Below are 72,089 nucleotides of genomic sequence, written 5' to 3'. Positions count from 1 at the left end.
CTGCTTCAATATTTGTGTCTTTTGTTTATGTTTTTTTCTATCTAAGGTTTTTTTCTCGTGCTTGTGTTTTCCAGCTGAAATTAAATAACAATATACAAGTGGGTTTTACTTTACTTGCATCTGAATAAAACGAGATTTTCTGTAGCAAAATTAGTTTTTACTTACAAGAGTTATGGTGATAATATTTATGTTGCTGTTTGTTTTCTTCTTTTTCTTCATTCACCTTGCTACTTGAACTTGGACTTTCTGTCTTCTCATTTAAAAGTAATGTATTTGCTGTGTTCTTGTTTAAAAGTAATGTATTATCTAAAAAATGAGTACATGTTTTTTTATATTAGTGAAACATGTATATGTTAATAAGCATGTTAAGTAGTATAATGTTTAACATGTGTATATGTATTTTTAATTGTGCACATGTATTTATTTATTTTTGCATTTGTAGAAGTGTGCAAAGCCCTTGGGCATCTAGGCATTGGTTACAGTGGTGACAGTTGACAAGTGTACAAATGAGATTAGTTGAACAGGTAGGTTTGGAATTATTTCCTGAAAAAGGGGTTTGAGGGTTCAACATGAAGGCAGAGAAGGAGATTGTTTCAGGTGGTGGCAGCACATACTGGGAAGATGCTTCCCCCAGCTCTTTTGCGACTGAATCTTGGTATGATGAGGCAGTGACTGTGAATGGATCGCAAGGGTCTGGCAGAAGTATGTCTGTTGACCCTCTGTGCTAGGTATGATGGTGCATTATTTAATGGACAGCAATGGGTGATAGAGATCATTTTGAATGTGATTCTTTCTCTGATGGGGAGTCAATGAACAGATCTTCTGGCATCAGAGATGTGGTCATGCTTACACAGGTCCAGAGTGACATGGAGTGCATTGTTTTGTATTACTTGGAGCTTGTTTAAGTTTGTTTTGGTGGTGCCACAGAGCAGAGTATTGCAGTTGTCCAATTTAGAACCAATGCTAGCATGTGCAACTTAGAGGTGATTTTCAGCTAAAAGGAATGGTTTGCTAGCGTAAATGAGGCTGATATGGAAGCAATGTGATTAATTTGATGTGACATGTTGAGTGTAACATCTAGAGGGATGTCCAAGGTTTTTACAGGTGAGGCAGTGGGGATTGTGTGGCCATCGATGTTGACGGCATGGAAGACATTGTAAAGTTGGCGGGACAGAGCTCGGATAAGAAGGAGTTCTGTTTCCTCAAGTTCCAGTTTCGAGATATGTAGGAAGTTGAAAAGTGGGATGTGGGCTGGTGTGCCAGAATGAGGGTTATGTAGCAGGGCATCTGTCATGGGGAAAAGATTGGTGTTGATTTTGGCTTGCAGTTGTGTGATTATCCCAGTGAGGGCGTCTCAGACTTTGCTACACCAGAGGTTGAAAGTAGCTGCCTTGGTGGAGCGAACAGCCTGTTTGTATTTCAGAGAGGTGTCTGAGAAGAGAGCATTGTTCATTACTGTGGGCTCATTCCAGCAACAGGCTGCATCACCTGTCCACTTTTTTGCGCAGATCGCATGCACATCTTTGGTGGACCAATTATTTATGTGTCTGGTGTTTTCAGCTTTGCAAGCTTTAAGTGGGGCCAGGAAATCAACTGTGTTACTTAGCAGCGAGTTGTAGTGCTGCACAAGGGAGTCAGTGTCATGGAGAAGTGGTAGTTGATGGCTTAGTAAGGGGCAGATATGAGCACTATTGAGATTACAAGTGCTGCAGGTTAAGGTTGGAGGTAATGGGGTGCATGTTTTGGTGCATTTGTTGTAATGGGGACAGTGAAGGTGATAATATGGTGGTTAGACTATGGGCAGGGTAGGTTGGAGAGGATGGAGATGTTGCAATTGTGGTCCAGGAGACAATTTAAAGTGTGTCCTTGTGAGCGAGTGGGGTTGAGGATGCCCTGGGTACAACTCAAAGCAGAGGTATATTTAGCAAGAGCTAAAGGTGTCTATGTCTGAGGGGTCATTGAAACTGATATTGAAGTCTCACAGATTAGTGAACTGGGTGGTAGGTTTGATGTTAGTTGAGATAAGTTGGATAAGACATCTTCAAGTGTCGCGCCATGTCCTAGAGGTCAGTAAATAAGACGGAGGAGGATGATGATGGAGTTGGGCGAGCAATTGAATTTGTCTCAGATGGACTCTCAGTGAGGGAGCAGGAATGTTGTAATTTTTTTTACATAAAATGGTATGTTTTGTAAAGTATTATGTACAACCCTTAATAAGTTACATGTAAACTATTATTAAGAATTGATATTTGTATTTCAGTTGACATTTAAATTAAATAAAAGCTTTTCTTAAATGTTACAGTTGTCTTTTTTTTTGAAAGCTCGTATTTTATATACACAATGAGTAATGTATGTTTATATGCAATGACATGTACATGCATTAACCATACATTCATTTAGTAATGACATGTAAATGATATATGCATTTGCATTAGGTGCAAATTATGATGCTATTGAAGGTATGTGTATAATAATGCTGTGACGCAGTTGTACATTCTTCCCATTATGCGTACATAGATTTTAAAATGATTAGATTAAAATCTAAAATTTACATTTGATATATCATATCTATATGTCATTAAATGTATGCTTACATACAATAAAAAGTATGAAAAAACTTTAGTTGCAGGGATGTTAGGCAGTTCGGGCTCCTTTGGGGTGAGACCAAGTCTAATTAGCATATGATCTTTCCCCTTTTGTAATGAGTTGGTAGACAAAGAACGATGTTCTGGAGGGTTGCCCACAGCAATGCAAGAGGTTCAGATTAATTTGAAATCTGACAGCTATCGCCTCTTTTCTTTTGCTGTAGTCACCCTGAGCGGGACAGGTATGCCCAGACGTGGGTCCCGTGCCTGCTAGGCCTAAAGACCCAAGCTACTTCTCACTGATGAGGCCCAACAAGGTCGAAACATGTTTGGGGATGGTTGTGGTCTTGTGCAGCAGCGACATGACCATGCAGCTCAGGCTGTACTGCCCCTTTTGGGGTGGGACCAAGTCTGATTTGCATATGCGTCTTGCTAACATTTCTACCATTATCCTAGTGCCTGTCATCTTGTCCAAATTGTCAACTTGTCTAGTCTCTCTGTCTCGTCTGCTTGCTCCCTGACCAGTGTCCTTCCCTGGTGTTCTCCCCTACCCCCTTCCCACTCCCTTCATCTCCTCTCCTCACCTTACCTACTCTCTGGTGCTCTCTGTCTCTCCTATCTTTTCTAACTGCTTCTCTATCAACTATCCTGCTGTCCTCACTAAATCTGGTAGGAAGGAGTTTAAAAATGATATCCTGGCCTCCAACACAGGCCTCCCTATCACCGACACCTATATCAGTGCCTACTCCAGGCAAACTTTCACCGACATCCTCATTGTCGTTCCCTTACCACACCTATGGACTCTACATATGGTATCTGTGCTCTCTCCCTTCTCTTCCTCTCCCATTAATGGAGGCATGTGGTGGGAGGCCCTCCTGGCTTCCTTCCACTCCTCTTACATCATTATTAATGTTTATGTGAATGGTACCGTCCTGGTCCAAGGCCCTGAGCCCAACCTTCTCCTCTTTGATAGACGCTTCCCGCGCCTCATCAATTTCATTTTTTCACCTTCTGTCCCCTCTCTCCCCTCCACGGCTTCCTCGCCTCCCCCTGCTGCCTCCTCCTTGGCTACCTTGCCCTCTCCTCCTTCCTTTGCTGCCCCCCTTGGCCATCTTCTACACCTCTGCTGAACATACCTCTAATTTGTACACCTGCCCGTCTTTCAAGGATGGCAACCTTTTCCATAGTGCCACTCTAAACTCTTGCTCAGCAGTCAAACATTCCTCTGACATTTGCCACCTCCTGGAGGAACTTGACCTCAATGTCCTTGGTCTCACAGAGACATGGTTCATGGCCAGCTCTGTCACAAGCTTTGACCCTCTTCTGCCAGATGGCTACAAGATCCTCTCCGCGCACAGGTCCAAGCGTTCAAGAAGGGGTGTAGCCCTGATCTTCCCCGAGTGAATTCCTGCCTCTGTCATTCCTACGTCATTCCTACGCAGGCCTTCTCCTCTTTCGAATGCCTCATCTGCAGGCTCTCTCCTAGCCATTCCCTTACTGAAGCTACTATCTATTGGCCACCTGGTCAGATCTCCTCAGCCCTCTCTGAATGGGCGGACCTCTCCTCTTCCTTCCTGGTCTCGACCACTCAACTCCTCCTTCTTGGAGACTTCAGCATCTACCTGGATGCACTCTGTCCATCCTCTGGACTCTTTCACGACCTCTGTGACTCTCTCTCACTCTCTATTCTGCCCTTTGGCCCAGCTCACTCTGCAGGGCACACTCTGGATGCTCTGATCTCTTCAAACCTTCCCCTTTCGACCTCTCTCACCACTCCTCTCTCCTGGAGTGATCACTCTCTCCTTTCCTCCCAGCTCACACTCTCTACACCTCAGGCGAAGCCAACTCCAGCACTGCCACCCACCTTCTCGGTCATCCAACCTATGAAGCGCGTGTCATTTGAGGCTTTCACCAACACTTTCTCACCCATCCATCCCCCTTTGGTTGACTCACACCCTGACACAGCCCTTTCCATGCTCCACTCTGCTATATCTGATACTCTCGATGTTCTTGCTCCTGTCATGAGGATCCGCTTGAAGCCCAAAGCCAAGTTCAACTCCTGGTATGACTCAGACCTCGTCACCCTCAAACGCAAGTGCAGGGTGGCTGGGAGGAAATGGGATGCTTCTGGTACATCCTCTGACAATACGGTCTGCCGCCTGCTCCAAAGGCAATACTGGCTCTCAGTCCTCACCAAAAAGAGAGCTCACATACAAGCCTGCGTCTCTGTGGCATCTAAAAAATCAGCCAAACTTTTTTAAAATCTGCAAGGAACTGGCCAATCCTGCTGCAGTCTCTACCTCTCCTGTCTCTTCCCAGGCCCTCTGCACGGCTCCGGCTTCTCATTTCATCTCTAAAACTCAGGACATCCTGTCTTCTCTCTCTTCCTCTCACCTGTCTTCCTCTGCCCTTCTTCAGCCACCTCTCACCCTCCTTTTCTGCCTTTCCCCTCTTCTCCCCAGACAAGGTTTCTAGACCAGTCCGATCTATGAAAGTCTCGTCAAAACAGGTTCACCACTGTTCCTCCAAAATCATCAAGGACCACATTGACTCCCTGGCTCCTGCTCTGGCTGACTTCTGCAAACACTCCTTCACCACTGGAGACTTCCCATCCCCCTGAAGCACTCCCTTGTGCACCCTCTTCTTAAGAAACCCTCTGCCGACCCGTCCTGCATGACTAGCTAGCGTCCAATCTATATCAGTCCTTTCCTGGGCAAACTCTGAGAAAAGCTGGCCATCTCCCAGCTCAATCTTCACACTGAATCTGTTGGTTGTCTCCATGATGATCAGTCTGGCATCAGAGCTGCCAGAAGCACAGAAACTGCTCCCCTGAACATCCGTGAAGACCTGCTCTCCAACCTTGATTCCAACACCCCCTGTTTCCTCATCTTACTTGATCTCTCTTCTGTCTTTGACAGGGTCAACCATGCCATCCTGCTCAACCATCTCCGTGATAACCAGGGTGTCACCGGTCAGGCCCTGGTGTGGCTGAACTCTTTCCTCTCTAATTGACCCTCCCAGGTCCAACTTGGGACTTTCCTCTCCTCTATCTCTATATCTACCTGTGGTGTTCCCAGGGGTCTAACCTCTCTCCCCTACTGTTCAACCAATACCTGGTACTTCTTGCCCACTGTATTGCTGCTCTCTGCCCCAGTGCTATGCAGATGACACTCAGCTCCTTTTCAGATTACCTTCGGCCACCTCTTCTCCCTCTCTCATTTCTGACTGTCTTTCTACCTTCTAGGAGTGGTGTGCCGCCAATGATCTCTGCCTTAATGCCAGTAGGACTCCTCATCGGCACACCCACTCCCTCCTTTCCTGTCACTCTCTGTCTGTCCTCTCTTGACCCTCTTCTTGCTCCCACCTGTGAGACTAAAAACCTTGGGGTCATCTTCGACTCCACACTCTCCTTCTCTCCTCACATATCTGACATCTCTAAGAAGTGACATTAAGAGCTGCACCTCCTCACAGGTATTCTTCCTTTCTTCTCTTTCCCCCAGAAGCTCACTGTCTCCAGAGCTCTGGTTCTCTCTAGGCTGGGCTGGACTATTGCAACAGCTTCTTTTTAAATTTGCCTGCTTCTACTTTCCGCCCTCATCCAGAACAGGATTGCAAGACTTGTCCTTGGCCTCAAACTCAGCCCTCAATGCCAGGGGTTGCATCTCTCCAGGACTGAAATCTCTGCATTGGCTCCCAGTGGCTGCAAGGATAAAGTTCAAAACACTCTGCATTGTCCACAAGGCCTTCTGTGGCCTGGGGCCTCAATACCTTCAACTCCCTCTTCCTAAATATCTTCCTTCTTGAGCTCTTCGCTCATCTGCCTCTAACTCCCTCAGGGTCAGTCGCTTCTCAAAGCAACAAGTTGGTGGTAGATCCCTTTCTTTGGCTGGGGCCTCCCTCTGCAACAGCCTTCCTGCCTCTCTGAGACATGAGGAGAACCATCTCCGGTTCTGGAAGCACCTCAACACCTTTCTCTTTGCTTCTGCTTTCTCTCCTCCTCTCCCCTGCTAAATTTCCTGGCTGAAACTGAAAGTGCACAGGTTACCTGTCCTCCCTCTGATCTCAGGCCCAGGTCCCCTCTCCACCAGTTACACACCTGCACTGTCTCTCTGGCAACCTGCGCTGTATCCCTACAGTCCCCCTACCAGAACTTGACACCTGATGTCTGCACTTACCCTTGAGGTTGCCACCAGCTGGACTTACTTATTGTTTATTCTATTTACCCCATCTACTGCACTGTCCCCTTCTCCTTCCCACTCGCACTTTCCCCCTTCCACTTTCCCATGCACTTGCGCGATCTGAATGACACCTGGCCTAGTAGGATTGCTGTCTCTGTCTTCCCTCTGTTCCCCCTCCCTTACCTCGTCGCGCCTTGAATCACTTGTGTATTGGCGCGTTATGAATGCCATATCATATCATATCATATCATATCATATCATATCATATCATATGGTCTCTTTCCTTTTGTTTTGGATTAGCAAGAGAATAACAATGCTCTGGAGCATTGCCCATAAATTTGAAACTGTACAGCCAGCACCTCTTTTTTATTGCTGTAGTCATTCCAAGTGGGATGGGTATGCCCAGACAAGGGCCCCATGCCATATGGGCCGAGAAACCCAAGCTACTCCTCATTGATGAGGCCCAATGAGGCTAAAACCTTGTTGTGAATGCTTGTGGTCTCGTGAAGAAGGAATGTGACCAAGCAGTTCAGGCTGGACTGTTTCTTTTGGAGTGGGACCATGTCAGATTTGCATATGGTTTTTCCCCTTTATAATGGCTTGGCAGGTGAAGAACAATGGTATGGAGGGTTGCCCTGAGCAATGCCATAGGTTCAGATTAATTTGAAACTTTCCAGCCATCATCTCTTTTGCTTTTCTGTAGTCACCAGAAGTGGAACAGGTTTTCCCAGGCGTGGGTCCTGTGCATTCTGGGCCTAGAGACCCAAGCTACTGCTCACTGTTGAGACCCAACCAGGCTTAAACATGTTTGAGGATGCTTGTGGTCTTGTACAGAAGGGAGGTAAGCAAGCAGTTCAGGCTGGACTGCCCCTTTTGGGATGGGACCAGGCCAGATTTGCATATGGTCTTTCCACTTTTGTAATTTCTTGGCAGGTGAAGAACGATGGTATGGAGGGTTGCCCTGAGCAATGCCATAGGTTCAGATTAATTTGAAACCTTCCAGCCATCATCTCTTTTGTTTTGCTGTAGTCACCCCAAGTGGGACAGGTATGCCCAGACGTGGGTCCTGTGCATGCTGGGCCCAGAGACGCAAGCTATTCCTCACTGATGAGGCCCTACCAGGCTGAGACATGTTTGGGGATGCTTGTGGTCTTGTGCGGAAGGGATGTGACCAAGCAGTTCAGGCGGGACTGGCCCTTTTGGGATGGGACCAAGCCAGATAAGCATATGGCCTTTCCACGCTTGTAATGGCTTGGCAGCTGAAGAACGATGGTCTGGAAGATTGCCCAGAGCAATGCCAGAGGATCAGATTAATTCTAAACCTGTATTTATTTATTAATTTATTTTATTTATTTGCATTTTTAAAGCGCTCTCACAGCCCGGGAGCATCAAGGCACTGTTACAGGAATATGACTTAGTTGCGTATTTATAAGAAGCTTAATACCCAGAAGTTTCTAAGCGCAGACCCGGGGATCGAACCTGTGTTGCTTTGTGTTCTCCCGGGACGCCTTCCGGACATCGCATCTTTGGTTTTTCTGTAGCCACATCTTTTTGTTTTGCCCCTAACACCCCCTCCTCTGGTCCCCCATGATGTCCATTGCCCCCACCCCCTCCTCTGCCCCCCTGTGATGTCTGATGCCCCCCCCCTCCTCTGGTCCCCTGTGATGTCCATTGCTCCACCCCCCTCTCGTCCCCTGTGATGTCTGTTGCCCTCCACCCCCTCCTCTGGTCCCCTGTGATGTCTATGTGCCCCCCAACCCCTCATCTGGTCCCCTGTGTTTTCTGTGTGCCCCCTCCCCCTCCTCTGGTCCCCGTGATGTCCGTTGCCCCACCCCCTCCTCTGGTCTCCCATGATGTCTGTGTGCCCCCTTCCCCACCTCTGTTCCCCCGTGATGTCTGTAGCCCCCCAACTCATCCTCTGGTCACCCGTGATGTCTGTTGCCCCGACCCGGTCCCATGGTACCCTGTGATGTCCATTGCCCCCACCCCCTCCTCTGGTCCCCCATGATGTCTGTTTCCCCCACCCCCTCCTCTGGTCCCCTGTGATGTCTGTGTGCCCCCAACCCCTCCTCTGGTCCCCGTGATGTCTGGGTGCCCCCCTCCCCCTCCCCTGGTCCCCGTGATGTCCGTAGCCCCCCACCCCCTCCTCAGGTCACCTGTGATGTCCGTTGCCCCTCACCGGCTCCTCTGATCCCCCGTGATTTCCATTGCCCCCCACCCCATCCTCTGGTCTCCCGTGATGTCTGTGTACCCCCTTCCCCACCTCTGGTCCCCCATGATGTCCCTAGCCCCCAACCCATTCTCTGTTCCCCTGTGATGTCTGTGTGCCCCCCACTCCCTCCTCTGGTCCCCTGTGTTATCTGTGTCCCCCCCACCCCCTCCTCTAGTCCCTCATGTTGTCCCTGTCCCCCCACCCCCTCCTCTGGTCCCCCATGATGTCTGATTCCCCCACCCCATCCTCTGGTCCCCTGTGATGTCTGTGTGCCCCAACCCCTCCTCTGGTCCCTGTGATGTCTGGGTGCCCCCCTCCCCCTCCTCTGGGCCCCGTGATGTCCGTAGCCCCCCACCCCCTCCTCAGGTCCCCTGTGATGTCCATTGCCCCTCACCGCCTCCTCTGGTCCCCCGTGATTTCCATTGCCCCCCACCCCATCCTCTGTTCCCCTGTGATATCTGTGTGCCCCCCACCCCCTCCTCTGGTCCCCTGTGTTATCTGTGTGCCCCCCACCCCCTCCTCTGGTCCCTCATGTTGTCCCTGTGCCCCCCACCCCCTCCTCTGGTCCCCTGTGAGGTCTGTGAACCCACCATCCTGCCTCTGGACCTCTGTGATGTCTGTGTGCCCCCATGCCTCTCCTCTGGTCCCTCATGATGTCTGTGCGCCCCCCACCTCCTCCTCTGGTCCCCCATGATGTCCCTTGGCCCCCCCTGGTTGCCTGTGATGTCTGTAGTGCCCTTCCCTTCTTGCATGCATGTGTTACCTGCTTTTGTTTGATCTCTTCTATCCCGCTTCCCCTTCCCCCTTAGCCCTCTCTTCCACCCCCACCCTCCCCTACATCTAACAACTGCAGGAGTTGTCTTGATTCATTATGATTTTCACCATCACTAACCTGTTATCAATGCTTGGATTTGACTTTATGGATACAATGACTCTTGGTGCTTCACCATCTCAAATCTCATGCTAGATCTCCCCTGCATCTCGCAGTTAAGGGGGCCCTGAATCTATTGTGCCCATTGTCATCATGAATCCTTGTTTGCATATTCTGTTCTTTGTGACATTATGTGTTATTACTGACCTCTGCAACTGTATTCGCTCTCCCCTCTGCTTTTCTGCTCTTTTTCACAGTTTTATTCTCTGTTTTCTCCTCTCTCATCTCCCTCTCGCCCCACCCTCCCTTTACTTTTTTTTTCTATGCACTTACTCTATCAGAATTGTCCTTGACATAGAATGATAGCAACAATGTTTGTCTCCTCCCTCTTCCCTTACTTGTTCCCCCGCCAGCACTATCTGAAATGTCGTCAGGCCTAGTATGGTAGTAGCTTGTTTTGTCCCTCTCCGCCCTTCTCCTCCCCTTCTCCCTCACCTCTTGTAAATCTCCAGCTCTACCAGAAATGTCATCAGGCCTAGTACAGTAGTCACTTTTCTGTTTCCCATCTCCTTCCCACCCTCTCCCTTCCTTATCTGTGCCTTAGCTCTTGCACTATCTGAAATGTCGCCAGACCGAGTACGACAGTTATTTCACATTCTTATTGTTCATGGCCTTGTAAGAAAGTCATCGTATTTTCCCTTGTTCCCTCCCCTGCCTGAAGCCACATTGTGTATAGGCGCTATATAAATAAACTATCATATCATATCATATCATATCATATCATATCATAACACCCAGAGTGGGACAGGTATGCCCAGGCGTGATATCCGTGACTGCTAGGCCTAGAGCCCCAAGCTGCTCCACACTGATTAGGCCCTACAAGGCTGAAACATATTTGGGGATGCTTGTGGTCTTGTGCAGAAGGGATGTGACCAAGCAGTTCGGGATGGACGGCCCCTTTTGAGGTTGGACCAAGTCTGATTTGCATATGGTCTTTCCCCTTTTGTAATGGCTTGGCAGGCAAAGAACGATGATCTGGAAGGATGTCCAGAGCAAAACAAGAGGTTCAGATCAATTCAAAACCTTCCAGCCATCACCTCTTTTGTTTTGCTGAAGTCACACCGAGAGGTACGGGTATGTCCAGAAGTGGGTCCCATGCGTGATGGGCAAAAAGACCTAAGCTACTCTTCAATGATGAGGCCCAAAGAGGCTGAAACATGATTGGGGATACTTGTGGTATTGTTCAGAAGGGTTGTGAACAAGCAATTCAGACTCTACTGCCCCTTTCGGGGTGGGACCATTGCATATGGTATTTCCCGTTTTGTAATGGCTTGGCAGGTGAATAACAATGGTATGGAGGGTTGTCCTAAGCAATGCCATAGGTTTACATTAATTAAAAATCTTCTAGCCATCACCTCTTTTGTTTTTCTGTAGTCACACCAAGTGGGTCGGGTATTCCCATATGTGGGTCCCGTGCATGCTGGACCCAGAGAACAAAGCTACTCCTAACTGATGAGGTTCCATGAGGGTGAAACTTGTGTGGGGATGCTTGTGGCCTCGTACAGATGGGATGTAGCCAAGCAGTTTGGGTTGGACTACCCCTTTTGGGGTGGGGCATTGCATATGGTCATTCCCCTTTTGTAATGGTGTGGAAGGCGAAGAACAATGGTCTTCAGGGTGGCCCAGAGCAATGCTAGAGGTTCAGATTAATTCAAAATCTTCTGGCCATCACCTGTTTAGTTTTGCTGTAGTCACCCTGAGTGGGATGGGCATGCCCAGACGTGAGTCCCGTAAGAGCCTAGAGACCCAAGGTTCTTCTCACTGATGAGCCCCAACGAGGGATACATGTGTTCCGGGATGCTTGTGGTCTTGTTCAGAAAGGATGTGACCAAACAGTTCAACTTTGACTGCCCTTTTGGGTTGAGACCAAGTCTTGCATATGGTCATTCCACTTTGGTTATTACTTGGCAGGCGAAAAACAATGGTCTGAAGGGTTGCTCAGTGCAATGCCAGAGGTTCAGATTAATTTGTAAACTTCCATCCATCACCTCTTTTGTTTTGCTGTAGTCTTTCCAAGTGGGACGGGTATGCCCAGACATGGGCCCCATGACTGCTGGGCCTAGAGACCCAAGCTATTCATCACTAATGAGGCCCAACAAGGCTAAAACATGTTTGGGGATGGTTGTGTTCTCGTGCAGCAGGGATGTGACCAAGCAGTTCAGGCTGTTTGTTTGTTTGTTGCATTCATTTATAGAGCACTCCACACCCTGAGGTATCTGGGCGCATTACAAGATAGCTTAGGTTCAGATAAGTACATACAATAAAGTCATGACAGTAAGAAGTAAAGGTACATATAAGGTCTACAAAGGGAAATAAGTGAAGGCTGTAAAAACAGACAGGTCAGATGAGGTGACAACACAGCAGTAGTAATGAGTTTAAGATAGTCAGAGGACAAGTGCATAATCTGGATGTAAGTAAGAGCAGACTCAGATGCTCTGAATATTCTGGGGAGGATTGTCATTTGCAGAGAGCCACTTTTTAGAATTGGTCCTAAAGCTTTGGAAGGATTGAGCAGTACGCAGATGGATGGGGAGGGCATTCCAGGCTAAGGCAGCTTGAACAGGGAAGCTATTGCCTCCAGCTCTTTTCAGGTAAAACCGTGGAACAGTAATAATGAAAGAGTTGATGTACCATGTTGGTCTAGCTGAGTTTTTTTTAATGATTTTCTTGCTAAGGTACTGTGGAGCACCATTATTGAGGCATTTATGCGTAATGGAGATTAAGTTGAAGTTTATCTTATCCTTAATGGAGAGCCAGTTGTGATCCCCTCTAGTTTCTGATTTATGATCTCTCCTGGGGATACTCAGGGCTGTTCTGAGTGCATTATTTTGTAATGTTTGAAGTTTGTAGGATGAGTTTGTTTCTCCTGAATAAAGTGTGTTGCAGTAATCAAGTTTAGACAAGATTAAAACCCTCACTAGAATAATGCAGCTATTTGTTGAGAGGTATGGTTTGCAGGCATGTATAAGCTTACATGTGTATGAGGTGGCCAAGGCTGTCACATTAACTTGTTTGTGAAGGTTCAGAGAAGAATCGAGGTAGAAACCAATTTTTTTTATCATTAGCAGTTTTGATGATATTGACATCTATGTTGAATGCTGAGTACTTGGAATCAAGTTTATTGAGGTTTGTTGGGGCACCTAGGATCAGGATTCAGTCTTCTCATCATTCAGGCAGAGACTATGGACAGCCATCCATGCCTGAATGATGAGATAGATTTTGTTTAGTAGGGCAAAGTCTGTGTCATAGTTTCCTATTAGGGGTATAAGTATCTGGGTGTTATCAGCGTAATTTGTGTAGATGACACCCGGGTGATCCAATTTGTCAAAGAGTGGCTTGGTAAATACATTATACAAGGTCGGCGAGATGCATGAGCCTTGCGGTACTCCGCATGTAATAGGGACTGGGTCTGCAGTGTCAGATTGAGAAAAAGCTCTCATCGATCTGTTACATAGAAGGGATTTAATACAGTCAGCGGCATCTTCCGAGAAGTTTGCCGCTAATGAGAGGTATTTGCAAAGTATGTTATGGTCCACCAGATCAAAAGCATCTGAGAGGTCAAATTGGAGGAGTAATGCACATTGTGTGTTATCTTTTAGTTGATCTGTTTGAATTTTCAGATCAATCAGGGCAGTTTTGGTTCCATGGAGAGGCCTGAAGCCCGATTGTCTCAGCCCTAAGAGATTGTTTGCCTCTAGGTAATGCTGGATTTGAAGGTATACCGCTTTATCAAGTATTTTAAATAAGAATGGGATGGTAGTAATAGGCCTGTAATTTCTTAGGATAGAAAGGTCGAGGGAAGCTTTCTTAAGAAGAGGCACAACCCATGCTTTTTTGAGATTTGTTGGTGCTTGGCATGTCCTGAATGAGGCGTTTATTAATTTAGTGATGAAAGGGGCAAGGTCTCTGGCTGCTTCTTTGATTATTTGGGGTGGGCATAGGTCGCCTTGGCATCTCAAAGGTTTAAGGGGTGCGATGATTTTTTTGACTTCAGCAGTTGTGACTGAGCGAATTCTTGGAATTTATTGAGGTCTGGGTTTTTTAGTGGTCTCTGGGAGGTCTCAGAGTTGGATAGGTGTAACCTTTTGGTAGCTATATTGTTTTGGAGGGTGACAATTTTGTTGGTGAAGGCCCCGTCGGACCCGAAATTGCCCATTCGCGGGTGCCGGTATATCCCCATTCCCATTTCAGCCCCATAGGGCTCAATGGGAATGGGGACGCTTGTATCATCGGCACCGTTCATAATGGTGCCGGTGCTACAGGCATGCTGTGCTCGCAGGTGCATTTCATTCCACCAGGATAGACCTGGTGGAATGAAAGGCACCCGCGGCACAACTCAGAGTTTGCCGGTCCGGTAACAATGGTACCGGCAAGCATACTGGTACCGTTGTTACTGGACAGCCAACCTCATAATGAGGCTCATGGTGTTGCTGTAAAGGTCGACGAATTCTGCAGGGTTTTGCGATTTAGATAAGTTAAGGGTAGGGCTATGATATAAGATATGCAGCAACTTGTCAGTTTTCTAGTAAGGAGAGGTGGGCCCATTATTTTTGGTTTATTGGCTGGCTGATTAATGCAGTTAGTAAAGGAGATCAAGAAGTGATCTGTCCATGGCTGGGGTTCAATAGCTGTGATGGAGATTTCAAAATTGAGGTCAGCCACCCGATCTAGTGTTCTTCCTTTCTCATGGGTAGGTTGGGTGACTCTGCGTGAAGTCTAGTTCTGTTAGTGAATCCGCAAGAAGTTTAGCTCAGTGGTTGTTTGGGTCCATGAATCCTAAATTGAAGTCACCTAACAATAATATTTGTAAGGTAGGTTTAGTTTTGTCAGAAATTTGGTGATAATGTCTTCTTTGAAAGAACCAATGGGGCAGTGAGGCCTGCATATTAGGTTGATAGTTAAGGAGCTAGCTTTAGTGGTGGCTATTTTGACTGTAAGGAGTTTGCGTGATTTGATCATGGGGTCGGTTGTTACTCTGAGTGCTAGGCTTGCCTTAGCAATGACGGCAACCCCTCCACCTTTGGATGTTTTTCTATCAGCTCTTATAATAGTGTAGGAGTCAGGAATGGCCAAGAGGAGTCAGGGTCCTGCAGCAGCGTGCAGCCAGGTCACTGAGATAGCTAAGACATCTAGATCTCCCTTGTTAATAATATCCGCAATATCTGTAGTATGCGCAATGATGGATCCCTCATTTATTAAAGCATCCTTAATGTGGGGGTTTGAGTCCTGGGGTGAGGTCGTAGGGACTTTCTCAGAGTTCTTAGTAGAGTTCTTAGTAGATTTTCTGATCTGGAGAGTGTTAGATATAGGAAGAGTCTGTAGCCCTGGCAATGTGGGTTTAGAGGCCGATTTGTTGGAGTGAGGTGGTATGCAAGCTTTCTCCTGAGTTATATCAGCTGGCATTAAGTGTCTGATGGGTCTAGAGCCCGGTCTGTCTGATGAGGATTGTCTGGAAAGTCTAGAGCCTAGTCTCTCATTTCTGAGGTCACTGCGGCAAGGTTGATTTGCTGTTGGTTTGGTTGCAAATAGTTTGATCCATTGGCTAGGAGTAGGCATGTCTGTAAGGATTGGTTGACTACTTTGGTTAGTATGATGAATGCTAGGGTATAGTTCTAGGTATGGAGAAATGAGGTTAGTTTAACTTGTGTCTCGGGAGAACTAATTTTCAGAGGCGGTTGGTTTGATATCAGTGGATAGGAAAGGATTCATGATCTGAGAGAAGTGTATCGCCTCTAGCTGATGATAGCCAATCTCTATAGTGTGGAGATTTAATGTAAATAGGAACCATTGAATAACAGTAATGAGCTTAGTAGCATACATGCTATGTTGTATGTTGTCGCCAGTGAGCCGCAATTAGTTACCAAGTGATAGGGTAGAGAACTAATCAGGGAAATTCTTTGGTGCAGGGTATTTTGCTGTACTATTCATAAAGATTGTGATGGGTCCTCATTAGCACAGGTTGTGGAAAATGCGTGCTGAGCATTGCTAAAAAAAAGGTGGGGGGGGGTTACGTAGCCATGTAAGTCTGGTATCGCTGGATTAGCAAAATACAGATAGACACAGTTATGCAAGGAGGCTATGGCAATGATACTTGTTGCGAAGGCGAGGTGGGTCAGAACATATAGGGCATCAAAGCCTAAAGCAATATAACAAGGCGTAAAGTGATCAAAGAGAAGCTGACGTAAGCGTTTAAAAGCATTCAAAAGCAACATAGAAGCTTGATACATTAAAGGGTACGCCCAGTGGTCAGAACAGTCCAGCCGGCAGTAGTGATTGTGTAGCATAGCATGGTTGAAGGCTGACGCATCTAGATAGTACAGAACTAACGAAAAGGTTCAGGTGGGCAGAGGGTTTGGAACGAAAACAAAAGGCAGCAATCAGTTTAGTACGTTTTGAGGCTTACTAAATATAGGTGATGGAGGTGTCTACATAGAATACAGATCAAGTAAAGGTAGCATAAGTATAGGTAATAAGGTTTCAGACTTTATAACAGTAGCTAACGAGTCTCAGCGGTAGCAAGGGCAGCCAGCTATAACATCGAGGTAAATGCAGTCAAAGGCTGAAACTTAATCCAAGAAATAAGTGGACATAGAAAGATGTGCTGTTATGATACAGATATTGTTGATCATTAGTGAGATATGCAAGGATCATCGGAGTTCAGGTGCAATTGAAGTTGAAGAAAGTAAATCCCTGAAGCGTTAGGTCTAGCTGTCGGTGGGTGCAAGTGAGAGAGAGGTGTTGGGAAGCTTACCCACGTATGTGAACACGCATCAGGGGAAGAATCAAGCAAGGATGAGGACCTCTCTGTGTTGTTGCGGGTCAGACAGGGTCAACAGGAGAGAAGCCTTGGTTGCAGGCCTTAGTTGTGTAGTCCGGCTTCACCTACTGGCGATTCGTGATTGGTTCTTAGTACATTAACCAAGTAGATTTCACGAAAGGGTAGAACAACAGTACGCACACAGCAGCCATTTTATTGTGTAGCAGCCTTCGTGGAAGGCTAAGGCGTCAAGTAAGAACACAGAATCTATGTCGCGATAGCACAATTAAGCACTAATAGAATGCAGCAGCAGTAGATACAAATAATAATGCAAAGGGCTGCGCTTTTAAGATGAATAACTCTCGGCTGTACTGTCTCTTTTAGGGTGGGACCAAGTCTGATTTGCATATGGTCTATATCCTTTTGTTTTGGCTTGGCAGGCTCAGAACGATTGCCCAGAGCAATGCCAGAGGTTCAGATAAATTTGAAACTGTGCAGCCATCAACTCTTCTTTTGCTGTAGTCATCCCAAGTGGGACAGGCATGCCAAGACGTGAGTCCGGTGCCAGCTGGGCCTAGAGACTCAAGCTACTCCTCACTGGTGGCCGAAACATTTTTATGGATGCTTGTGGTCTTGTTCAGAAGTGATGTGACCAAGCACTTCAGGCTGGCTGCCTCTTTTGGGGTGGGACCATGTCAGATTTGCATGTTTTTCCCCTTTTATAATGGATTGGCAGGTGGATAACAATGGTATGGAGGGTTGCCCTGAGAAATGCCATAGGTTCAGATTAATTTGAAACCTTCCAGCCATCATCTCTTTCGTTTTTCTGAAGTCACCCCAAGTGGGACGGGTATGCACAGAGACTGAAGGTGGGCACCCACCACGTTTCCTCACAATAGGCAAAAATAATGATAACAACCCCCATCAGGGAATGAGACCAGGAAATAAATTGCAAAGATAACAGACTTTAAAAAAAAGTATGCAAACAAAGAACTCTGCTGCCCGAGAGCGCTCTGCTAAAAAGTACATGGGCAGCACATTGTAAGAGGAAAAATCATAATTAATTATGTCATTACATACAATACAAAGTCAGGGTGCGGATTGGATGGTCCATATGGCACAGCCTACTGTATAGAGGATGCCATCTTGCATTTTGCTGCTGCATCCTAGTCGATCTGGTGGCACGTGGGTCAGCTGGGCTCATCTCTGCGGTGAACGTCAGGACAAATATGCCACATGCCTAACTGTCTAAGCTAAACCGCAGGAACTGACAGTAAGAGAATAATGGCAAACATAAAATCCTTGGATGAATGGGGGTACTTAGAGAAAATCGGTCAATATATTGGCATTCCAGCCTCTACATTCAGGGCTTCATTGATACCGGGGTCCTGCTCCCAGGTTTCTCCCCGTGGGGGTTTGATCTACTATTTATATTGCCCGATGCCTCATGACAATAACAGGCACGTTTTGAGTTGAAGAGAATATATTGCTATATGGGATTAAGGCTATGGTGGGTATTCTGGAATGGTCAGTACGAGGGAGTCAGTTGGGTATCAACATGAAAGAGAGTGGAGGGTCGGGACTGGTGGGCCCTGGCCTGGTGCGGTGGGGTTTGAGGGGCCATGGGAATTTTTGTGGAGATGGATGGGCACTTGTGCTGGGGCTTGCTTCAATCTCACGCTTTGTGGAGAGCACATTCTGGGGAATTGATGCTAAGCAATTTCAACAATAAATGATTGGACTTCCGTGAGAACAAGGCTCACTCGGAGATGGCAAAGAAGGGGGTGACGGTGTCTTAAGCTCTCTGTGCGAGGTGCGGGGGATGGGAGAGCCGAGTTTGCAGAGGGATGACTTTTGGGCATAGTAAAAATATTGTGTCTGTGTCAATGCAAAATTGTGTCTATTTTCAGGTCTGTGAGCAGCGTTACTCATAGATCTCTATGTTGTATCATAAGGGGATGTACCATGGGGATGAGTGTGTCTCCCCCCGTAGCTTACACATCATCTATTTATTGCAGGGAGTGCTAGGGGGTGAGATTGGCCCATCTCCTTCCCAACATTGCCCCTTTCGTTACTGCTAAAGTAACAAATACCCTCCCCCAGTATTTCTAAGTTCCTTGGCCCTTTTTACAGCTTCATCCCATGCAGGGGTACCTTTAAGGGGCATCCATGCTCTATGCACACTTCTCAAACTTTCCCACACTGTGCATATTCTTCAGGAGTTTAAATACATTCCCCATCCAGGTCAACACACACCTCCTTATAATTCTCAAGGTCTTGGGGATGGTTGAAGGTAGTATGGTGGCAATTGTCTACCTCATCCCCTGTGTGGTATATTGCTACCATGTGGTATTTGGGCTCATCATTTTTGTTGTTTTGCACTTGGGCTTTCCTACTATTATGAGGCACCTTATTATTAACATTCTTATTGCCGATTGTCACCATCATCATCACACTATTTGACACTGCCTTCGTCCAGCACCTGAGTCCTAACTGGCAAACACAGAAGATCAGCAGGAAACACACAATGATGGGTACCAGCATCTTCATGTGCGTCCCCAGCCAGAAGGGTACCCAGCTGAATGCCATACTGAACCAGTCATTTTCTTGGATTTCACTGTCTTTTCTCATTTTCACACCCAGTTCATGTACTGCTGCAATCACATATGATAGTGTCCCGTTTTCAGCGTCTGAAGAAGGTACAAATGCGGAATATGTACTCCCGATTTTCTTGCAAACACCACCTTCCATGGCTGTGAGAAGGTCCAGCACATAAGGATTTTGCGTCTTCATGAGTCAAAGGGCTCGCAATTCCACCTTGATGACGTTAAATCCGTCTTCAGTGTCATTCGCCAGCTGGATGAGCTCCCATCATACTATGTGGAGCCATTTTGTGTTCGCTCTTGTTTGGACACTGGGCACCAGTAATGCAGAAAATGTCTCTGCTGAGTTAAAGAGTTTGTATTAATCAGGGATCTGGCCAAGGAGGTCAGAGGACTCTTGAGACAGGTAGTTAGAGGCGTGTTTCTTCCTGGACACGTGATCAGGGAATATTCTAAAGATTGGGGGTTGTGCCTTGTCGGTTGGGGTGTTCTGGGTCGTTCTTGAGGTACAACTCCCTCCTTTACATGCTCTTCTGGTATCACCAGCAATGCAGAGTGCATTGTTTCAAGCATGCAATAGCCTCTCCATGATGGCACGAGGTGCAAGCATGCCTGTTTGCTGCACACTCAACAGAAGTCCATTAAGGCAGCAGTGCCTTTTCGAAGATCAGGAATGATGAGGGTTCTGTTGCAGAGTGTGTTGGAACCCATAGGCACCGTTCCTTCTCCATAGAAACAAAGTTTGTAATTTTCTTCTTGTTGGACCTTGATTGGTTTTTCGAGGGCTGTGACCCATGCCAATTTCGTAATGGCTCTATCAATTTGTGTGCACATGTTTTGTTCATTCATCCCAGCCTTTGAGCTGACAAGCCACGCAGTCCATCTGCTTTCCACATGTATGTTGACTCTTGCCGTTTGTTTTCCGCAAAGCTTGTGCCCTCGATTGTCAGGATTGGCTCTTTGAAACATTTTGGTCCTTTTGATCCCTCTTTGCAGATCTCTTCATCCAGCAGGAGGAATGTCAGTTTTACTGTGAGTGCCTGAAAGGAACTTTTTATTCTGCATAGTGCGAGGTGGATGAGACATTGGGCTTCTACTAAAGCGGCTTCTTGTGGCACTAAAATCTTGGGGCATACCAGAGGCATGAGGTATTATGGAACACATGTAGCAACTGCCATTGGTAGTTTGTTTTCCGGTTTTGCTCATATCAGAATACCTGACTGCCCCAGATGACAGAGATCCTAAACAGTGTCTAACCCCAATCCATAGTAAGCATCGCATCTGTGTTGACTTGCTTGTCTTTTCTTTCTTTTATTACACAAAAGAGAGTTCCTTTTCCCTGTTAACTATTTACACAGTGTATCAGTAGTTCATAGTGACCCTTGTGCATTTGCGGGTTGCTGACTGTACATTGGAAAAATACCAACATCTACATTCACATTAGTATTTGTGGTGTCTTGTCAGTTTGCCAAGGGGAAGAAGAGGGAACAAGTTTCATATTGGAGACTGGGTTGTGGAATACATTGTAGATTTCATCAAGCAATGAGGTAGATGCTGTGGTAGATTGTGAGATAACTTGTGAAATTGTAAACATGGTGGGTGGTGGCACCGTGACATTTAATACTTTCAACGTGCTTTCAGTTTCATTATCCAAAAACAATTCAATTTTTGAGGTTAGTTTGGTGACATTCTTATACATAGTCGTTAAATTCAGGGATGTATTACTGCCACCCTTCCATATCACCCCCTCAACCTCTTCTTTTATATGGGTCCCCCAGATGGAAGATGCTGCCCAGTACATCCCCGAAACCAGTATAGTTATTGTAAAAACAATTGCAACAAAATTGAAGCCACGCTCATTGCTTTATGCAGACATAGAGCTTATCCTATTCCTACTGCTATCTGACTGTGTATTGTTAGGTGATGTTGACTCCATCATCATGACACCTAAAAAATGATAAAAATGGGGTGGGTGTTAATAGAGTTATAGATGGGGCAAGAGATAGAGGTGAGTTGGATTGGGAGTTTTTGTGAGAAAGAGAAAGAGAGAGAGAGAGAGAGAGAGAAAGAGAGAGAGAGCAAGACAGAAAGAGAGTGAGCACTGCATTATACATGTATTATCTCTGTTGTTTTGATGCTACTTATCACTCTTATTATTTACATTTTTAACCTGTATTTTCTTTTCTTCATATATCCCTCTAAGGTACTGCAAAATGTGTTTGATTGTTATCCAAGATTTCAGGTCATACGCTGTTGTGTGCTTTCCTGACATCTGAGAGGTGGAACCAGTACCGTAGCCCTTTCACTTTTACAGCTAGAGGGGTACAGTAGATCGCCTCGTAAGGCCGATGGAATCTCGGGGAGTTCAATATTCTAACAAAACTCCGCATATACACCAATTCTCCTGGCATTAGTGGCTGTGCCGGGCTATCTGCCGCTGCAGTTCTCGTGTCAGTTTCACTTTCTCTTGTAAATGGTGGGAACATTTGTTTGGCAATTCATCTTACTGCCCGCGTAAGCTGGGTGATGTATTCTTTAAACTCTTCCCCTAGGAAGTTGCTGTTCTATATTCATCCAACATTCTTCTCACTGGTAACAATAGCATTTGAATGCATCAACCAGTTACTATCTCATGGGGGGACAGGTGGTGGTCCTTGCTAGGTTATGTGCGTAACTGAAAAAGGGCAAAAGGTAAGCAGTACACCCAGTTCTTTTTTAAGGAGTGGCACATTTTAGACAACCTACTCGTAAGCAGGCTGTTGATTAACTCGACCACTCCATTTGCTTGCAGGTGGTAAATTGAGCACATTTTGTGTTTTATTCCTAGCAGTGAGGTCACCTCTTTGAAGAAATCATTTACAAAGTGTGTTCCGTTGTCGGAACATATGACATCCCTCATCCCCCAATGGGTGAACACCTCTCTAATGAGAAATTTGGCTACAGACTTCGTGTCTGGGTGGGCACAGGGCCCTGCCTCCACCCATCGCGAAAAAGGACACACTCCCACGATTAAGTATCTGGCTCCATTGTATCTTTCTCCCTTGTCTGGGTAATCTATGTGCAGCTTGCGGAAAGGTCCTACAGGGCGGGGTAATGTTCCTCTTAGTGTTCTGAGAGCCATCCCTGAATTGAATACTTGACATGTTGTGCATTGTATTACTATTTTGTTAAGGTACTCTTGGAGGTTTGGGATAAACCAATCTTCCTGGAAATTGGTGGCAATGTGTTGTTTAGAATTATGTTCTGCAAAGTGCAATTGGTCGAATGCCACCCACAATAGTTCTACGGGCATTACTACTTGCCCTGTTATGGTTTGTCTCCACAAGCGGTCAGTTGGTGACTGTGTGCACCCTTGTTTGGTCCATAATTCTTGCTCTGTGGGTGGGGCTCTTTTCTGTAACTCAATTACTTGGGCAATGGGTAATGAGTTGTATCCTTCTGCCTTGGATTTTTCTTGTCTGTTTATCAATATATATTCTGTGCTCATATGTATGGGCAGATAGGCAGCTTGTTTGGCAGCTTCATTCACGGCAGCATTTCCTAAAGATAGTTCATCATTGTTATGAGTATGGGCTTGAAATTTCACTAGGGCCACCACAGATTGTTCTGCATGTGCCTCAATCAATTTGTTCATTAATTCTGCATGTTGTACTGGGGCCCCATCAGCTCACCTGAACCCCCTCCTTCTCTATCTGGATAGTCCAGCATGTACCGTAGTGGTCACATATGCCGAATCTGAATATATGTTTACTGCACACCCCTTTGCTGCATGGAGCACTTCAATTAATGTCACTGGCTCAGCGGCTTGGGCGGATTAATGCATGGGCAAACATTTCTTAACCAGCACCTCATATTCCCCATCTTCCAATCTCAAAACTGCTGCTCTGACATGTTTTTAGCCCGTTTCCTGGCAAATGGATGCTGATCCATCTATGAAGAACAATGCTCCTTCCTGCAGTGCATTTTCCCTAGCTTTAGCAATGTCATCTCCTTCTCTCTCATACATGGCACAATCATGCTCTTGCATATCTTTAACGGTTCATGGCTCTGTAAGGAACGTGGCTGGGTTTACTGTTTTGCAGCGCACCACCTGAATATTGGGGCTTGACAGAATGATTTCATAGGCTGATGCCCTTTGTGTGGTGAGAGTGAATTTTGACCCTTCAAGTAAGGCAAATACTGAGTGTTCAACGTACAATGTGACTGAGCACCCCATGCCAATTGTTGAGCTCTTTTCGATAGCAAAGGCGGCAGCTGCAAGAGCCTGTTGGCACGCAAAGTCAACTTGTATTACTGAGTCGAGTAAGCCACTGAAATATGCCAGTGGTTTGTGGCCCATGGAAGTTTTTGTGTTAATAAAGCGTCATGAGGGTCCCATTGGAGTGCAAGAACAGGTACAATTCCGATTCCTAATCAGGTGTGGCTAGTACTGGGGCCTTGCTCATCAATTCTTTTAGGCTCTTAAATGTGGTTTGAATTTCTGCTGTCCACTTTATTTTTTCCTGCCACAAACCAGGCATTGTTTATGTTATCTTTTCGACTTCTCTGTCTTTCTGTCCCATTGTCTAGGCATACGTTGGCAGATCCTTTAGGATCCAACATTCTGGACCTCCCCAGCACGCCACTTTACAGCCAGTTGGCATATAGCAGCAACAAACCACCATATTGGGGTGGGTTTGCAGCAATACCTAAAGGTATTTCAAACTTTCTTACTCCATGTTTATATCATTGGTCCAATGGAATAGGACAGTCGGGTTTAACAACTTTTTATTATTACTGTCACAGGCTATACCATAGCAACCAAACGCTGTGCTTCTCCTCCATCTTGTATATTGAGGCACAAGCTCACGTCTCTTATAAAGGAGGATTTTAATGGATTGTATTTTTATTTTTACTTTCAATTACCCCTGATATGTATTTAGCATTCAGGCCGGTGTAGGGCCACTCCCTGCTCACCTTCACAATTCAACTAGACACTTTTTCTTTTTAGTTTTAACTAATGGGTCTTGTATCCTTGGGACAGTAACATATGTATGTACATGCCCTTTAACTATGGTGCATCTTACAATCCACTTTAGTAACTCGAGCTCCCCATAAAATCTCTTACAGGGAACTCCACTCCGTGGCTCCATGAAGAAGGCTGTGACCCATCAAAGCCGAAACGTCCTGGGACCCCCCCACAACATTGGTGGGAAGGGATCCCCCTTGAATCTTAGTTAAGATCTATTTCAGAGACATCAACCAAATACCATCTTTTGGTCACCCTTTAGCCTGGCTATGTTACAATCAGAATAATATAAAAACAGAATGTATTAGTGGCAACATGATGCCTTCATACTACTGTTATATTTTGGATTAATGTTAATATACAGCACATGCTTGTATGAACTGACTTTATTTTCTGTTTCATGCCTTGCATCTTTATTGTTTTACACTTTATTGTCTATTGGGGGAGAAATATGTGCAAAAAAAACCCCCCACTGTTTTGTAAGATATTTATAAGTTTTCCATACAATGTTTAAAGAAATAAGGACAAGCCACTTAATAAAAGCTTGCCTTGCATATACTAATAATGATCTTGTACATGTGGATGATTACTGCTGTTTTTCATGTACTGCTATCTTTGGTAACTATATAAATTGCGATACCCAAAGATAGGATACTGGGCTTCATTACGACCCAGGCGGTAAGTTACCGCCTGGGCCGTGACTTTACCACCATGGCGTAAACTATGTTTACGCCATGGTGGTAGGCGGACTTACCGCCCCATTCTGAGGTCGGCGGGGCGGTAAGTCCCCAATCCCCATTTACCCTTCCCCATTCCCATTTTTGCCCCATAGGGCATAATGGGAGTGGGGAAGGCGTTAATTACACCACCGTAAATTACGGTGGCGTAATTAACTCCATGGTCCCTTAGCGCCATGGATTTTAACACCTGCTAAAAGCAGGTGTTAAATCCGCCATGGCGCTAAGGGACCTCGTACTCAGGCGGTAAGGGTCGGCGCTGTTTACGCCGCTGTAAAACCCTTACCGCCTGAGTCGTAATGAGGCCCACTGTCTTTAAACCTACACTGCAAAAAATATATTGTAGTCAGCTTAGACTTTCCCAGTCAGGACAATCCCCTCTTGTTATATGCATGTCCACTTTATGTGTGTCTTGTCTTTCTGTGCTTCTTTTAGACCTTTCAAAAGGGGCCTCGTGTATGCTGCATAATCTAATATCCAGGCCCTACAGTAGTTGCAGATTCCCAGGAACTTCTGCATATCTTTAACTGTGTGCGGTCTAGCTGAGGCATGTACTGTTGCCACCCTGTTGGGTATTATTCTCTTACCATATTTTCAAATTAGTTGTCCCAAGTACAGGACCTCAGTCAGACAGTACTGCAGTTTTTCCTTGTCTACCTTATAACCCCTTTGGGTTAGTAACTGGAAGAGGACAACAGAATGTCTTTGACAGCTTTGTTCACTCTCACTGCAGACCAGGAGGTTGTCTACTTACTGAATAATGGTACTCAAGACTTGAATATTGCAGAGATCTTTGTGCAATATCCTGGTGAATATGCTGGGGCTCTCTCTGTACCCTTGGGGCAGCCGGCGGTGTTCATACCTTCTCCCACCTTATGTAAATGCTGTGAGGTATTGGGAGTGTGGATCAAGGGGCACTGAAAAGACTGTGTTTTTCAAATCGACCACAGTAAAAGGAGTGGCCTACTTTGGAATGTTACACAGAATGGAAGTGGGGTTCGGGACACAAGGGAATTCCTTTTGGACTATATCAGTAAGTGGGCGAAGGTCCTTGATCATACGCCACGACTCCCCTGTCACTTTCTTAATGGGATACACGGCTGTGTTGCATGGTGAATTTGAGGGCACAATTATCCCTTGCACTTAATGTTTCTTGAATCCCTTCCTCTGCCTCCTGGACCAGCGGGTATTGCTTGACCCTGGCTAATATTGCTCCTGGCTTTAGGGTAATCTTGACAGGGGTCACGTCCCTCAATAATACAACATTGTATACTAACAATCACCACCTTTTCACTATCGCCCACAGCCTGCTTACCCCCTCCCCCTGTTTCCACATATCTGCAAAGCTCCCACCCACCAACTACACTGAACCATATTCACCTGATAATTACTCTCCCTCAGGCCTCCAACTTTATGATTTACTCCTGTTGCCATCTCCCTTCATCCACCGCTTCCCTGTCCTTCCCTACCACACATAATAACCTCTCGTAAGACCACTACCATCCCTGCCACTGAATCCTCAGAAATGCCGCCTTCTGTCATTACACATCCTGAGACCTCCCACCAAGAGATTAAACAGCCATTTCCATCCTGCTAGCACCTACAACTTGTTTCACATCCTGAGACCACCAACCAAGAGATTAAACAGCCATTTCCATCCTGTTAGCACCCATAACTTGTTTGACCTTCCCCACTTGCCCAGTGGCAATCCCCTTTCACAGTTACTAAGTGCTCACCCATGGAGAATACAGTATCTCCCTTTTACGACTCACCTACCCATAACAACTCCACTCCTACTGTGCTCTCAGGCATGCGTAATACCTCCTACCAGCCTCATCCTTTTCTTCCTTCCATTCCCCACTTCACTGCCTGCCCTCCCCCAAATCTCTCTGCCTTATCTTCATGACTATCTCTACTCCCAACTATCCCTCACCACACCACCGCCACATGACCCAGCACCCAAACAGCTCAATTCATCACCACAATCTAATCTATCCCCAAATGACTAACACTTCTAACACCATTGATGTTGCCTTATGTTATGCAAGATCACTCTAATAAAACTGCTGCTATCCTGGATTTGTTCTTACGTCTGAACCTTCACTTCCTCTGTATCACAAAAACCTGGTCCCCCCATAATACATCTGTCCCTGTATCTCTCACTTCCTCCTCCTCTTCCTTTGCCCATGTTCCCCTACCCACAGGCCGTGGAGGTGGCATTGGTCTTCCTTTGACCCCACATTCCTTTCAACTCCCTGTTCCTCTCCTCTTCCAGTCTTCCCTTCGTTTGAATTTATGTATAAAATCTTCAACTCTCTGCATGCCATATCTTTTCTCATTATTTACCGTCCACCTGGCCCTCTGGGATCCTTCTAGGAGGATATTGACCACTCCTTGGCCTCACCTCCCCAGTCCCACACCTCTAATCGTTCTTGGCAACTTTAATCTCCATCTCTCCACCAATCCCCTAACTTCTCCTCTCCTATCACTATTACCGTCTTACCCCTTTCCCCTCCCCACCTACACACTTCTCCGGCTCCACTCTCGACCTTATCTTTATCTCCACTTTCACCGCCTCAACTATATCCTCCCTTCCTAACTATCTATCTGACCACTCTTTACTCTATCTCCCTCACTCCCCCTTCCTCTTCTCCTCCCCTCCCCTCACCCCCATCTCTTTCTCCCGGCACAACCTGCGCACCTGTAATCCCTCTCTTTTCTATGCCTCCTGCTCCTCTTCCCTCCCCCCTCTCTCTCACTTCTCCTCTCTCTCTCTGCAAACAAGGCTTTGTCTGCCTTATGCTCTTCTCTCATTCCTAGTCTCGACCAGCTTACACCCTCTCACCTTCTTCCACCCTTTTCGCAAACCTGCCCAACCTTGGCTTTCCTCAAACCTTTCCTCCATGTGCCACCTCCTCAGAAACCTTGAACGACGGTGACTTAAACACTGCTCTCCATCCAACCAATTCACCTACTTCTCCTACTACTCCTTCGATGATAACTGCCTCAACTCTGCCAAACAAGCCTACTTCTCTGATCTTCTCCACTCTCAATCTTCTCACCCTCGCTGAATCTTTCAATCCTTGACTTGCCTTCTCTCTTCTCCTACCCCTGACCATTCTATTGCCTCTTCTGTCTCAGCCACTGATCTTGCAAATTTCTTTTTTTCCAAGGTCCATACTCTATGCCAAGACATTGGGCCTCATTACAACCCAGGCGCTAATGGGTTAACAGCGCCGTAAAAGGCTGTGGTGCCGTTAACCTATTAGCGCCTAATTACGAGGTCCCTTTGTGGAACCCGACCTTAACGGCCGGTGTAGACCAGCCGTTAAAGTAGGGACCTGCAAAGGGACCTTGGTGCTAATTATGGTGCCGCAATTTGCGGCACCGTACTTGGCGCTTTCCCCATTCCCATTGAGCCCTAAGGGGCAAAAATGGGAATGGGGAAGGGCAATAGAGGAAGAGGGAATTACCGCCCCGCCAACCTTGTAATGGGGTGGTAATTCCCCCTTTCTCCATGGCGGAGTCGGTAATTTACCGGCATGGACCATGGTGCTAATAGCACTATGGTCTTCCGCCAGGGTCGTAATGAGGCCCATTCTCTGCTCCCCTTCTTACTCTCCCCATTCACCTCCTTCCACTACCCCATCAATTACCATGTCCTCCTTCACTCCTGTCACTCAATGTGAGGTTTCCATTCTCTTGTCTAAAACTCAACCAACTGCCACTCCTTCGGACCCCCTTCCTACCTCTCTCATTCCCAAAATGTATCCCATCCTTATACCTTACCTTACCTTCTTCTTCAACACTTGCCTGGCTACCTCTAACTTTCCCTCTACCTTCAAGCATGCAACCATCATCCCAATCCTGAAAAAGCCCTCAGCCAACCCCCATCTGGCTTCTAATTTTCACCCATCTCTCTCATACCCTTCCTGTCAAAACTCCTTGAACCCTTGTCTATTCACAACTTTCTGCCTTTGTATTCAACCTCTCTATCCTCTCCTCTACCCAATATGGATTTCGCCCCAACCACTCTCTGACACCGCTCTCACCTCTGTTCTCAACTCCCTCCTTTCTGCTCGCTACTCTAAACACTCATCAATTCTCATTCTTCCTGACCTCTCAGCAGCCTTTGACACTGTAGATCACCGTCTACTTCTTGACTCTATCTCTTCCTTTGGCCTCAACGTCTCCGTCCTTAACTGGTTCACCTCCTATCTTTCCATTCGCACCTTTGTAGTTTCCTGGGGCGGCAGCACCTCCCCCACCTACTCACTAAACCACAGTGTCCCACAAGTATCCTTGCTCGGCCCTTTTTCTCTTCTCACTCTACACCTCTCTCCTAGCTCCTATCACCTCTTCCTTTGGTGTTTCTCACCACTTCTATGCTGATGACACCCAGCTTTTCCTCTCCTTCTCTTCCGTTACCCCTGACATCCACCTCAAACTCTCTTCCTGCCTCTCTGCTGTCAAAGCCTGGATGTCCTCCCACTTTTTTACCCTAAATACTGACAAAACCAAAGTCGTATTCGTTCCTGCAACACCCTACCTCCCACCTTCCCACCTCCCTTGATCCTCTTTCCTCCTTCCCAGTTACCCATCTCCCCCATGCCCACAATCTTGGACTACACTTCGACTCTAACCTCTCCTTCACTCACCACATCTCTCTTACCTCCCGTGCCTGTCGCTACCATCTCTATAACATTGGCACAATTCGACCCTTCCTTACCTTTCATGCCACTAAACTCCTAATTTCCTCTTTAATCTTATCTAGACTTTTCTATTGCTCTGCTCTCCTTTTCGGTCTCCCTTCCTCTCATCTAACCCCCCTTAAATCGATTTACCACTCTGCCATCCGTTCTCTCTGCCTTCTCTCTCCTCACAATTCCATCTCCTCTTCACTCATCTCACTGGACTGGTTCTCCTTTCATTCCCAACTCAAATTCAACTTCCTCTGTCTTGTCTTTAAATCTCTCTATGGTCTTGCTCCACCCTACCTTTCCTCCCTCCTCTCTTTCTACTCTCCTTCTCACCCACTTTGCTCTGCTGATCATTTCCTACTCTCTTTTCCACCTGCACCCTGCACTCCATCCCCCTTCAATTCCTTCCAACTTCTTGCACCTTTTCACTTGGAACCATCTCCCTCTCCTTATCCGCTCCACCACCTCTTACTCCTCCTTCCATACTTCTTTAAAAACATACCTTCTTCAATCTCCAAACTGACACCTTTCTACTGTTCTCTCTCACATCTATATTGTACTGCACAAGTTCACTCATATTTCTCATGGTAAATTGTTCTGTATATTTTTATCTGTTATATCTGTTATTTGATTCATGATTCGTTATGTGTTGCTTGTAATGCATTAATTGTTGCTTATGTAAATAGCTTTGGCTTAAAGCACTATATCAAATGTAATAAATACAAATACAAACATCATGGGGGTTTGTGGTCCATAGGTGAGGGGGCACTTGTTGCATATTTGTGTCATAGTAGGAATGTGGTGCACTGACGACAGCCATTAGAGGGCTTGGCACCTTACTGCATTGTACCATCACTTCACAGGGGATGCTAATTTCCAGAATAATTTCCCCATCATTGTCGTCATCAGTGAACAGTTCCTCATCAGCTAAGTCATGCAATGGTATGTTTCGGTTAATGCAAAATAATGTGCACCTTTTGCAGCCATGAATGTCCATCCCCATTGCCATTATTCTTTTTGCAGACTCCTGTACTCCTTCTAAATCTAGTGACAATATTGTATCAGCAACCATTTTGGGGGTAGCTACAGGGCAGAACACAAAATGAAAGGGCACTCTCCACTCTTTTCTGGTATGTTCAGGCACTACCCTAGCCAAGACCCTGATCCCATACACAAACATGTTGGGATTCAAAGGTACCCCCCTCACCTTATGTTCATTGGCCATGATGTGTAGCAACAGCATTGCTCTGAGGGGACACATGCCTGGGGTGGAGCAAACAATTCCTCTGTTGGTGAATGATATGGTCATGTTTAACTTTTAACTTGCTGAGCAAATCTCATCCCAATAAATTAACTGGGGAGCTTTCATAGTAGAGAAGGGGCGCTCACACTGTTTTCCCCCCTATCTTGACATCCAAATCTTCTGTATAAGGAACCGTGATACAGCCCCAGAGAACCATTGCATTTCAAGACTTTGGCCAGATAATGGAAAATCACCTTCACATATGCATGATTTCTCCGCCCCCGAGTCCACCATAAAGGTGAACTGTTTATTTCCTATCTCTGCCCCCACTAGTGGTTCCTCTTCTGGATTTAAGGTAGTAGATAAGACTGGACACACAAGTGCTCTCTGTGGACTGTCCTAGTCAGGGTGGGTGTCTGTTCCGGGGCAAGTGAAAATATATTTACTGAGCACACATGCCCCTTGATAGGGTGCCAGTGTGCCGTTAGGGTGGTGGCGAAATGATTGTTGTGATGGTGCGCCATCTGGTTGGGGTGTGTTTTCTGTGGTTGCATTGTATGTGGGGTGACGCAGTGTATTGTAGCCAGGTGGTGGAAGGGACTCCTGTGCATATTGCGGGGATTGCTCGTAAACCCCTTGTGGGAGGCCAAGTGGGCTCCCAGGGTTTGGGTGTCCACTTTGAGGTGGGTTGAAATAGGGTTGGTTATATTGTTAGTTTCCACCTTGCCTGCTGCAGCATTCACACGAGAAGTGGCCCCACCTCCCTCATGACCAGCATTGCCCTGGGTTCCCTCCTCTGGGCCTTGCCCCCCGTATCATCCCCCTCTCTGTCCTTGGAACCCACCTCGTCCTCTTGCAGGCCTTCCTTTCCACTGGGGACCCATGTACTGCTGTTATCCTCTCCACTGCTCCTGCCCGTTGTCTGTCCACACTGCAGTTATCATTGCCTGTGTTGCTACAGAAACACCTTCCTCTTCACCTGGCTGCTCTGAGGGTAGAGCTGCTGTGAATGCTGTGCCCTCCACCAATTTCTTCTGTACTAGTTTCTCTTCTTCAGCTAATCTCCTCTGAATTGTTTCCTCCTCCCTTTCTTTGATCCTTCTACAGTCGTGTACTATAATGCTCTGAATCTCAGGCCAACCTTTGGATTCTATCCCTGCTATTTTATCAAGGGCCTTCTCTACTTCCTTCGGGAGGTCACTCTTAATTATGAAATAAAATAGAGAGGTAGACTGGTCCCACATGGTGCCCATCTCTGTGCACCACATCTCCTTCACTCGAAGAATGAACTGTGCAGCATCTTCCTCATCACCCATAGTGCACTGCATTACGGGGGTGGCAGGGAAGGTGCTTCTCATGGGATCTCATGGGATCTCATGCCCAAAAATTATTGAATGATGCCCCATCATGAGTATCGTTACTTATTGTCACCCCTGGAAACCCCACTTTCAACCACACTGTGTCAGCATGATCTCCTATTGCTGACACCAGGAGGCTTTACTATCTCCTATAGCCAGGGGGACTCCTGCTGTGTTTTTCTCAAAAGCATTGATCCATTTTCCCGCGCCCGACGTGAGTGGGGAAAGGGACTTGAGGAGATTATTTTTGTCCAATTGTGCCCAGGGAACATAATGGGGCCACCCGCTCCCTTATGGATGAGAGGCATCTGTAGTTTTGATTTTACCTTCCTGTTGTTCCCCTTGGTTCCTTTCTTCTTTGCCAAAGCCATCCTTTCCATCCTGTTTTGAAGCCTTCCCTCCCATGCCTCGCTCACTCTAGGGGAGGCCCATTGCACCTGCTGTATCCCTCCCATGGCACCTTCTTCTGATGCATCAAAATCGCCCCAGTACTCTTCAACCCTCACTGAGGCTACAGTGTCATACCCCAAAATATAAGCTTCCTCCTCTCGTTCTACTTTTACAGCCCGTTTGGATCACTGTCTATCCTGAAGAGGAAGTCTCCCGATTTCCATTAATCTTCGGGATGGCAGGGGTACCTCTCGGGTGTTGGGGCCCTCCCTCAGGTACTCTCGCTGCTTCACATACAGCTCACAATCAAGTAAATTCGGTTTGGGTCATCATTAATGCCACCTCAAGATCTTGGTTACTTACTCCAGTGTGAGTGAAGGTGATGGTAGACGTGTCATATGGAGGGGGTGGGGCTGTACCTGGGTAATGACCGTAGTGCCCTCTGATATATACATTGGATCTGTATACCCTTCCGCCGCCCTTGTGAGCAATGGGTATATTTTCTTAGGTTCCTCCTCTCCCTTCTCCTTTTCTGCTCCAGTTCCCCTAATTACTGCTGGCCCTTCCAACCCTTTTCCCTCTTATGTGTGGTAGGTGTTTCTTTGAACATCCTCCATAAATCTAACAACGCCCTTCTGTTTTGGAGCTGTTTCCCTTTGTACTTTGCTGTCAAATACGTGGATAGCAGCTCTAATGTCCCCTTATCAAAAGACCCTTCTTTCGGACAAGTATGTGATAGACCCTCCCCTTCGTTTCATTTACCCATTGGCTGTTATACTTTTTTATTCACTCACTATACAGGGGGAGATGCTTACAAATATGTGCTAGTGGAGTATCCATTCCCATGAGCAAAGATAATTTTCCCTTTTTGGGTATGGGGTCCCCAGTGCTCGTAGGGCCTTTTCTTTCCTTCATCCTCTCTGCTATACCTGAGTCCTGCTTTCTGGGACAGTCAATTGTATCTTAGAACCGTTGTCTTAAACATCACAATATTCTGCACAATTACATACGATGAACATAGAACAGCTTAAGAACCAACAAAATCAAACCAAGAACAATGAACAAAAAACATATACCTTGCCCCCCTTTCTTAGAGCATATTCGCTTCCTCATTCACTCAGCACTCACATCACCTCTGCCCCTCCTGGACCTTCCTCCACATATTAAGAAGACACTGAATATAAGAAACTGAAATAACAAGCTAAAACAACAACCACTACAGATTTCTGAGCCCTCTAATTACATGGGTCTCCTACTTTTGTCTCCATGGACCCCATTATGAGGTTGGAGGCAGCCATGGAGCTATTAGCTCCATGGCTGCCTCCAAAACCCTTCCGACTCCGCCCTAGGGAATGGAGCAATTACCGGTCCATTCCGAGGTCGGAGGGACCGGTAATTCCCCATTCACCAGGGTGATTCCCCATTCCCATTTGAGTCCCCATAGGGCTCAATGGGAATGAGGACGGCGCTAATAACGGTACCGCAAATTGCGGTACCGTTATTAGCTCTAGAATCCCTTTGCGGGTCCCGTCCTTAACTCCTGCAAAAACCAGGCGTTAAGGAAGGACACGCAAAGGGAACTCTTAGTAGGGAGGTAAGGGATTACTGGCACCGGTGCCCTTACCGGTGCCGGTAATCCCTTACCTCCCGCCACGTAATGAGGCCCAATATGTGTCTTGCGCACTAGTTGGGACAGTGCACCGCAGCGCTGCCTTCCACCCCCTTTCGGCACTATGTTCCTGTGTCTCCTTTGTATCCTCTACTTATTTCTCTATTGAAAGCTAATGGCCATAAAAAAGGAAAAAAAATTGCTTTACTCCAAACAGTCACACAATGCATTCACATTCAACCCTTGCGTGTTCCCTTCAATCATACTGCTCTATATTCCCGTCATTCCCTCATTTGTTTTTCCCTGCAATATATACTCACATGCCTGTGTTCTTCCAAGAGCATCCATTTGTGGTCTATCCACAATGTCTGGGCCTCTCCCTGGGGCTGCACCTGGCTCAGGGGAGCAGCGGGATTCGCAAAGCCTGAACACACAGTTGGTGTCAGCAGTAGGTAGGAGTGTCCTTGCCAGAGAAACCCTGGATCTCACCGCAGGTACGGGGGTCTCAAGGAAATCACACTAAGGGGTCACCAAATGAAGGTGGGCACCCAAAACGCGTCCTCACAATATGCAAAAATAAGGATAACATACCCTGTCAAGGAATGAGACCAGTATATAAATTGCAAGGATAACAAACTTTATATAAAATAAAGTATGCAAGCAAAGAACTCTGCTGTCCGAGAGTGCTCTGCCAAAAAGTACACGGGCAGCACATTATAAGAGGAAAAATCGGCGTTAATCATGTCATCACATACAGTAAAAAATCAGGGTTCAGATTGGAGGGGCCATATGGCACAGCCTGCTCTAAAATGGATGCCAGGCTGCAATTGCCCACTCCTTCCCAGTCGATCTGGTGGCACGTGGGTCAGATGGGCTCATCTCCGCAGTGAAAGTCAGGACAAATATGACACATCCCTAACTGTCCAAGCTAAACAACAGGAACTGTTAACAAGAGAATAATGGTGAACATAAAATCCTTGAATGAATGGGGGGGTACTTAGATAAAATGGGTTAATATATTGGCATTCCGACCTCACAGGATTAGGTTTGTGGTGGGTGTTCTGGAATGGTCAACACAAGGGGATCAGATGGGTATCAACATGAAAGAGAGTGGAGGGTCAGGACTGGTGGGCCCTGGCCTGGTGGGCTGGTGGTTAAGAGGGCATGGGCAGTTTTGTGGAGATGGATGGGCACTTGTGCTGGGGCTTGCTTCGATCTCAAGCTCTACAGAGAGCACATTCTGGGGAAGTCATGCTAAGCAATTGCAACAATAAATGATTGGACTTCTGTGAGAACAACGGTGTCTTGGGATCTCCATGCGAGGCGCTGGGGATGGGAGAACTGAGTTTGCACATGGATGATTTTAGGGCCTAGTAAACAGATGGTGTCTGTGTCAATGCAAAATGGTGTCTATTTTTGGGCCTGTGAGTAGAATCTCATGCTGTATAATAAGGGGATGTGCCATGGGGTGAGTGTGTCTCCCCTCTTGGCTTACACGTCATCTCTTTACCACTGGGAGGGCTAGGGGGGTGGGATTGTACTATCTCCTTCACAACAAGAAAAAACCTACTCCTAACTGATGAGGCCCAATGAGGCCAAAACTTGTTTGAGGATGCTTGTGGTTTGGTGCAGATAGGATGTGACCAATCAGTTTGGGTTGGACTGCCTCTTTTGGGGTGGGACCATGTCTGATTTGCATATGGTCTTTCCCCTTTTGTAATGGCTTGGCAGGCGAAGAACAATGGTATTTAGGGTGGCCCAGAGCAATGACAGAGGCTCAGATTCATTCAAAATCTTGCAGTCATCACCTCTTTTGTTTTTCTGTAGTCACCCTGAGTGCGATGGGTATGCCCAGACCTGGGTCCCATGCCTGCTGGGCCTAGAGACCCAATCTATTTCTCACTCATGATCCCTAACGAGGCTGAAACGTGTTTCGGAATGTTTGTGGTCTTGTGCAGAAGGGATGTGACCAAGCAGTTCGACCTTGACTGCCCTTTTGGGGTGGGATCAAGTATAATTTGCATATGGTCTTTCCACTTTTGTAATGACTTGGCAGGCAAAAAACAATGGCCTGGACGGTTATCCAGAGCAATGCTAGAGGTTCAGATTAATTTGAAACCTTTCAGCCATCACCTCTTTTGTTTTTCTGTAGTGATTCCAAGTGGCAAAGGTATGCCTAGACATGGGCCCCATGAATCCTGGGCCTAGAGACCCAAGATATTCATCACTGATGAGGCCCAACCAGTCTAAAACATGTTTGGGGATGCTTGTGGTCTCTTGCAGAAGGGATGTGGCCAAGCAATTCAGGCAAGACTGCCCCTTTTGGGATTGGACCAAGCCAGATTTGCATATGGTATTTCTGCTTTTGTAATGGCTTGGCAGGTGAATAACGATGGTCTGAAGGTTGCCCAGAGCAATACCAGAGGTTCAGATTAATTATAAACCTTCCAACCATCACCTCTTTTGTTTTGCAGTAGTCACCCTGAGTGGGACACTTATGCCCAGATGTGGGTCTGTGACTGCTGGGACCAGATCCCCAAGCTACTCCTCACTGATTAGGCCCTACAAGGCAGAAACATGTTTAGGGGATGCTTGTGGTCTCGTGCAGAAGGGATGTGACCAAGCAATTCAGGCTGGACCATCCTTTTTCAGGTGGGACTAAATCTGATTGGCATTTGGTCTTTCCCCTTTTGTAATGGCTTGGCAGGTGAAAAACGATGGTCTGGAAGGATGACCAGAGCAAAGCAAGTGGTTAAGATCAATTCAAAACCTTCCTGCCATCACCTCATTTATTTTGCTGAAGTCACCTCGAGTGGGACGGTTATGGCCATATGTGGGTCCTGTGCCAGCTGGGTCTAGAGAATGAAGCTTCTTCTCAACGGTGAGGCCCAACGAGGCTGAAACATTTTTATGGATACTTGTGATCTCGTGCAGAAGGGATGTTACCAAGCAGTTCAGGCTAGACTGCCTCTTTTGGGGTGAGACCATGTCAGATTTGCACATGGTTTTTCCCCTTTTATAATGGCTTGCCAGGTGAAGAACAATGGTATGGAAGGTTGCCCTGAGCAATGCCAATGGTTGAGATTAATTACAAACCTTCCAGTCACAATCTCTTTTGTTTTGCTGTAGTCACCCCGATTGGGAAAGGTATGCCAAGATGTGGGATCTGTGCCTGCTGGGCCTAGTGGCCCAAGCTACTCCTCACTGATGAGGCCCAACGAGGACAAAAATGTGTCTACCAATGCTTGTGGTCTCGTGCAGAAGGGGTGTGACAAAGCAGTTTGGGCTGGACTGCCCCTTTTGGGGTGGGACCAAGTCAGATTTGCATATGGTCTTTACCCTTTTGTAATGGTGTGTCAGGCGAAGAACTGCACGTTGCCCAGAGTTGTCTTGCACGTTGCCCAGAGCAATGCCAGAGGTTCATAGGAATTCACAACTTTCCAGCCATCACCTCTTTGTGATAGTCACCCTGAGTGGACAGACCTGCCATGATGTGGGTCTGGTGCCAGCTGAGCCTAGAGACCGAAGATACTGCTCACTGGTGAGGCCCGACTAGGCCAACATTTTTTTATGATTGCTATGGCAGAATGGATGTGACGAAGCAATTCAGGCTGGACTGCCTCTTTTGGGGTGGGACCATGTCAGAATTGCATATAGTTTCTTCTCCTTTAATAATGGCTTTGCAGGTGAAGAACAAAAGTGTGGAGGGTTGCCCTGTGCAAAGCCATAGGTTCAGATTCATTCAAAACCTTCCAGTCATCACCTCATTTGTGTTGCTGTAGTCAACCCGAGCGGGACAGGTCTGCCCAGACATGGGTCCTGTGACTGCGGGGCCAAGAGCCCCAAGCTACTCCTAACTGATGAGGCCCAATGAGGCCGAAACTTGTTTAGGGATGCTTGTGGTCTCGTGCAGGTTTGAAGTGATCAGGGCTGGACTGCCCCTTTTGGGGTGGGAGCAGGTCTATTTTGCATATGGTCTTTCCCCTTTTGTTATGTCTCGGCAGGCAAAAAACGATGGTCTGGAGGGTTGCCCAGCCCAAGGAAGATTCAGATAAAGGCCCAAGCTACTCCTCACTGGTAAGTCCCAACAAGATCAAAAATGTGTTTGCGGATGCTTGCGGTCTAGTGCAGAAGGGGGGTATCAAAGCAGTTTGGGCTGGACTGCCCCTTTTGGGGTGGGGCCAAGTCAGATTTGCATATGGTCTTCCCCTTTTTTAATGGTTTGTCAGGTGAAGAACGATGGTCTGGCACACTTCCCAGAGCAATGGCAGAGGTTCATATGAATTCAAAAGCTTCCAGCTATCACCTCTTTTGATTTGCTATAGTCACCCCGAGTGGGAAAGATATGTCATGATTTGAGTCCGGTGCCAGCTGGGCCTAGCATCCCAAGATACTCCTCACTGGTGAGGCCCAACAAGGCTGATCTTTTTTATGAATGCTTGTGAGGCACTTCTACATCCTGAGAAAATAACTGCCTTTCTCAGGACAGTCGTGTGTAAAGTACAGCTGTGGCAATTTTTGGGAAATAGATGGTCCTTTCCCACCCCCCTCTTTGCAGCTGAGATAAATAATCCCCTTGTAAGCTGGGGGGGAGGAGACACACCCACCTCCACATACATACTCGCATGATATAGCATTAAGAATTACACGTAAAACCTGTCGTACGCCCCTGCCATGAGACACTATTTTGTATCAGACCAGACGCCATCATTTACTATGCCCAAAAACCATTGATCAGTAAAATCACTGTTCCCCCAACCCAGGCATGTCACACAGAGGGACCAAACCACCACCACCCCAGATCAGCTCAGTACAAGCCTTCCTCTCACGGAAGTCCAGCCGTGTAATGTTGCAAATGTTTAGTGGGCCTCATTACGATTTTGGAGGTAAGGAACTGCCCTTACTGGCATGGAGCAAATACCATGTCCATGTTGCTCCAAGCCCGCTATTAGAGGGTGATTACGAGTATGCGGGCACAAGCTTTGCGCCTTGCCGGTAACGACCTTACCGCCCTGCCGTTAAAGTCCAAAAAACGCCCTTACAGGCATCGTGTGAAGCGAAGATAGCTCCACCGCCATCCATGCCTCCGGCAATCACTGCAAATAGCGGGTTGGTGGGTCGTAATGGACCATAGCGGAAAACAATGCTGGTAATCCTTTACCGGCATCGTTTTTCCCTTACCTCCATACTCGTAATGAGGCCCAGTATCTGTTCTGAAGAATGTGCTCTCCGATGAGCTTGAGACAGAGACCGGCTCCATCCATTTTCACTAAACTGTCTGTGCCCTCTCAAACCCCCACCCCACCAGGCCAGGGACTACTAGCTCTGACCCCCATAATCCCTCTCACACTGATACACATCTGGCCCCCTCGCCTTGACCATTCCAGAACACCCACCCAGATCTAATCCTGTGCAGTAGTACATTCTCCCAAAAGAAACACATGTCTGTTCGTATCTTGGGGCACCAGGGAAAGTAGACGTATATCAAATCCCAGAGAGAGGCATCTGGGAATCGGGTGTGTTATATTATTTTTACATCATTATTATTGGGTACCTTCACAATACCTACAGGTGGTGACTAAGGGGTACTGCCCCTTCTGGCCAGGACTTAGTGTGACACACAGACATCCTGAGCTTTCTGCATTTTGCCAACATTGGTAAAAATTCACCAAACCCAGGATGCTTTCCAATCACCAGACGTGTAGGTTACCTCCTCCACTGTGTCCTCATCCTCCTCTTCCTCCTGCAGCTCATCTGATGCAGTGCTCCTATTTCCTTCTCCATGTCCATCAAGTGGTGGTGATGGTGGCCCGTAAGGGGGAGAGATGGGCATACTTGATGCCATTTTCAAGGAATGTCCAGCTCTCCATTCTTGGTCCTCTCCTGTGCTGTGCCACTTTAAGAATGTCTACAAGAAATGATTGTCCGCGAAATTTCCTCCTGTCCACGAACTTCAGAGACAAAGCTCAGACAACAACAAGAATGTAAGTGGCAGTTTTGGAAGTGTAAAGTTTCAACTTGAAAGTTGGTAGGGTGGGCGCAAATGTATTTCAAAATGTCTGTGAGGCATGGACATCAGCCTCAGCATGTCATCATGCTGCACGGGCGCAATCATGTAATGAGGTCCGTGGCTGTCCACGACCATTTCACATCATTTGCGAACGTTAGCGCAACCCCCCTGTCATCTTCGGGGTGCTCTGCGATGAACATGGCCACTTTGCGATGTTCGCAAACTAATTAAAAGTGCATAACTTTGTTGTGGGTATGTTTGTTGTTTGTGAAAGTCAGCGCAGTCAGTGACATCATTTGGGTATGCTATAGAGACTATGACCATGCCATGGCATTTGAAAATGTATTAAACTTGTGTCATTGTCATCGCAGACATGGGGGTCTGTTTGCAAATATTAGCACACTGTGTGACGTCACTCTAATGTGATGTTGCAGACACAAACATGTAAATAGTCCATCATTGATGATGCCATTTGTGGTGTCAACATTGATGTCATGGGTGTTAGTGTTGCAGTGCAGGGTGGTGGCGTGAGTTATGGTTGCATAGCTTACCATAACTGATGAATTTCTTTTTTAATTTTTTTTATTTTACCTTGCAACCATAACGTCCCTTTAATAAAAAAAATGTCAATTAATTTCATAGGTTTTTATGAGTGCATTTTAACCATAACATCCCTTCAACAATGTTTTTTTCTGTGAATTTCATAGGTTTGTATTAGTGCAACTTAACCATAAAGTCCCTTTAACAAAGTTCTTTCAATGAATTTCAATGGGTTTTATAAGTGAAAATAGTTCATGTTGTTACAGCACTGCACATATGTTATTAATAATTCCTCTTTTAACATGTATGAAAGGACAATAAACCTCCTTTAACAAGCATATTTTTTGCAGCGCTTATTGGTGTGTGTCATTTTCAGCAGCGCATGTCGGTGCTGCAAATCAAGATTGAATTGCCTGGAGCATGAGGCTCAACCATGACCGTGGCCAAACAACCCACCTACGTTATCCACTGCACCAAGCCTGCATCATGGTTCAGTGCCCACTATACCCCCATGTGTGACCAATTGTCAATGTTCATGCGATGGGAGGAGACGTGCAGCACCATGATAAACATGGAATCCATTAAGGGCATTGGAGAAATGGAGACAGGTGTGCCGTCATCGGGAGATGGAGGTGAGTGTCCCCACAAAGCCCAGAGAACCAAAGCCTGACGTAGCACAACAGATGTGAAAGTGAACCATGCCAATGAATAGGTTTTAGGCAGGATTCTCATTTATGGCTAATGTTAGGGAGAATTCTCATTCTATGGCTAATTTCCCTTACCTATAGAGTCCCTCAGGATCTTTGCTGGATCTGAAGGGTTTGTTTCTTTTTACCTGCTAAGAGTGAGACTCTTTTTCCCACTCTAAGGCATTTTTGCTGTGTGTTCTAGGCTATTTTTGTGTTTTCTCTCACCCATAGGAACCATCTTTATTCACATGTGTTACACAGCACCCTCAGTGCAGTGACACAGGGGTGTCGTAGCGACCCCCAAACATAGAGTCCATACCCTGGGACTGACTACTGTCTCCCAGGGCATGTAAAGTCCCCATTGACTTTACTAGTCCAATCTTAGGAACTTAACAACCCATCTTACTATGGAGGTACTGGGAAGGGTTAATAGTTTTTCCCTTGGGTTCATTTTCGAGGGGGTACCTTAAAGTCCCTCTCTCTAAAGTTTCTTGCTGGTGGCAGTGGTTACTACCATAAATGTTCAATGCAAATATTTTCCTATGGGATTTTCCCATTGTTCGAGGCTACCACTTTTACTGACAGCCTCTAACATACCGCTGGCTTATTTTATTATTAACTTTACTCCGGTAGGTTTTATTTTCCAGAACTTTAATATACATTTTTTCTCGTGTCTTACTCTAAACTCCTAACCCAGGTCAGGGATCCTTTGTTTGCTCTTTTGGCGGGCTTCTGCCAAGAAGCCCTCCTTTCGGCACCTCTGAGTCTGGGGTGGGTCTGTTGTTTGGGAGGGGGAGTAGAACCCCTGGACAGAGTAGCCGCAGCAACTCAGGTTGCACTCTAACCTGATAGGCTGGAGGGTCTCCCGCCAAGATGACCACTCCACTGTGTGAGTGACAGCTAGGCTGTATGAATGGGTCTCTTTCTGCATAAAAGCAGGGTCCTGAGGACTGGAAGAGCAAGACAGAGCCACTCGAACTATGGAACCGAAGGGGAGAGAAGCCACTGACATCTTCAGCATCTACACCACTGGTGAAACCCTGCCGGATCATCTCACCACTTTTCTTCCACACAAAGAGAGGAGATCTTCATTGAAAGAACCTTCTTCCCTTGAGCTGGTGGGACCAACCAGTTCACCCATCGCTTCCTCGGACTTGCCTTGATAGAATCAACAGTGCCCAGCACTTGGAGACCGGATATCCAGGCAACTATCGCCCCGGACCGTGATTAAAAGGAGCGTACCTTTTAAACTTTGTTTGGCAGTACCGCGGCTGGTTTCATCCCTGGGTAGTTCAGTGACCCGAACCTTCCTCCATGATGAGAGCCTTTCTTCCTCTTCTGGACCCCTCGAACTGCAGGAACTACCAGGAACAACCGCCACCGCAGGAGCCACTTCTTCACGTTTAAGGTACATTGTTCCGCCAGGCCTCCCTTTCCCCGTGGTAGCCCTAAAGGTGTTTTAAATCCTTTATCTACTGGTTGGGTTGGCCGTCCTCTCTCTTAACATTGTCTTTCGCCTCGCATCTAACTTTTCAATATTTGTCTACCAAAGACTTGACTGCAGCTACAAGAACATTTTTACTCTTTAGCTCTTGGTCCTGTACCACTGACTTTGGCTCAGGTCTATTGATTCTGGCTGATTTGTTAGATCTGCTCTCGCTAGATTGATTCTCAATGAGAAATGTGTTGATGCACCTGAATCTTCTAAACCCCTCTTCCTTCCTACTGTTTTAACTTGTGGAGTGCCATTTTGCTCAGTTTTCATTCACTTATCTTTCTGCTAAAGTGTTACTGTGCATTACGTGTTCACAAAACTTCAGGAAGTGTTGCTAGGGGGTGTCTAAAGATATTTCGGTTTAACTTGTGCTTCCCCTCCCTTTCTTTAAATTGCTAGAGTGCCATTTGTAGTTGGTTTTCACTGTGCCGTTTTTGCTCAGTTTTCACTATACTGCAACTTGTCTACAATTGAATATGGAGTTGTATATACTTTTTCTTGACTGAACTTAACTTGCCTCATCAACTGTAATTCATGTGTTGAACTAGATGGTTATAAAATAAATATATATTCTCTTTTTGACTTTTTGATACAAAGCTTTGGTCAGTGTTTCCTTGTTCCATAGTGCTGTGATACCTATTGTGTAAACCCTGAATACTGCTCATAAACCTCTTGAGATAAGTCTGACTGCTTAGCCACAGCTACCAACTAAACCAACCGGACTGATACCAAAGGGGATTTTTATTGCTCTCACCTGCAGTCCTAATCCTGCGTAGTGTTCCCTGAGGGAACTGCACAGGATTCTGCCTAACAGCTAATTTCCCTCACCTAGTGATTCCCTCAGCAGCTTTGCTGGATTTCTGGGGTTTATTTTTCCACCTAGTAAGAATGTGAGCCTTTTTCCCACTCTAACATGTGTTTTGCCAGACCCAGTACACCCCATCTTCCATGGCGTTTTGGAAAGGGTTAATTCCTACCCCTTTTTGTCTGTGCTCTTGGAGTTTTGTTTCACTCTCTTAACATTAAGACTTGGCTGGTGGCAGTGGTACCTACCCTAACATTTCTACCGTGATTATAGTATATAAACGTGGTGCTGTTTTTGGCTATTGTATTAGCCTCAAACATAAACCTGCTTGACCAAATACTTTTTATTTTAGCTCCGATAGGGTTTAGTCGCCATTTCTTTTTGTTAAAGTCCTTCTTGTGTTTTACTTTTCACACCAAACCAGGTTTGCCTTCTTTGTTCGCTGACATTTGGGGGGCTTCGGTCCAGAAGCCCTCCTTTGGTGTCTGGGTGTCTAGGTGGGCTGAATTTAAGGGAGGGGTTTAGTTACCCCCTGCACAGGGTCTCCTTGGAGACCCAAGTCACACTTTGTATGGATTGGCTGAGGTGGTTGTCCGGGCCGGACAACCCCCATGCTGAGTGATTGAAAGCCAGGCTGTGTGAATGGGGGATTTTGGCATAAAAGGCAGGACTCTTGGGCTGGAAGTCAGAGTCGCCAATGGAACTGCAAGAACCGAAGAGAAGCGGAGAAGAAGACGGCTGCTGTAACTCCTGAGTCATGGTGAAGCCCTGCTGCAGTCGTGTATTATCTACCCTTCAAAGACAGGGAAGATCTAGTCTGGAGTCTTCTTCCCTTGAGCCTGGTGGGATCAACCAGCTCACCCTCCACAGCCAGAGGACCCTCTTCTTGGTCGAAATTGCTGCACACAGCTGAAGTGGTCCGGATATCCATCTGAAGAGCCTTTCCTGTTTTAAAGGAGAGCACCTTCTATTCACTGTTGCTTCGCTATTGCTGGCCTCATCCCTGGGTAGTGCAGATCGCTCCAGACATCCTCCTTCTTGTCCCCATGAATGAAGCTCCAGGAAGCATGAGTCTGCAGGAACTACCAGGAACAACTCCCGTGGCACCAGCTTTCTTGAAACGAATAAGGTACTGTGTCCGACTTCGAGGAATTAGGGTGAACCCTTCTTCTTCACCAAAGGCTTGTCCTTTTCTTCCTTCCCTCTTCTAACTTTTGCTTCCCTTTTGATAATATCCAAGTACTCCTGGCAATCTCGAATCGTGAACTGTTCTAACCTTGTGATCCTCGACAACAGGACTCCTGTTCCATTTGACACTGGCGCAGGCCTATTGACTTTTATCTACTTTTTAGAAAGTTTCTTCTGATTCTACTTGCCTTGACAAAAGTATTGCCTATGATTTTTATCCCCCACTCTCTTGTGTTAATTCATGTGCTAAGTGTGTTTGACTTCTATCACATTTCTTTCCGCGGGTATGCTTTTCTTTCATAAGACCGAACTGTCACTACTGTCAAAAAGTAATCGCTTATAAACCCACTGTAACAACTTTGTTTCACAACACTGGTCTGTCAAATCCCAATGTACTTACCTTGAATTGATCTGCTCAAGGGTAATGGGTGTGTGTACTATATTTAGAGTGTGTTTTTTTTTTAAAAGAAGTGAGGTGTTTTGTGAACAGATGGTTTGAAATAAATGTACTTATATTTTTTAACCAGAAACTTTGAGTCCGTGTTTGCTTGAGTCACAGTAATTGTAGTCCTTTGTGTAATCTCTACTACTGCTCATTTGCTCTTTCTGTGTAGTACAGGCTTGTACCCAAGGTGAAATTGTACTACCACTTGTAGTCTTAATCGTGTGCAGTGGTCCCTAATGGCACTGCATAGGATTCTGCCTAGCAATGGGCCAACATACACACATATACAGATCCATGTCCAGATGGTGGCCGAAACTCTGGCACAATGAAATGCATGCTGCGTTCCAATCCCATTACCAACAGACACCCAGCACACAGGGATCAATCACATGTCACACATCACGCAAACCGCAATACACCAGTATGCCACCTAGTACACATCACAACAGAATGGAGAGCGCATGGCGTATGCCAATATGGCCCCCCCATGGAAAGTACCCTTTGTGTCACACCTACAAGAATGCAATGCATGAAACATGAAATAATGAACAGCACCAAATCATGCATCTTGTTCGAAACAGCATCACTGATGCCCTGCATCTTTTGTCCCCCCAAAAGCACAGACACAGAAAGTGAAGGCCAGGACCCTGCCCCAAGGGCTTCAACATCCTCAAAGGGATCCAGGACCAGACAGGAAGGCACTGGGCCTTCCACCTCCAGGGCAGCACCAATGCCCAGAGTGCAACCCAGGGCAGCAGTACAGCCCAGGCCAGCAGAGGAGGACACTACACCAGCCGACGTCACTGCCACTACAGAGTCTGCAACACTTATAGAGACAGAGGGTGATGAAGCGCAGTCCCCTGCAACCAGTTCCATAGGGGAGGTAGCAGCCATTGCCCCCCTCAGCGACATGGAGGGTCACGCTGAGGAATTTGCTGACATGGACAAAAATATCCATGTAGTATGTCCGCATACACCCAGTCCACAGCCCACCCCCCCTGCACTCCACCCAGGGCACACCAGTATGCCCCATGCTAGAACATGCCATATTACTGGGCAGTCCACATATGTCCACCACTTCAGAGGGCAGTGCAGTATTGGGCCACCCTGCCACTTAACCTTCCACCTCCATAGACCCCACAGACATGGGGACCTGCCTCACCAGGGTCGAGGCCCGGCAGGACAGTCTGATTGAGCTGGTCCGCCAGTATGTGGCGGAGGGGGAAGTGACCCGCCGTGAAATTCGGGAGGCAGATGCAGCTTCCATCAGTGCCATGAATGCCAACATCATAGTGATCAGAGACAGCTTAGCTGTGGTTACACAGGTCCTTGTCAGGATTGCAGAGAATATTCAACAGCAACCAACTGCCCCGGCGGTCGCACACCCATCAACCTCCACCCCATCCACCACACCTGCCAGCTCGACTCCCTCAAGTCCTGTGCGCTTGACCAGGCGCAGCACACGCCAAACGGACATGCTTCCCCCAGACCCGAAGAGAGGTTGGAAGTAGCAGGACTACCCTGCAAGTGCTAACTACCACCTTGCAAAACTCACAAATGGCACTTTGTGTGTGTGATGACAATGGGTGAGGGGGGAGGTGGTATTGGGGGTGTTTGGGGTGTTGGGGGCATGGGGTTTTGGGGGTGTTTATGGTGTTGGGGGAATGGGGTGTTGGGGGTATGGGGTGTTGGGGGTGTTGGGGGGAGGGGCGAGGGGGAGGGTGTGTGAGAGGTAGAGGATTCTAACACTATGTTGTTCATTTTCCAATACACAAGTTGTGTTAAAAAAATCATATCATGACTGGACATTGTTCATTACGTGTGTGTTTATTCAATTCATGACAGCACACAGTGCCCAACTCCCACCACACACCCTGTGTCCATATCTACATGATCCCAGTGCCCAGTGTAGTATTAACACAGACCCATCAGCATGTCATGATCACTGCTTCCAAGGAGCCAGGACCAGCCCAACGTCCTTGGAAGCAGGCCCCTAACCCTAATCCTAGGCACCAGCCGGTCCCCACTGGGACCTTTTGGACCTTGTCCTGGCGCCGGTGGCACCAGGCTCATCAAAACCATCGGTCCCGGCACTGGAAGCGCCGGGCTCATAATATGTGTGAAGATGCTTGAGTGAACTTACCTGCAGCAGACCATGCTGCTTACTTACCAGCCACTTAGAAGTCCTCTGTGAACAGGAACTACTTTCTTACCTGGGTGGGGCAAGCTCCACTCCCTGGATACAGCACTGGAACTCGTCTGGAACTGGAACTCTTTTCTTACCTAGGCGGGGCCGTGGAGGAAGACGTCTCATCGCTCCAAGGCTATTTAAACCACACCCGATAGATGAAACGTGCTTTGCGATATTCTGCATCTGCAGCAGAACGCTCACCGAGTCTGTCCCAGCCTTTCTTCTTTCGATCCTGAACCTGCAAGAATTATACTTACCATTCCTGTATCCAGTCAACAGCAGCACCTGCAAAGACAAGAAACAACAGGTTAGCAAGGCAACCTTTACTCGCAGTGCTTACTCACCTGATCCATCGGCTGCTGCCTTTTCTTCACGCTGCACCTCCGCCTGTGAAGACAAAAGCATTGTTATTACATACCGGGCCTCCGCGAATTCCGGATTTCTTCACGCTGCATCGCCGCCTGTGAAGACAAAAGCATTGTTATTACTTACGGGCATTCCGCGGACTCCGGCGCTGCAAACTCCGGTGCTGCAACCCAACTTCTGAAAGACAAGACATTAGACAGGTATTTACTTACGCCCATCGCGCTTGTCGCAATAGAATGGGTGCAAATACTCCGGCGTCTCTTCAGCACGAATTAAGCTGCAAGGGAAAAAGACAGTTAGAGCGCTTGCATTTACTTACGCATTTCCAGGTGCTCTCTCCATCTTCCATCTCAAGAGTCCTGCAAGACAAAAGGGAAAAGCATTATACAGAGTCCTGTTCAATATTAACGTGCCACGCACCTAAAGACTATAAAGACTAAAAAGGTGTCTGGAAACTCACTGCTCGTGCAGTTAACGACGGTAACGATCCTCTGAGTTCAAGAGGCGTATGTTTCACCAGTGAAGGAACTGGCAACGGCACCCTGCACCAGACGCAGATGGAGAGTCCAGCATTCACCTATCTAAGAAACCTCACCCTACGAGTCCGACACACAGTGCGAAGAAGTTCGACCCCAGAAGCCAATCGAGTCCTGCACATCACTTTTCGAGTCACAGACACCTTCCTGCCAAGACCAGCGCCTCCGTGGGAATCAGGTGAGCGTTACAGAACGCGAATCCCACCGCAAAACTCCTACCCAGGCGCAATGGAAATCTCAGACACTGATCAATTAGCCCAGTTGCTCGGGGAATTAAGAGCAGAAGTACATGCAGCTCGTCAGGAAACAAACTCTCTAAGAAGAGAACTGATCATTTCCAAGGAGCGAACAGAGGACCTCGCTAGGCAATTGCTACAAACGCAGGCAGGACAGACACCTCTGCCCGCTCCAGGAGGAAGTTATCCTTCTGCATCATCTTTAAATCCAGTGCAAATCAATCTACCCGGTAATGTGCCCTTGGCTCCGCCCAAACGCTTTTCTGGTGACCCAAAGAAATTTGCAGTGTTCATCAACCAGTGCCGCCTACACTTCTTATGTCGACCAGCTGCATTCCCAACAGACCAGACAAAGGTGGCTTTCGTGCTTTCTTATCTCAGTGGCAGCGCCGCAGATTGGTCGATCCCTTTAGTCACCCAGGATGATCCGGTTTTACATGATTTCCAGGCCTTCCAGTCCAGCATGGAGAAACTGTTCGCAAGACATGCACAAGGGCAGGCCTTGGACAATGAACTTCTTTCATTACGACAGGGTAATCAAGACCTCTTGACTTATATAGCCTCATTCAACAGACTTATAGTGGAAACTCAATGGCCCGAGGATAAGAGAATAACGCTTTTCTACAGAGGCCTGCATGGAGAGCTCAAGGATGTGTTAGCTCAAGTTGTGAACCCTCCACAAGAATGCTCAGACTATATTGACTTAGTTGTCCAATTGGACCACAGATTACAGAACAGGGAGGCTGATCATTCTAAATTTGATACCCGAGTGTTTTCTAAACCACAGACCTCTACTAAGGGAGCTGACACTGTGGAACCCATGCAAATAGGGGGCATGAAAGGTCCTTTAACCCAAAAGGAGCGGGAAAGAAGAAGACAGCTGCAATTATGCCTCTATTGCGGGAACTCAGGGCACTTTCTTCGAGACTGTCCAGTGAAACCAGCTAAGAAGGCTGTAGGAGCCGCAGATACCTGTACCACAAGTTCTGAGCAGGGAAATGACCTAGCACGGTAAGTGTAGAGGTCCTCTTGCCGAGCGTTAAGATCTGTCCCGTGACCTCGCATTTCGTGGTGCCCATGGTCCTCATTAGTCCTGAACGTCCGGATCGTTTGCATGCAATTGAAGCTTACATCGACAGCGGAGCAATCGGTAATTATGTGGACCGTGAAATGGTATCAAGGATGAATCTACCCCTTGTCCCTAAGGCAGTAAAAGACGTCATTACTACAGTGGATGGCACGGAGATAGCCTCCGGACCAGTAACGCACGCCACCCAAGAAGTGCCGCTAGTGAGCCAAGATGGACACCGGGAGAAAATGGTGTTCGATGTGATCAAGGCCCCTCAGTTCCAGATCATTCTGGGAATCCCTTGGTTAGAGAAGCACAATCCTCAGATCGATTGGCGAGCAAAGACGGTTCAGTTTCCAGAATGTTTTACCACTTGTTATCCTCGGCCTGATGTTTCACTTGCTGCAATCTCTTCTGAGGTTCCCAAATTACCTCCCGAATACCAGGAATTCCAAGATGTCTTTCGGAAGGATCAAGCTAACACCCTGCCTCCTCATAGGTCTTACGACTGTCAAATAGATCTGATACCCGGAACAACTCCTCCTTGCAGTAGGATTTATGCCCTCACCGAGCCAGAGAATCTTCACCTCAGACAATATCTGGACGAATACCTAGCTAACGGGTTTATCCGTCCTTCAAAATCTCCAGCTTCATCGGCTTTGTTCTTCGTTCCGAAAAAGGAAGGAGACCTTAGGACTTGTATAGATTACCGCGCCCTGAATCAAATCACCGTTAAAAACAGATACCCGTTACCTTTGATCCCTGAACTCCTGGACCAAGTCAAAGACGCATGTATATATACAAAGTTGGATCTCAGAGGAGCCTACCACTTGGTACGAATAAAAGAGGGCGATGAATGGAAGACGGCCTTCCGCACCAAGTATGGGCTATTCGAATATCAAGTGATGCCCTTTGGACTTTGTAACGCTCCTGCCGCTTTCCAGTATTTTATGAACGATGTCCTTAGAGAACTCATAGATGTGTGTGTTGTTGTCTACATTGATGAAATCCTTGTCTATTCATCATCTGAAGAGGTACATCAGAGACACGTTAAAAAGGTTCTCGAGAGATTGCGTCAACATAACCTTTTTGCTAAGCTTGAAAAATGCGTTTTCAATGTAACTGAAGTTGAGTTCCTGGGATTCATATTGCCACCTAACGGAGTCCATATGGATTCAAAGAAAGTCGATGCAATCATCAAGTGGCCATCACCAACCTCTGTAAAAGGAGTTCAAAGCATGTTAGGCTTTGCTAACTTTTACCGCAAATTCATTCCTGAATTCTCTCGGATAGTCCAGCCCATCACCGCTCTGTTAAAGAAGAACAAACGTTTTGAGTGATCTACTGAAGCAGAACAAGCTTTTCAGGACTTAAAAGCTAAATTAATTTCTGCACCTGTTCTAAAACATCCTCGCCCAGAACTCCCCTACATCGTGGAAACGGATGCTTCTAGTCTTGCTATGGGGGCAGTTTTATCACAAAGTGATCCGGTCATACACCAATTACATCCTGTAGCCTTTTGGTCCCGCAAATTCTCGGCTCCCGAGATCAACTATTCAATTACAGACAAGGAACTTTTAGCTATCAGATCGGCCTTTAAAGCCTGGCGGCATTATCTTTTGGGAGCCAGACACACAGTCACCGTAATGACTGATCACCGCAATTTACAATATCTGAAGACGGCCAAAGCTCAGTCTTCCAGACAGCTTCGCTGGGCTCTGTTTCTGGCTGAGTTTGACTTTATAATTACTTATCGACCAGGCAGTAAAAACGGAAAAGCAGATGCCCTCTCCCGGATGGGAGTAGATGAACATTTGACCAATCCAGAACCAATACCCATAATCCCAGAACAAAGGATTTTGGGTTTGGTCAGCGCTCAATCCTTTGAAGACATCAAGACTACAGTAAAATCACTCCTAACTCCGGCCGATTTGCAGGACTGGCAATTAAAGGGAAAAGAATTCTCAGTGGATCAAGACCTACCATATTTCCGAGGACGATTGTACTTGCCCTGTGAGAAAATACAAAAACAAGTAATCTCCTGTTATCACGACTCTCTAATGGAGGGTCACCCTGGCATTACCAAAACCATGGAAAAGATCAAAAGACATTTCTGGTGGCCATCATGGAAGAAGGATATTAGAGACTTTGTAATCTCCTGCGGTGTGTGTGCCCAGAATAAAAGTCAGAAGGAGAAACCAGCCGGCCTATTACACCCTCTAGACATTCCTCCCTGTCCATGGCATACCCTGTCCATGGATTTCATCACGGACTTACCTCCATGCTCAGGGTATAATACCATTCTAGTAGTCGTGGATCTATTCTCCAAGATGGCTCACTTCATTACCCTGAAGGGCCTACCTTCAGCTTCAGTATTGGCCTGAGAATTCTTAGAAAACATCGTTCGGTTACACGGTTTTCCCTCGGTTTTAGTCTCCGATAGGGGAAGTCAATTCATCTCCCACTTTTGGCGAAGTTGCTGTCGTCTAGCCCAAATTGATGTAAGACTTTCAACCAGTCACCATCCCCAAACTGACGGACAAACCGAGAGGACAAATCAGACTCTAGAGCAATATCTACGTTGCATGCTCCAACAAACTGAAAACCCTTGGAAGGATATTCTTTGGATCGCTGAATACGCTTACAACAATTCGACTCATTCTGGAACCGGGAAGACTCCCTTCTTCCTATTATACGGACACCATCCTAGAACCTCTACCCTGGATCCTCCCCAAGAATTTGAAACACCTGCTGTGGATCACTTGCACTCAGAGATCAACCGTGCTTTTAAGGAAGCCACTGTCCATCTGCAAAGAGCTAAAGCTCAATTCAAAAAAGGAGCAGATCAACACCGTAAAGAGGCCCCTCACTACGCAGTAGGAGATCAGGGCTGGTTATCCACTAAGCACCTGCCTCTAAAAGGACCCCGCACCTTCATCCCGAGATACCTTGGACCCTATCTCATCTCTACCATAGTTAATCCGGTGGCTGTCAAATTGGAATTACCTGTGCATATGAAAATACATCCAGCATTCCATGTCTCCTTATTAAAACCAGTACAACCAGAAACCCGATTGACTGAACTCCCAGAACCTGTTTTGGTAGATGGGGAACTTGAATTCGAAGTAAAGAACATCCTAGACTCCAAAATCTCCAAATCTAAGTTATATTATCTGGTTGATTGGAAAGGATACGGCCCCCAGGAAAGGTCTTGGGAACCCTCAGAATATGTCCACGCACCTCGTCTGGTCAAGAAATTCCATCTGAATCACCCCGACAAGCCAAAACCCCCGGAGAAGACACGCTTAGGAGGGGCCTTGAGGGGGGGTGCTGTCATGATCACTGCTTCCAAGGAGCCAGGACCAGCCCAACATCCTTGGAAGCAGGCCCCTAACCCTAATCCTAGGCACCAGCCGGTCCCCACTGGGACCTTTTGGACCTTGTCCTGGCGCCGGTGGCACCAGGCTCATCAAAACCATCGGTCCCGGCACTGGAAGCGCCGGGCTCATAATATGTGGGAAGATGCTTGGGTGGACTTACCTGCAGCAGACCATGCTGCTTACTTACCAGCCACTTAGAAGTCCTCTGTGAACAGGAACTACTTTCTTACCTGGGTGGGGCAAGCTCCACTCCCTGGATACAGCACTGGAACTCTTCTGGAACTGGAACTCTTTTCTTACCTAGGCGGGGCCGTGGAGGAAGACGTCTCATCACTCCAAGTCTATTTAAACCACACCCGATAGATGAAACGTGCTTCGCGTTATTCTGCATCTGCAGCAGAACGCTCACCGAGTCTGTTCCAGCCTTTCTTCTTTCGATCCTGAACCTGCAAGAATTATACTTACCATTCCTGTATCCAGTCAACAGCAGCACCTGCAAAGACAAGAAACAACAGGTTAGCAAGGCAACCTTTACTCGCAGTGCTTACTCACCTGATCCATCGGCTGCAGCCTTTTCTTCACGCTGCACCTCCGCCTGTGAAGACAAAAGCATTGTTATTACTTACCGGGCCTCCGCGAATTCCGGATTTCTTCACGCTGCATCGCCGCCTGTGAAGACAAAAGCATTGTTATTACTTACGGGCATTCCGCGGACTCCGGCGCTGCAAACTCCGGCGCTGCAACCCAACTTCTGAAAGACAAAAGAAGAGACATTAGACAGGTATTTACTTACGCCCATCGCGCTCGTCGCAATAGAATGCCTGCAAATACTCCGGCATCTCTTCAGCACGAATTAAGCTGCAAGGGAAAAAGACAGTTAGAGCGCTTGCATTTACTTACGCATTTCCAGGTGCTCTCTCCATCTTCCATCTCAAGAGTCCTGCAAGACAAAAGGGAAAAGCATTATACAGAGTCCTGTTCAATATTAACGTGCCACGCAACTAAAGACTATAAAGACTAAAAAGGTGTCTGGAAACTCACCGCTCGTGCAGTTAATGACGGTAACGATCCTCTGAGTTCAAGAGGCGTATGTTTCACCAGTGAAGGAACTGGCAACGGCACCCTGCACCAGACGCAGATGGAGAGTCCAGCATTCACCTATCTAAGAAACCTCACCCTACGAGTCCGACACACAGTGCGAAGAGGTTCGACCCCAGAAGCCAATCGAGTCCTGCACATCACTTTTCGAGTCACAGACACCTTCCTGCCAAGACCAGCGCCTCCGTGGGAATCAGGTGAGCGTTACACAGCATCCCTGTGGTTCAGAAGAATTCATCAATCAGTGATTGGCGCACAGCACGGCGATCCTGTTCATAGCAAACTGGCAGGGGTGCTGCTCCTCCTCCATCATCATTATCAGCATCCTCACCCAGTGCATGCAGGTCAATGTCAGGTGGCATTGCTATGTTTCTCTGGATGCACATGTTGTGCAGCATGGCACAGACCATGGTGATCTTTGCCACCTTTTCGGGCCTGTAAAGGAGTGATTCACTAGACCTGCTGAGACGGTGGAACCGTGCCTTCAACAGGCTAAAAGGTCTGCTCCATCACAACACGGGTACGAGTATGCACCCAATTGTATTCCTCTTCGTGCCTGTTCTATGTGTTCCGTACAGTGGTAAGTAGCCACGGCTCAAAGGATAGCCACCATCACCTGCATGGGGGAGCAATGAGGTATGTGTTAGTCGATATCAGACCTGACACATTAGTAATCACTACCATGGATGGAGCTATTCAGAGTTCACATGCACTTGTCCCTGGATGAATGTGCTCAGGTGGAGTATGCATCCCCCCAGTCTCACCCCCCCACTGCACTGCCGGCCTGTCAGGCAATTTACCAAGCAGCCAGGCACTTCATCCAGCATGTCGCACCATGTAACGGGGTAGCGTGGAGTTCCACAACACCATGGCATCATGTGTGGATCCGGGATATCGGGCACACCAATGTGTGATGATCTTGCTGGAGCCACATGCCATCTGCACATTGATGGAGTGGTATTGCTTACGATTGTGGTACAATGCCTCTATGGTATGACGGACAAGCAATTCAACATGGGTGCAATCAAGGGCACCAACGCAATTGGGCATGCCTGCCAGTGCTTGGAAGCCAACTTTAGTGTCAGCAAGCTCCAAGGCAGTCCGTGGTAGGGATATGTGGGTGCTTTCGTGCTTCAGGAGGACATCCAGCACATGGGTCAGCATGCGTGAAACGAGAGGTTGTGATATGCTATGCAGCTGCCCCACTGTGTGCTGGTAGGTGCCTGTGGCCAGGAAGTGGAGCACAGATACTACCTTCAGTAGAGGGGGATGGCAGTGTGGATTTCTATCCGGCTGACTATGTTGTCGTGTATCATGTCCAATATGTTGGTGATGGTGTCCCGGTCCAACCGGTACAGGGTGTGGATCTGCTCAGGCGTTAGATTGAATGGATTGGTTCTGATGCGAGGGATTGGTGGCTGCCTACGTGGTACCACTGGCTGCACTGGTGGGACTTGCTGGGCCTGTCTCACCCTCCTTCTCCTCCTGCATCTCCTCTGTGCTGCCTGTTGTTGTTCTTGTAGTTGTTGTTGCTGGTGTAGCAGTACAGGCATGTCCTCCAGCCCCTGGATTGTAACAGCTAGTGGAATCATTTTGGTGTAGGAAGGGGTGTGGTGTGTGGGTGTGCTACTTTTGGACTGGGACAGGCTCCATTGACTCCACCTGTGGTGATTGAGTGCACATGTTGCAGTTGGCTACACTACAGATTGCTATTTACGGGAGGTCCACGATGCCTGTATTTCTGCCATCGTGCAGGCCCTATTTACTGCCTTCGGGATGCTGGTAAGTGCGTGCCCGCATAACTTGTGATGTCCTCTTGTTAGCGGCATCCTGGTATTTCCGCCGTGAAGGGGCACATGTACGTACGCATGCCGGATTAGAAGGGGGACGCTACCAGCGGTGGCGGTATTGCCGGGTTTCTGGCTTGTAATGGCCTGGACCCATTAGCGATGCCGGTAAAACCATTCCGCCTTCCTTTTTTCATTACCTCCATGCTCGTAATGAGGCCCATGATTTCCAAAGTGGAACTCCTGTTTGGGTAGTATGTGTCTAGTAAATTGTTTTTTAAAATGTCTTGGGTGTTGGGATAATTTTTGGCTATTGTGTCTATGTCCTCATATGATTTGAGAATTCTTTTTCTAGATTTAGCAGGACCAAGACTTAGCCATACTATATTTTTGGCTTTTCCGTACAAGGCAGTACCGGTTAAATTGTCTGCAGCTTCATAGCAGCCACATGAGAGAGCATTTTTATGCCTAAAATGTACAATTTCTGTGACAGTGTTTTGTCAGATGATATGTCATCCCAGAGGTTTTGAGGCTCTGTTTTCTTTGCTTTGGATAAGTAGGCTGTGACATATTGTGCAACTCCAGTGGAATTGTCTGCAATGTACTGCACATCTAGGTTTGCATTCCATAGGAGGGCAATTATTGCATTGTAATCATTGATGTATTTTGATTCTTCTGTTCTTTTTATGTAATTTGTGTTCTTAGGTGATTTACCTTTCACACTATGGGCCTCATTATAAGGCTGGCGCACCCGGAATGAAGGGGGCCGGTACAGCACCAGCCCCGTTCATTCCGGGAGTGCCAATTACAAGCTTCCCATCGCGGGACCCGGATTGCGCACCTGGTAAAAGCAGGCGTGCTTTCCGAGTCCCGCGAGGGGAAGAGGGAGGCAATAATGGGCCAGATGTAATCTGCCCGTTATTACCTCCCTCCCCATTCCCATTGAGCCCTATCGGGGCTCAAATGGGAATGGGGATGGGTTCTTCAAGGTGGAATTACCGGGTCCTCCTATGTTGGAGTAACCCGGTAAGTCCCTATTGCAGGAACCCCGTAATGGAACCCGGAACGGAGGCAGCCATGGAGCTAATAGCTCCATGGCTACCTCCATTCTCGTAATGAGGCCCTATGTCTAACTGAAGACATGGGGCCTAGTTCCGAGTATGGAGGTAGTCATGGCGCTATTTGCCGGGTCCGGGTCCGACCTGGTTCAATGGGGACTTACCGGTCCATTCCGACCCTGGAAAAATCCATTCCCCATTCCGATTTGAGCCCCCATAGGGCTCAATGGGAATGGGGAAGTAGCTAATAACGGTACCGCAATTTGCGGTACCGTTATTAGCTCTCTGGTCCCTTAGCAATTCCCGCTAAGGGCGCCTGGTAAAACCAGGCACCCATTGCGGGACCCGTTAAGGGACCTCGGAATAGGGCACAAAGGGATTACCGGCACTGAGGTCCTTAACGGTGCCCAGTATCCCTTTGCGCCCACCTCGGAATGAGGCCTATGAAGTTGTTTACTTTCCCTGTTGTTGTAACTGGTCTAGGGAAACCAAAGCAGCATTTGGTGCTGTATTTTCCTTTGTTTTTATATTTGCGATGACAATATTTCCACATTTGTGTCTTTGAAAATGTAAAATTTGTGCATGAAGGTCACTCTGGACCTCATTACGAGGTTGGCGGAATGGGTTTACCGGCACCGGTAATGGTGCTGGTGCCGCTAAACCCATTCCACCCTATTACGAGGTTCCCTTGCGGGACCCGCTCAGAACATCTGGTCAGACCAGACGTCCTTTGCGGTCCCGCAAGGGGACCAGGGAGCTAATAACGGGCCGTTTTTAACGGCCCATTATTAGCTCCATCCCCATTCCCATTGAGCCCTGTGGGGGCTCAAATGGGAATGGGGATTGTGTTTTTGAATGAGGAATTACCGGGTCCCCCAAGGTTGGAATGACCCGGTAATTCCTCATTCAAGGATTCCGGACCCGGACACGATTTTGCAGGCAGCCATGGTGCTAATAGCACCATGGCTACTTCCAAACTCGTAATGAGGCCCTACGTGTTGTTTGTGAAGGGATTTCACAAGGACATATTTTTGGATAATCTGCAAAACAGTGGCATCACTGTCCTGACCAAATTTAGGAGCATCTTTAATCCATAAAAGCATGTGGATGTGTGGTGCTCCTCTGGCTTGGTATTCTTTTCTCCACAAGAAGTGTGGCACTTCTCCGAGGGGAGGAACAGTTTTATTACAAATAAAGTGTAGAATAGCAATGAAGTGATGATGGAAATATCTTGATACATTTACAAGATCTAGAGAGCAGAGTTATCCTGGTGTTTTTATATCTATGTTTGTTTTGTTTTGTCTGCTATGTATAGGAAAACCTGCAAATCTTCCCATGCATATTCTGCACAACTGAATGTAACAAACCAAGTGAGTGGGCCAAGGTTTCTTATCATACAGCGTATATCTCCATGACATCAGAACCAGTATTCCTTTGTACCATGCATGTTTGCTAAAAGATTTACAATACTTGACTGTAAAACCTCATCTTTTTCTTGCACTTTTTGTAGTAATTGCGCAGCTGACATATTTTGAAAATAGGTACCTGATTTTAATGTGTGTGCAACTCCGTAGCATAGAGTTGCTAGTTCACTTTCAAAGAGAAGGTGGAATATGTATTCCACATTTTTTCTGAATCTGGGGTCATCAGAATACATTCGTAAAGAGTGGTATTATGATGCTGTTATTTGTGTGGGCCTATCATCGTACCTTCCTCCTTTTTCCAGTAGGAAAGAGTAGAGGAAAGGCACGTGCTCTATACTTTTTCCCATATACTGATTGGAGATCCTTTGGCTTGTCGCATTTGGTACGTTTCCAGTGCATCATCGATGGTGTCTTTAGAGTGTAATGGATGAATTGTATAATAGTCTAAAATATTGGATTCTGTAGCAGGATCTAGAAGTTGAAATTGACCAGTTTCTGATGACTCTTTCAATGGTTTCCCTCAGGTTTTCTTCAATATTAATTTTTTTGTAGTATTCATTGTTGTCTTTTAGCTATTGCAGGGCTTGTCTAACTTTATGTAAGTGCATGAGTTGTTGCCAAATTGTTTTGTCTTTTGTAGGTACGCCATTTACTAAGACAATTAAAGATTGATCTTTTGGACGTTGCACTCCCAGAGTGTGTACATTTGGTTACACGTCATTTCATTGCGGGATGTTTTTTAGCTGGGTTTTTTACTGCAGATTTTTTTTTTGAAAAAGCTCATCACATTTTTTCTTTTTTTCTTCTTAGGGGTATTACCCCCCCAATCCGCCATCCCCTTTAATTTTTTTATATTCCCGTACACACACACCCAATTTATATAATTCTTTTAACCCCCCCCAAAAAATGGCAAAACAATTGTGGTAAAAAACCCATGAAAAAACATCCTGCGATGGAAGGACGTCGTATCGTACATTTTCTTTGAGATCTAATTCCTTTCACTAATTCAGAGGGAGGTAATTTTGCTGTTTTTGGTTGAAGTCGTATTATTGCTTGAAATGGGTGCACTGTTTGAATTATGATGCTCTCATATCAGTTGAGTATTTGCAGGGGTTTTAGTGGTGGGTATAATTCCAAGTTATTTGTGATAGCACTTGAAGGTTTTTGGTTCTTGTCAAGTTTTGCAGTGCAGTAACTGCAAAGTATTAAGGGGTCAGTCATTTAGTATGTGTTTTCTGCTATAAGGTAGCAAGCTAATTGGAACCATTTGGAATCTTCATTGTCTTCTAATTTGTACGTTATGTCTACAGTTTTTGTGCTACTTTACACACACACACACACACACACACATGGTTTGGTACTTAAGCGGATGTACTTTTAAACTTTAGTATTTCTTTTTGTATGTGTGTATGTAATAGAAGGTTGCCATCTGTACAGTTGTTGCTAGTTTGTTGTAAAGCTATTGCATTTTGTAAGTGGCTATCACTTCCAAAATATTTTCTCTGAAAATGCTCTATTTCTTCGAGTAGTTGTTTGGCTGTACCATGTAGAAGATTGTTATTTAAATTGGCTAGTGCTAAAGCAGGACTTTTAGCATAGTAGAGTTTATGGACCATATTTCTTATAGTTGAATGATGTGTTGATATCATTTTGATTTGATGGAAGGGGCTTTTGCAGATAGGTCCTGAACTGCGGGCTAATGAATGTCCTTGTAGTCCTGTGTATTTGCGCACTGGACAGGCATCCATATTTTGTAATAGTTTCATTTAGAATTTGTCTTTGCCTTTAACATCCTGATAGAGGAACTGGCGTAAAGATTTGAAAGATTTTTTGGCAATGTTGTTACATATAGATGTGCACAGCCATTTGTAGACTGGACATATTGGTTCATTGGAATGGAGAGATGATACTGAGTTTTCTGGGGATATTTTTGTGAGCAGCATTTCTTGTTCCATAACGGTATTATTACGTTTTTCATACCCTCGTCCACTGCTATGTATGGCAATTGTATTTGTTTGCTTTTGTTTGTATGCTTCTTCATTGAAATATTTTTATGTGCTTGTGGTGTGACTCCATTCACCTCCACAGATGTTTGTGAAGCTATTTTTGTTGATATTCCGTTTATTGAGAAGTCTTTTTTGTAGTTTGGTACTTTGTTTTGTTAGTGATTTCATTCTGTTTAAAACTAAAACAAATAACTTCCTTTTGACTATGATTGCACTGTCTATGAGAGTTTCTAGGATTCATTTTCTACGGTAGGTTTTTAGGGTTGTGCATAACTTCTCTCCTGTTTTTATAAGGTTCTGAAGGACACTGTGGCGGAGCATTTTTTGTAAAATAATTTTTTGGTATGCTTGCTTGCCACTACACCAAGATTTATAGGTGAAGTGTTAGTAGTAGTGGTAGCTGAAGTCTTGTTAATCACTTTCTGTTTTGTTTTACATTTTGAAAGAGGAGGCAAAGTTTCTGTACTGGAAGCTTGTTTTGTTTCGCTTAATGACTGTATTAGCTGTTTGTTTGAACATTTCCTACAAATTCTGCCAGAGGTGGATGCTTATTTTGGAGAGTTTTATTTTGATTTTGTTTACTTTTGCGTTGCTTTCTAGGACTTGCTTTTTGGTAGGCATTCTTTGGGGTCTGCTGGAGAGTGTGGGTTGGGCTGTTGTGAAATGTATGTGTGCTTTGTGCATGAGTGTTTGAGTATGATGGTAAGGATGTATGTGGAGGTGTGTAATTGTGCAATGGGCAGCTACATCAGGTTGGGAGGGCTATTCTTATATTTGTGTGTTACTATACTGGGGTTCAGATAACAATACAAAGTATTCGGCTGGTGAGGAGTAGCACTAATAGTGAATTTAATGTTACAGGGTTAATAGAATTGTTTGTTCTACACTACTAGAATTCTACTGTGTTGAGTAACAGTTATAACATTATGGTAGTATTGCACTTACTTTTTTGTATCGAAATAGTAGGTTTCTTTTGAATTCTTGTTCGTACTTCAGACTCGGCTGCTTTTCAGGTGAGTGGTCTTCACTGCAATTGTAAAAGAAATAATTTAGTAAATATCTGTGTTAATAGCACTGTTGTTAATGTAGATATTGATTTCTTTGTTTTTGCAGTAGTAGTGCTTTCTGATAACTGAGCATAGTATGTGCATGCACTGTCCTTTGCCTATGTGCATCCTGTATATTTTACTTAGAATCTGTTAGTTGAACGTGCTTTACAAATGAGTACAATAATAAGCGCACAGAGCACACTTGTCTTCTTAAGGCAGTGTTGTTGGATGTTAGGAGATAGAAGAAATAATCATATGCTTTTTTTGCTATTTTTACAGGGTAAATGGCAGGAACTGTACAGAAAAGCATGCACTGTATGCATTTGTGAAGGTGTGGGAAATAAAGCAGAAGGATTTGATTTAGAGGCAGTGGTGTTGTTTCAGCTGATGATAATATTTTCATCTTTCAAATGATATTTGGGGTCATTCTGACCCTGGCAGTAAGGGGTTACCGGCGCCGTTAAAGGTGCTAGAGCCGTCAACCCCTCACTGCCGCATTACGAGGTCTCCTCGTAGGACCCGGTAAGGATGCCTGGTAAAACCAGACGTCCTTATCAGGTCCCGCGTGGAGACAGCATGCTAACAACGGGCCCATTATTAACAGGCCTGTTGTTAGCATGCTCCCCATTCAACATTGAGCCCTATGGGGGCTTGAATGGGAATGGGGATGTACTGGGTCCGGGTTCCTTGAATGAGAAATTACTGGGCTCTCCAAGGTTGGAATGGCCCGGTATTTCCTCATTCAAGGAACCCGGACCCGGTACCAAGTAAGGGGGTTGCCATGCCGCTATTAGTGGCATGGTTACCTCCTACTGTGTAATGACCCCCATTGTCTATCTGTGTGCATGAATAAAGATGTATGTACTCATCCTGGCTGCGTGTCATTTTATAACAAACTACAATGCCTTTTTCCACAATTATACTGTTATTTCTCTCATCTGTTAATATGAAATGACACTTTTTTAGATAGCTGTGTGTGTAAACAAAAATGTGGAGAGAAAACAGGTTTGTAAGTGACACCTAATCATAGCAGATGGGAGAAATGACAGGTTATACAGGGTAAGTGGCAGTTACTCTGTTTATATGCATTTATACAAGAGCTGTACATGTACTGTGCAGAACATATTCATACCTGTAGTTTGTGTTCATGCATATGGATGTGCATGAATCTGCAAGTAGAAATCTTGGAGAGTTTTATAGTAGTTGTTGCTGTAGGTGCTTTGCAGTCACAGTCCAATTGTACCTCTAAAGTGCTGAACTGTCATGATGGAGTTAGATGTAGAGTTCTTGGATGTGATAGGCAATGAGGAAATGGTATAGAGAGTGAAGTGGAAAGGGTAGAAGGGCTGCCCCATTGTTACGTGCTTCGCATACACTGCGGCTGTCAACGGACAGGACGTGCCATATACGGGGCTTCTCAACATATCTGGCATGGAAATAGGACTGTAGGGATCAGCCAATCAGGTGTTGAGGTTCTGGTTTGTATTGAAAGAGGCTGTGTGTTGTGAAGATGGCAGAGTTAGAGAAAGTCAGGGTGTTGGTGCTTGGAGATATGTTTGTTGATAGTTTGGATCAGTATGCTAAATGTAGGAATGTGGCAAACAATTTTGTGGTAAAAGGAGTGGAGGTGGTGTGGAGCACTGTGCCTGGCTTCAATTTGGAGGCAATTGTACAAGTTTGTGAAGATATGGGCAAGGTGAACAGTCCAGATGTGGTTGTTCTGCACTGTGGTGCTTTGCATTTGGGCTATGTCAGTGCCCCAACTTTGTTGAATGATGTAGAAAACTTGGGTTCAGGCAGTAATGAAACTACTTCCAAATGATAAGGTAATTTTTTCTGGTTTGGTACCTAGGGCAATATGGGACAATAGTTTTGTTTAATCAACCGAGGCATGTTTGCTTTTATGCTTAGAGCTGGCATGTTCTTTTGCAACAATGACAACATTGACTCTGGTAATGTTGATTATTTTAAAGAAGATGGCATGTCTTTATCTTTTATGGGAAATGCCATGCTGTTTTGGAACATAAGGATTGCTTTGGAGAAGCTAATTTGAAGATTTTTGGAAGGAAAGAAGGAGAAAAAAAATACAAAATAAAAGGTGTTTCTGAAGCATCTTAGAAAAAAAAAGCTCTTTTCAGAGCCAACCTCAAAGGGGAAATGGGGCACACTATTCCCCACTCTCAGATTTTTTGATTTGTCCGCAGACAGCATGTATTACATGCAAGGGTTTTGAGGTTGAGAGGTATGCAAAAGAGATTTAGCAGAGCAAGGGATTGGTCATAAGGTTTATTGGGTATGATGTGTAAGGAGAGACTTTGTCAGAAAGTAATTTTCCTGAGAGGAGAGCAGATAGCTATGGCTTTGTGTTTGAGAAAGCAGATAGTCTGGATTTTGGGAGATTCATGGATAAATTGGTTGGAGGTGCATGCAGATCGCTGTGGAGTGGCTGCGCATCTTGGATTCCCTCATGTGGAAGTACACTGGCATGGAGTGCGTGGAATGAAGTGGCTAGATTTGGTACCTCTTTGTGCTACTTTGGTGACACAGTGTCATCCAAACATTATTATTATTATTCATTGTGGAGGGAACAGTTTAGGACATGTGTCTGGAATCTCTTTGCAATGTGCAATGAAAGAAGGACTTGGGAATGTCATGGACATGTTGCCAAACTCCCGAGTAATTTTTTCTCATATTGCGCAGAGACAAATATGGTTGTGTTCTTCTTCATTTGGTCCACAAATGGAGAAAGCGAGGCGATATGTCAACATGGCTGTTTGTGCCTTTTTGAGAGATGTTAGCATGTCCTCTTTTCCCAATGAAAATGAGCGCACACATGTTTCGAAAGGGATGGAGTACATTTTACTTATGCTGGCAATCAGATTTTTTTGCGAAATATATAAAAAAGCATTGGAACCCTTTTTGGAATCATAGCAATCCATTTTGCAAAGTTTTCGAAACGCAAAAAAATACAGAGAAAAGTACAATGGTTCTGATAGGGCAGCACCCCAAAATATTTAGAAGTCCGTTCTAAAAATGCACAGGGCCCTGCACTATTTATTCACCACTTCTATTTTTAAACTGTGAATGGCGGCTTTGAAAAGAGCCTTGTTTTTGGTTTTTGTTGTTTTATATATTTTTTGGTTTTTTAAACACAACGCAAAAGGAAAGGAGGGTAAGGAAGGGACACCAACCACGGGGAAAAGAAAGGGCAGGTGGAGAGAGGAAGATGTAGGGTGGGCCTTATTCTGGTAGTGGGTAGTCCTTCTCATGCTCCTTGACCGCAGCCTCAAAAGCACTTCGAAGGTTCTCCCCCCTGGACCCTGCATAGTACTGCGTCACAGTACATGCACAATACTGTGACCATCCAAAGGTTAGGATCAACAGCATCAGGTATGGCCTGCGAGGCAGCTGGAGGAATGCACTGCTCCACAGGACTGTCTCTTGTGGTAGCAGGAGCGGAAAAGGGGGATGCTGCAGGGGTACAACCTTACGAATACCCCCACTATGGAACCACCTTAGGGGTCGCTTCATTGATGTAGTACCATAGCTATACAAACCAAGTTTGCCACAACTCAGCATGAACGGGCACTGAGTGCAGCGCACCTTGTTTGCACATGCTTTTGGTGCTCCATCAAGAGTGGTAAATAACCACCACAACCAAGATTCACGATGAGTGCTAGTAGTAGGGACTTCCACTACCTCATCCTCTTCATCCTCTTCATCACTCTCCTCTGCATCCTCATACCTGTTACCCTCTGCAGGCCCTTGGGGAGGTGGTGGTGGTGGAGTGGGTGGGGGTGGTGATGAAGCCGAAGTAGCCATGGTTGCCATCTGGAGGACAGCAGGCAGAAGTAGTCACCAGCAATGCAGTGAATGCAGGTCAGGAGCAATGCTCTGTCAGGTAGCCAGAAGCACAATGAGGGGCAATTCTAGGGTGTGGCCTTTTATAGGGGTGCTGGGGTGTGCTTCACGGACACTTGCGCTGTCCGTGAACACTTTGAACACCAAGAAAGGGCTTAAAAAGTTCCATAAAGTATGTAGATCGCCAGCAACATTGTCTGGGACATGTGCTAGGGTGAACTTTTACTGGAAAATACCTTGGATTGCTCAAAAAAGCACTTTTTAAATATTTGTGGGCCCGGGCATCACATGATGATGTTGTGGACACATTCGCAAATGGGACAGCTGTGTGTAGGACACCAAATACGTGGGGTCGGTTGTGCGCATGCGTGCAAGTGTTCTAGGGACAGTGTTCCTGTCCCCGAACTAATTAAAAGTGCAACACACGTGCAGCGGACAGTTACGGACAGGTGCGATGTTCGTAGGACCCAAGAGTGTGATATGCATGCACGCAGGTGTCCTAGGGACAGTGTTCAGGTCCCCAAACACAATAAAAGTGTGTCACACATTTGTGGACAGGCGGACGTGCTACATGTTCGACTGACATATTCTTTCTGGATGTGGGCAATGCAAACGGGTTAATGTTCTTAGGACACCTTAATATGCATAGTTGCGGACATGCAGATGGCTTTAGTGTCCTAAGGACACCTCCATTTTGATTGCGGACAGTTCGAACAGGTATAGTGTCCTTCAGAAACCCACATTGTGGTTAATTGCGGACATTCCGGACACCCGTGGTGTCCACGGACACCCTAACTGCCTTTTTAAAAAAAATAAGACACAGAGGAATATACTAACAACACACTTAATATTTTATTATTTTATAAAAGTATAAAAATTACAAAAGAGGGGGGGGAGCAGAAACTGAAACAAATACAGGGGAATTAGGGGTTTGGACATGATGGATGGTAGGGGAGGAAGGGATGGAAGTCTCATTGTAACGTTTTTCTTGCTGGGGAGGGTATGGGGATAGTTGCGTGGGACATGGAGAGGGGGAACAGGTAAATTTGGGACAGTGATATATATTTTTTTTGTATATGGTCCTCCACAACGTTTTTTAAAAGAATGACATTGTTCATTAACAGATGCATTCTCTGCAGAGGATTTTCAAATGTCTCTCTCGGTATATTATTTTTAATGTCTGTATGATCTGTTAAAAAGAGAAATTGTCAAGTACACATAAAGTAATGGTTATTAATTGGCTTATATAGAGAAGTGTAGTGTCTATCACTGTCTTCACTCATTTCATCCCGAGGAAAATGTTCTTCCAGCCATTCCAAAGTACTAGACATTTCTGTGTAAAAAAAAATAAAATAGTTTTAGTGTACCTAATACAGAACGTTTATAAATATATACAATAAATGCAATGTGCTCACTAGTTTCTTCCTAAGTTTTGTTGTTACTGCTGTGTAGGTGTCCTGTTGATTTTTGCTGTACAGTTTCTGTGAGGTAAATTCTGTTGGAGGCATATTTATTTTGTTTTGGTATATTCCATTATGTTGCATATGCTATTTAATTGGACGGTTGGTGTCTTACATATAAAGTTGCCACTTATTATTTATTATTGAATGTAATGTATTTATGTGCTGTTTTTTGAACATATTCAGTGTTTTTATTGCATGATACAACAATGTAAGATACCCCCTGAGTTTTTGGATAGTGTTGATGTTGACCACGTCCTTCCGCGGACATGCGCACAGTCTGCAGACATCAAAATTCCTAGCGTGGCGCAGTGGGTTCAGTATCTTCTATGTTATATGTGTATAAATGAAGGGAATCACAGTTAACATTTATGAAATTTATGTTATCTATAGTTAAATTCAATGAAAAAACTTTGTTAAGGGGATGTTATCTGTGATGTCATCTTTGATGTCATGGGTGTTATTCTTAGCAGTTCACAGTGGTGGCGAGTTATGGTTGCTTAGTTTACCATAACTGGCGAATTTCAGTGTTTTTTTGGTTTTATTTGTAACCATAACGTCCTTTTACCAACGTTTTTTCACTGAATTTGATAGGTTCTTCAGTAGCGAAACTTAACAATAACATCCCTTTAACAAAGATTTTTCATTGAATTTCATAGGTTTTTATTAGTGCAACTTAACCATAACATCTATGTACATCTGATTTCATTGCGGACCTTCCGGACAGTGCCACATGACCATATGCTGGCGGGCGGCATGATTACATCTCCGAGAACCCGTACGCACTTCACGATAAGATCTGTGCTTCGCGGACAGTTCGGAACTGCATTTTCTACTGATCTAGGAACTTTCAACTTCAAAATTTCCCTTGCACAGCTCCAACGCCTATTCCTACTCATCCATTAACAATTTAGTACACAGTACATACTTTTAGCAAAACTGCTATTTATCTTAAAATGGAATCAGCTAATGCCATAACACACGCGCAACATTTTCCCCTGTCCACCTGACCCTCCATGTTAGTGTTGGGTGCCTATTCTGTCATTTCCCTCCCCATGTTTCATTCTAAGCTCTCCTGCCTAAAAAAAAAGGCATCCAAAAACAATAAAAGAATTGTTCCTTTAGGAACCACCTTTCACAGTTAAAAAATAGAACTAAAAAAAACGTATAGACTCCATCTACTTTATATTTCTCAGTAAAGTAGATAGACTCAATAAGATTTTCCAACATTTCCATTTGCATTTTGTGTATGCTAATGGCAATATTGTGGTGTGTATCCTCTGTTCCAGGGTTGGAACGGTGGACACCGGCCTTGCAGCCCAAGTTATCAGCCCAAGCGAACGGAGGGTGGATAACAAGGTCTCTGGACCATTATCCCCCCATTCCAGCACCTGTAATGGGGGATGAAGGCCATTAACACCCAAGGTTCCCAAAGCGAGCGTCCCCGTGTATGAAGGAAAATCCTTTTCCAAGATGGCCACCATGGAAAGGGAAGGCGGGGTTCCATACAGGGCCCCTCTTTGCTTTCCATGGCAGTCTGCAGAAGGCAAAAAGAGAACTCTATGACCATATTACCACAAGCACATTTTTCTTCCTTTTCAAATCTATCCCAATTTCGAATAACTTTACCACAAAACCAGTCCCAGGTGGACATGGCCACTTTAACCCCATGTTTTGTCCCTCGTGGTCATGGCCACTAGCCAGATTGTCCGGATCATGACCTTATTCCATGAACTGGACAATCTGGCCACTGCCCATGGCCACAGGCTACACCTCAGTCACCAAAGGTATAGCTCTATTTTTTGTACCTACATTATGACATGTGTCAAAAAATAAAACGAGGGCACATTTGCAAAACCATGCTTTCAGGTTCATCTCAATGCTCCTTACACAAGTTTGCTGGAAATCCACCCATGATTTATTTTTTCAAAAGTGTCAAATGATGCACATACAATTGTCATATAACCTAGCGTCCACTTGACCAAATCCATTCAGACTTTACGAAAACATGTATATCTAGATCTATAATCTTTTTGCAAACATTTGTGTAGATTTGTCAAATGGCACCACATTTATAAGCCTTTACAATATTTTGGGACCCCCCCTCTAATTCTGCCCCCTCTTGACAAAAACCTGCCGAACTTTGCAAAAACATTTATATCTAGATCTATTATCAATTTGCCAAATTAAGTGTAAATTCGTCAAATGGTACCTGATTTATAAGCCTTTAAATTATTTTTGCACCCTCTTGACTGACTCCCACCAAACTTTGCAAACCCATCCGGGATCAGGTCAAGATTATGATTGCAAAATTACATGCAGTTCCATTAAGTGGCGCCAAAGTTATAAGCCATCAAAGAACTGCTTTTCACCAAACCAGTAATGCAGAGGTGTCTGCAAACTTTCACAGGACTGTTCGGAAACATCTGAACTGTTTGCAGACTTTCGCAGTGAAAATCACCTGTTTTTTTGCTACTTGCAGCCATATTCCATCCCATCCTCATCACCCCTCACCTCCCCAAAGATTATTTGATAAGTTTGATAAGTGCAATGTTGTGTTTTTTAATATGTTTTTACTGCGATGTCCGCGGACACCGGTCGATGTCCGCAAATCCAAGATGGCAGGCGTTTCCAAAAATCTGACGCAGCTCACGCTTCACACCAACCAATCAGCGAACACGTTGTATGTCCGCGGACATGATGCAAGTCAATTAGCCAATCAGTGTCCTGTCCGCGGAGCGAACATTGAAGTGTGTCCGGGAAGCGGACATAGATATCACTAATTTTTTTGCTTTACATTTTGGTCGTTTAGAAAAAAAACTACAGGCTGAATTTACACTAAATTTATAAAAGCATGTTTTTAGGACCAAGCCACTGCTCCTGCCGGTGAAGTGGCATTGCGAGTAGAGCGTTCGCTTTGACATCTCTGCAGAGCCTGCTAACGCAGGTTCGAATCCCGGCAGGGCTAAACTCAGCCTTTCATCCTTCCGAGATTGATAAATGAGCACCACACACCGTGGGTAATAATAAGCAGTGCTCAGATACCTGAGGGTTCGTAGCACTATATAAATGCTAAATTATTATTAAATATGGTGAACATCCGTCCAGCGGATGGGGCTGTAGGTGTGAGCAAAGTTTTTTTCCCATTATGTCTATGGGAGAAAAAGACATTTTGGGACCCCCCATATAACTTTGCCCCCCCTGGACCAAACCTCACCAAACTTTGCAAAAAATTCAGAGTGGGACACCCTCTTCACTGCCACCCACCTTCTCGGTCATCCGACCCATGAAGCGCGTGTCAGTTGAGGCTTTCGCTGCTACCTTCTCGCCCCCTCCTCCCCCCTCGGCTGACTCCCACCCTGACACAGCCCTCTCCATGCTCTATTCCTCTATATCTGATACTCTCGATATCCTTGCCCCCGTCATGAGAATCCGCCTGAAGCCCAAAGCCAAATGTAACTCCTGGTATGACTCGGATCTCGTCACCCTAAAACGCAAGTGCAGGGTGGCAGAGAGGAAATGGCGTGCTTCATGTTCATCCTCTGACAAACTGGCCTGTCGCCTGCTCCAAAGGCAATACCGGCTCTCCGTTCTCACCAAGAAGAGAGCCCTTATCCAAGCCCGCATCTCTGAGGCATCTAACAACTCGGCCGAACTCTTTAAAATCTGCAAGGAGCTGGCCAACCCTGCTGCAGTCTCTACCTCTCCTGTCCCCTCCCAGGCCCTCTGCACTGGCCTCGCACTTCATCTCAAAAACTCAGGACATCCTGTCCTCGCTCTCCTCCTCTCTCCCCCCTCCCTCTCTTCCCGGCTCTTCCTCTTGCTCTCTTGCAGCCGCCCCTCCGCCCTCCTTCTCTGCTTTTCCACCTTTTTCTGCTGATGAGGTTTCCAGACAAGTCCGATCTATGAAAGCCTCGTCTAAACAGGTTCACCCCTGTTCCTCCAAAACCATCAAGGACCACATCGACTCCCTGGCTCCTGCCCTGGCTGTCTTTTGCAACCACTCATTCGCCTCTGGAGTCTTCCCATCCCCCCTCAAGCACTCCCTTGTGCACCCCCTCCTCAAGAAACCCTCTTCCGACCCCTCCTGCCCGGCCAATTATCGCCCAATCTCCATTACTCCCTTCCTGGGTAAGCTCCTGGAGAAACTGGCCATTTCCCAGCTTAACCTCCATGCTGAATCTGTTGGTAATCTTCATGACCATCAATCCGGCTTCAGAGCGGCCAGAAGCACGGAAACTGCTCTCCTGAACATCCGTGAGGACCTGCTCCTGAACCTCGATTCCAACACTCCCTGTGTTCTCATTCTGCTCGATCTCTCCTCTGCCTTTGACACTGTCAACCATGCCATCCTGCTCAACTGTCTCTGTGATAACCTGGGTATCACTGGTCAGGCTCTGGCATGGCTGACTTCTTTCCTTTCCGGTCGACCCTCCCAGGTCCAAATGGGCTCCTTCCTCTCTGACATCTTTTTCTCCAGCTGTGGTGTCCCCCAGGGTTCCAACCTCTCTCCCTGGCTTTTCAACCAGTATCTGGCACTCCTTGCCCACCGCATCGCCGCTCTCTGCCCCTACTTCCAGTGCTATGCCGACGATACCCAGCTCATTTTCAGGCTACCCTCGGCCTCCTCCTCTCCTTCCCTCATCTCCGACTGTCTGTCTGCTATCCAGGAATGGTGTGCCGCCAATGACCTCTGCCTCAACGCCAGTAAGACTGAGATTCTACTCATCGGCACACCCACTCCCTCCTTCCCTGCAGCTCTCTGGCCGGCCTCCCTTGGCCCCCTTCCTGCCCCTACCTGCAAGGCTGAAAACCTCGGGGTCATCTTCGACTCCACACTCTCCTTCTCTCCTCATATATCTGACGTCTCTAAGAAGTCACACTACCAGCTGCACCTCCTCAGAGGTATTCTTCCCTTCCTCTCCTTCCCCCAGAAGCTCACTGTCTCCCGAGCCCTGGTTCTCTCAAGGCTGGACTACTGTAACAGCCTCTATCTTAATCTGCCTGCCTCCACTCTCCGCCCTCTGCAACTTATCCAGAACAGAACTGCAAGACTTGTCCTTGGCCTCAAGCCCAGGGACCGTA

Source organism: Ambystoma mexicanum, chromosome 11 (genome assembly GCF_040938575.1).
Source record: "Ambystoma mexicanum isolate Mex_15411 chromosome 11, UKY_AmexF1_1, whole genome shotgun sequence".
Taxonomy (NCBI): domain Eukaryota; kingdom Metazoa; phylum Chordata; class Amphibia; order Caudata; family Ambystomatidae; genus Ambystoma; species Ambystoma mexicanum.
Note: the sequence above shows the minus strand (reverse complement) of the source record.